Here is a 72,089-nt window from a genome sequence, read left to right on the forward strand (position 1 = left end):
ACCTCCCAACTCCTGTACTCAATGCTCTGACCAATAATGGAAAGCATACCAAACGCCTTCTTCACTGTTTACCTTTGACTCCACTTTCAAGGAGCTAGGAACCTGCGCTCCAAGTTTTGTTCAGCAAAACTCTCTAGGATCTTATCATTAAGTGTATAAATCCTGCTAAGATTTGATTTCCCAAAATGCAGTACCTCGCATTTATCTGTGTTGATAAAAAGAAGTGAATTATAGGATAACGGGAAGATGCAAAAGCTACCAGGCGCCCGTTACATAAGCCATCTTGTCAATGTATTACCTGGGACACGGGAAAGCTTAATTTGATAGAACACGCGATTCATGCTGAAAAAGTTCTGGCCCAAGAGAAGGAGAAACGGAAATTAAAGATGTAACAACAAGCACATAAAGCTCAGATTACTATGATGCAAATGGTCGCGAAAGCCATTGGAGGGAGGTGCTGCGTGAAAGGAGGAGCTCGCATGGGTAGATCTGGCGGGTGCTATGTTTGGACCACTGTGCGAGGCCGTGCCAGCACAGACAGCCTGGGTCGGCCCTGGAGGCTGGACAGCAGGGTGTCTGACTGAGAAGGCAAAGGTGGAGGTGGGCAGCCCACAAGTTACAGGTAAGCCTCTTTGCTTTCTGCTTCTCCCTGAGGCTAACCTCTTCCACCAACGTTACGGGCACTGAAACATGTCCCAACTTTATATTGAGCTCTGAGATTGCGAAGTATGGATCATTTTTTCAGCATAATGATGATGCGTATCAGTCAATGCCTAACTCTGTGTTATATGTGGAAGGTCCGCCAGTTACCTTTTTGGTTGAGACAGGAGCAACATATTTTCAATCTTTAAATCATGGCAGTTCAGGGAGTCGACGCAAAAAAAGATAAGAGGATGGTTCCTGAACTCTATGGGTGCATCAGGAGTCATGATACATAGAACATAGAACACAGAAGAATACAGCCCAGTACACGCCCTTTGGCCCTCGATGTTGCGCCGATCCAAGCCCACCTAACCCACACTAACCCACTATCCTCCATATGCGAACCAATGCCCGCTTAAATGCCCATAAAGAGGGAGAGTCCGCCACTGCTACTGGCAGGGCATTCCATGAACTCACGACTCACTGAGTAAAGAACCTACCCCTAACATCTGTCCTGTTCCTACCACCCCTTAATTTAAAGCTATGCACCCTCGTAATAGCTGACTACATACGTGGAAAAAAGGTTCTCACGGTCAACCCTATCTAAACCCATAATCATCTTGTACACCTCTCTGAAGTAAACCCTAAACCTTCATTTCTCCAATGGAAACAACCCCAAGTGCCTCAGCGAGAGAGATTAATCGCAACTCTATTGTGCGAAACCAGAAATGAGGAAATATTCCAATTCTCATTTCTGTTATCGGAATTCTGTTCTTTAAATCTGATAGCTCGAGATCTCATAGTGAGACTGTGGTTGGAGTTGCGCATTTCCCCGATGGGCTTGCAGGCAATACAAAAAGAAGATTTACCAGTGCGGAATGTAAAATACAACTCACGACAATTGCTGCATGTTTATGCAAGGCGATTAAGTCAGAGACTGATAAGTTTAGTGAGCGATTCACTCGCCCAGGAAGCAAGTAACCATATTAGTCCCACTGACACCGATTTTCTTGCTGGGGATATGCTGCACTGCACAGAACACATACACCACGATGGGCCTGACAAATCATATGAGAAAGATTGTTTCAGGAGATTAGTGAAACCAGATCAGTTGTTATTGTGCGAATTTTATTGGAATGATCACAGATGTGCAGTCAGACAAAACTTATCTAAAGTATCTGTGACGGCAAGTAGACCCTGTCTTTCTGATGTAGAAGGCTCCTTTCCTAATGTGTCATTGGCAAAGACATCCAGTGACAGGCGGTAGGATTTGGGACCATGGATATGAAAGGCACAAAAGACGAAATAATGTGTCTTCAGGGTCGATGTGGGTATCTGCCTCAATGCAGATATAAGGAGATATAGGAAGAAACTATATTGGCTAAATCAGGCAGATAGGCAGTCCAGGAAACCCTCGCCAGGAGAGTAGCCTGGTGTTTACCGATGGAAGATGTCTCGGCCCCAAGATTAAGAAGGGTTCCTGCTGAGATCAGGGCAAAAGGAAAACGTGATGTAGGTATCATACCAAGCTGTGAACCCGGAAGAATAACCCCGAAGTCTGAGTATCATCCTTGCAGAACACAAGACCCGTTCTCACGCGAGGCTGTGGAAGGAATTACTTCAGTATTTGAATCCCTCCTAAAGTCTGGTGTGATAATCCCAATTGGATAATCACAAGTGAGAACCCCGATTTTTCCGGTCAAAATGGCAAACATTCCAAGTGAATTGATGGAATGGAGGTGTGTTCAAGACCTGCAGCTAGTCGATAATGCTATTGTTCCACACATCCCAAATGTTTACAAACCCTATAGGAAATTGACTCAATTACCGCGGAACAGTAAATGGTTATCTGTTATGAGTTTTGCAAATGCCTTCTTTCATGTACCGGTACACCCAGAAAGTCAATTCTAGTGCACTTTTTCATTCAATGGAAAATTGTATACTTTCATGCGACTTTGTCAAGATTATTGTGATACCCCCATCATAAATAATGAGGCTCCACACTCCACGCAGGAGTGTGGAGACTCTTGTCTTAACCCCAGGATCAGCGCTTCTGCAGTATGTAGATGAATGTTTAATAACAGCACCAAAAGAGGAACAATGTGAAAAAGACACGCTTGCGTTGCTCTGCCATATAGATAGGGATGGGCACAAAGCTAGTCTCGCAAAACTACAATTTGTGCAACAGCAGGTGAAGTTCTTAGGTCACTTAGGATCTGAACAAGGGAAGGTCATTGGTCAAGACAGCGATCAAACAATCCAGCAAATTCCAAAGCCTCAGAGGAAGAAACAATTGCTATCGTTTTTTGTCATGCGCTCCGACTGTAGAAAGTTTATCCCACATGACGCAACCATTCAGGCGCCTCCAAGTGGCATATCACATGGCTAAGTGTTGCAGAGCCAGCGTCCGTTTGGAGTGAACCCAGAGGCCGATAGTGCCATTGTTGATTTGAAAATGGCACTCCAAACTACACCTACACTGGGGATTCTGAATCCAAACAAACGTTTTGTGCAAACGATAGATGAGAAACGTGGCTGCATGACATCTGTGCTTATGCAGGATAATGTGGGAAAATTGTGGCCGGTAGTTTATTTTTCGGTTAAACGTAGACCCCGTGGCTGCAAGATTGCCAAAATACCTGCGAGCCGTGGCTGCAGCTGAAAAGGCTGTTGCATCATTCATGTCCACAGCCGGCATTTAGTGAATTAACCCTACTGGTCCCACATACGTATCCGCAATGCTTCCCGAGCAAAACAAAACACACATGTCGACAGCACATTGGTTCGGATACAATACGATGCTATTGGAGATACCTAACATGGAGAAAGTGAGGACTGCAGATGCTGGAGATCAGAGCTGAAAATGTGTTGCTGAAAAAAGCGCAGCAGGTCAGGCAGCATCAAGGAGCAGGAGAATTGACGTTTCGGGCATGAGCCCTTCTTCGGGAATCTTCAGTTTCCTGAAGAACGACTCATGCCGAAACGTCGATTCTTCTGCTCCTTTGATGCTGCCTGACCTGCTGCACTTTTCCAGCAACACATTTTCAGTGGAAATACCTAACTTTACAATACAGCGGTTAAACGTCCTGAATGCTGCTTGCATTCTCCCCACAGAAGGGGAAGGAGACGCACATGACTGTGTTACTGTAATTAATGACATTTGCAGTCCGAGACCAGGCGTGCAGGATTCACCGATTCAGAATCAGAATATGGCGTTTTGGTGTGAGGGACTAGGGGTAACATGAAAAAAAGCACTTCCAATTGTGCGAATATATATGAGATCTACAAGGAGAGGAAGAGCAAATCCTAGCCCGTTTGCGATCTTGTTTGGTAGGCCGCCCAATACAGGAATTGGCCCAAGACCCAAGGTAAGACAGATAGCAGACCACTGTGAGGATGAGATTTTCTGTTACTGCATAAAACACTCTACACTTCTGTCTCAAATACAGAATCAAGTGAAGGCAGCACTACCCCAATCAGCAGAAGGTAAGATGCACGACAGAGAACCTGGAGAATGGATAGTGGTGACAGACCTCAGGAGGAAAAGCTGGAAGGCGAAGAGATGTCTGGGTCCGTTTTAAGGTCTCCTTATAGCACAGGCAGCTGTTAGGTTCGCTGCAAGAGCCACGTTGATGCACGCCAACCATTGCGAACGTGTAGGTGTACTTCAGGAGACATTGGACAACACCAGAACCAAATAAGTGCAAGTAGTGATTCGAAGCCTCATACAAATATGGGGCTGCCCTGGAAGGACGATTCGGAAGGCAGGGATACAGTTGCAGACGGTAATCTTAACCAAGGATGCTAAGTTGTTTTTTACATGCGACCCATGGCCGTTTAGTAACGAAGACAACTATAAATGGGACAATAAATATTTATGTAGGGTTCTTTGTGGTCCCAGCGACTGTCATTTAGTAGTAGCCACCACGGTTATATGGACATCTCACACAGGATATAGGTATTCTATTATCAAGGAATGATAATAACCGAGACTCAGAAGCGGGATGAGGAAGCCTGGTGGCGTGGAATGAATAGAACTACTGAGGAAAGGTCTGGTGCTTAGTAAGCAGTTTGATGTACAACTATGTGGCGCTGTACATGTCTTTTTCATTTTGTCATAAAATGACAAAAAGGGGGAAATGTAATGGAAAATTATCATTTACTGTGAAATCAATAAAGCATAGAGGAAACAAAGAAGTAAGGGCCTGATTGAAATTAGGGTCAGGTATTGCAGACAGACAGAAAAAATGCAAAGGCAAACCGACCTAACAGCAGACAGACAAGGCCAGTTAAACCGATTTAACAGCAGACTTACAAGGCCAGTTAAACCGACCAAACAGCAGACTTACAAGGCCAGTTAAACCGACCTAAAAGCAGGCGTAAATGTCCAGTTAAACCGAACGAACAGCAGACATACAAGGCAAGTTAAGCCGACTTAACAGCAGACATACAAGGCCAGTTAAACCGACCTAACATCAGAATTACAAGGCCAGTTAAAACGACCTAACAGCAGACTTACAAGGCCAGTTAAACCGACCTAACATCAGAATTACAAGGCCAGTTAAACCAACATAACACCGGACTTACAAGGCCAGTTAAACCAACATAATACCTGACTTACAAGGCCAGTCAACCGACCATGTCAAGTATCAATGAATGAGAAAAACAACTGCATATCTCGAAAGGAGATTGAATGTTTCACGCTACTGGCCTTGATTTGTTAACAAGGATAAACATTGTGAACCTAATTTAATCCAGATTGCAATTGGTAATCTTTGCTGTATAATGTCATTGAATAAAAGGAATATGTGAAAGCTATCAGGCGCCCCTTACGTGAGGCGTCTTGCCAATGTATCGGGTCCATTTGCAAAGATCTAAAATAAATGTTTTCTTTGCTCTTGCTCGCATTTGAGTCGAATCAATTTAATTTCCACGACATCACAACTGAGACGCTTCGATGGCGAACCACAGCTTGAATTGTTAATTGGCAGGAGCACACGGCGCTCTTAAATCAACTAGTACATGTTGCTAGTCTTTCCGAAGGTGGTTGGTTCCAAACCAACCAGAGGTTAAGGTTTTCCGAAATTTTGCTGCTAATGACCATTCACCTTGACACATTCCCAAGTTCTGTGTCAAAGATCTTGGCTGCAGAAAATAGGTCACAAATCGTGTTATACCCTCAGCTCTCCTGCGAATTCAAAAACTGAGAGCAATTGACGTGGAATAGAAACAGAACTGGAAAATATATCTTATTTCCTGACACACCGAAACATGAATGCTTTCTGGGAGGAAGTTGAGTTATCTGGATCACGAACTGCTCGCACAAATGGCAGCGAGGCAATTCCAAACGGTGCTCACAAACTCACTGGAGCCTTAGTGCACCACCGTTACCTGGAAAGTGCTAAAGTAATATAAAACAGAACAGACTAGCAGTGAACCACGAAAAGTGAAGATTACCAATTGCAATCTGTTTTATAATAGGTTCACAATGTGCTGGTGCTTCCCGCAGAACAAAAGGGCCGATCATCAGCCTCCCTAATGTGGGCAGAAATGCAGGAATTGAGAGGAATGGAACTCAGTTGCACATTGCGATTGCCCTTCTTTTCCCCACAACAACAAAAAACGGCGAGTGGATTCAGTGCAGAATCTTATTTCCCAACAACGGTGAAATAACGATCTCTATTCACTTACAGAGAAAACGGTGAACCACACAAAACACCTGGAATAGGACGCGGATATATGGGTCCCGCATTATGCTGGGGGCCTTTCCAGCTGGAGGCTAAGGTGAAACAGCGGCAGGGGAACACACATTAGTGGCTATGTGCTCTGCCACATCACAGCGTTGTTCAGAAGAAATGATTACGTTTTATTCTGTTCAACTTCAAGACCAGCTCATCCCTACCAAGCGTTGCCAGCTTAATCCATTAACACAAGTGGCAACGCTGGGATTCAAACCTACGCCTTTTTATGAACTGGAAACTGAAAGGCAGCGTCTCAGCTTGCTCAGTGACCGTCGCAGGCAGGCGAAAAGCAGAAAGCGAAGACCGTGTGCCTGACGATAGCCTGCGGCATGCTCCCAGCGAGTACGCCTGTACTGCAGAATAAACAGCAGAAAGGTATTCCTCCACCTGAAAAACTATCCTCAATCGGGAATCCGAGAATGGCAGACCACGTCGTGAGATTATTCGAAATGCGGTGCCATAACGAGCTGCAACTTTCCTTGTCTTTCTCATTAACCATGCACTTTCCAGCAGAGCCATGAGCAACTGCCAACTGGCTGCCAGCTGATTTGGAATCCTGTGTGGGAATCGAGGAGATGCGACTCACTTGCTGTTAGTAAATTAAACGGTTCTTACTTTGAGATGTACAAAACTCAGTCTCTACACATATTGAGGAAAGGTCAAAGGCGATCTGAGATGTGGAAGTGGTGATAACTGTACGTGAATATTCTTTTAACAATATGCAAAATGGTCTCCCTCAGTAGTCTTATTCATGTCTCCTGTTCATGACTGAATCAGACAGAAGGAGTTTCACCAGAGTTTCATTTGACTTGCATTCCTCCCTCTCCCTGGTCATATTTTTCTGCAACTCTGTGATATCAAAAAAAATAAAATGGCTACAATGATTTTCGGCACCCTGCCCGTAGTCCTCAGTTTCAGTGGATTGATTTCAGATCACACTGTAATATTAGTGACTGTGTGAGAGTGTGAGTCAAGCTGTTCACCTGAGTCTGTATTCCTCTTTTTATTCCTCAACATGACTGAATGAGGTATAAGCATGGCCAGTGCTTCAACACTCGAATGTATGATTTGCTCCAAAACATGTCTGAGGATTTTTGGTTTTGGTTCACCCAGGTTGAATGACACCAGAGAGAATCCAAATGCGGCGTTTCAGAGTCTACTTCTGGATGCATTTGACACAGACTGTACATCAGGATTCCAGTGTTGCTGTGAGAGGGGCAAATGGGTGTTCTCCTTGACACTGGACTAGGATGTCTTTACATGTAAAGCAGGTGCCTTACTACAGGTACAGAAAGGATCAATGCCCAGTAACTGTGCCCTTAAAGTGGACGCCCATCGAGATATACAAATCGAAGCATATTGTCAACCAGGAAGGAGAGAAATGCACTTGAGAGTGTGGTGCTGGAAAAGTACAGCAGGTCAGCAACATCCGACCATCAGTAAAATAGCGTTTCTGGCAGGAGCGCTTCATCATCTCAGTCCTCACTTTATCTGAGGAGAGAAGCTGAACAAGGTTTCACGCAACAATAAATTGGAACTGTAATTCTTTTCACCTCAGCGGCAGATATGGGCCAGCAAAGTCAAAGTAAGTTTGTCAATGAGTTCAACAAGCATGAATGCTCCGTTCCCAACGATTCAAAAAACTTCAGCATGTAACAAGGGAACAAACCAAACTCCTGCCTGGTATGAACCGCGGACATTTGTAGTGTGATATGAACGGAAAAAACGACGTCGCAACCGTGCCAGCTGACGTTCGTCCAGCACCGAAACTGGCAGCCGCTCAATGCACTACCTCACTGATTGAAGTAGATCGATGTTGTCCGGTTTTATTAGCATGAAACAAAATGTTTGGAGAGGGAGGAACAAAAGAGAAGCTGAATATAAAGATGGAAGTCAGGTGATATTCAATTAAAAACGTGTGCAGAAAGGCACAGAGAGATGGACATCATGGTCCCGAGGTCTTAACTCTGTTTTGCTTTCCAATATACTCCCAGACCTGCTGAGATTTTACAGCAATTTTTGTTGTTGGTACAGAAAGAGAATATGGGAGAGTGATCCTGGACCGATCAACTCTCTCTGCTCTGTGGATATTTGACTTCTCTTTTCAACCGGAACACTTCTGTCCCACAGTAAAGCTTCACAGTCCTGCCCCACCCCCACTCGCGTTAGTGACAATAAACTGGTAATTTCATATATCAACATTGAAACACAACAAAATCATTTTCCTTGTGAATTGGGAAACTTCCAGGTCGAGCTCCCTTCGTTTTCCATCAGAACATTCTGACTGAGTTAATTTTTATTCGGGACCATCTGACATGGAACCATCACTCTCAGTGCACCCAAAAAGTGGCCTTTCCCATTCAGTGTCTCTGAGCACTTTGGGTGTTGTATGGCTGGAGTGGAACATCACGTTTTGAAAGGGTCACTGATACACTTGTCTCAGGCCCTTCCAGTAAAGTGGAGATAGTTATCACTCAGAAAGCGACGTGTGATCAAAAAAAGCGGGACCGACGTGGCAACATAAGTGTCACCCTGTTGTCATAATGCAAGTGGAAAGGAGAGCAAGAAACACACCACAGAAACACTCATTAGTACGCGTGCGTGCACACACGCACACACACACACAACGTCTCGATTCTTATCCAATAGGATTTCCATTTTCATCGAAAATAGATTGAATACAGAACTTTATTACAGAGTCCTTAATTTGATTGTTTCCGTTCAGTTTGGATTCCCAATTCGATTCCTGATTCGTAATATCCCCATGGACAGTTTTTCTCATCCCATGTGCTATCTCCTGCTCACAAACACTGCATTTGATTCCAATGCAGTCTGTTGCTTGGTACAGGAACCTTGTTGTTTCGGGAGGATTGAGTCTTGTGTCTGACCGAAGTGTGTGAATATCCTGTTTATCGGATATCTAGGATTGTTTAATGAAGTTTGGAAGTTTGGAAATCCCGATGTTATTTTGTCTGCAGTCCCTTAGTAGAACAGTATTTGTTTTCAGTCAAGTAATCCTTGACTCTGGGTCTTATTAATTTATTCAACATCATTGTCCACAGGCTTGGACACAAATCGGGAGAGTTTAACCGATGGCATCATCAAATATTTGGATATTTTGGCAATTATGGCCAGGGCTGGGGTCTAGGGAGGTGAGGACGTTTTACTGTGATCGTACAGGGGATATGGATACCATAATGTGTCTCCAAACGGCGAACGGATGAATGTGGCAATTCACCATATTCCGGACGAGCAGAGGGGAACACACAGACATACTAACTAACAGACAGACAGTGACAGGATGATATTGGGATTTCCAACAGGCATAGTTCAAGTAAGTCTTGATTTATAATTTGAGTATATTATTGGTGAACCTAGTTTACAAGTAAATTGTGAAGTGGAAGTAAGCTGCTGACACATAGATCAATGGAGCGATGGTAAGTGAATGGGCAAAGCATTGTCCGTTACAATATGAAGTGGAGAGTGTGATGTTTGTCAGGGAGAATCGAAAAACAGATTTTAGTCTAAATGGGGAGACGTTATACGACTCTGAGGTAGAGAGGGATCTATGTTTCCTGGGATATCAAAACACATTGAGTTACTCTGCAGGGGCAGCAAGGTATTAGCAAAGCAAAGGGATGATGTTTTCGTTTGTACATTGAATGTGAGCATCACTGGATGGGCTCAGCATTTATCCCTAATTCCCATCAGCCCTTGCGAAGATGTTAGTGAACTGCCTTATCGAACTGGTGTACGCCCTAAAACTTCGACATGTGCAGGTTCGGTAATATTGGCCAAGAAAAATTGCCCATAGTGATCAGAGATGTGTTGGTTAGGTGCAGTAGTCAAGGAAATATACAGAGAGAGGGCAGTGGAATTTCACACGGCGGGGATTATATATTCATTTACTCTCCACTGAGTTAGAGACTGGAATTCCATGTTTTGTCAGCGAGCTGATGTACAACAGAACAATGTCTCAAAGCTAATTGAGGGGATCAATTCGTAGAGCAAAGAAAAAATAGGGAAAAACAGACATTGTTGATAAAAGCTCAGCAGGTTTGGCAGTATCCGTGCAGAGAAACCAGAGTTACCACTTCAGATCCGGTCACCCTTTCTCTGAAGCAGACCTGAAACCATAATTCTGATTTCTCTTCACAGATGCTGCCAGACCAACTGAGATTTTTCAGTAACTTTTGGTTTTGTTTCTGATTGACAGCATCTGCAGTTCTTTCAATTTGTATTTAGGTAGAGAATGGGGTTAAGTTCAGAGTAAAGCTGTCTCTACACTTCAGCTTTTCAAACTCCCAGACAATGTTCACCGTGGAGTTTGATAATGACTAAGTCAACCCCTATCCCCACACTGTCCCTATGAAGCCCACTTAGCAGAGTTATATTCCTGGCTTAGTGGGAGACTATGTTTTCCTGTGCACTTTCTCCACCTAAATCTCCCAGGGTCTGGGAAGAATGGTTATACACAGTGTACAGATCGGTCCACAAACGCTCCCATGTCAGGGGAAGCTCTGTGTTAGATTACAGAGTAAAGCTGTCTCTACAGTGTCTCTCACAAACTCTTACATAGCTCATACACACAGACGCACTATCATGCATTCACACATGCTCAGTCACAGACACAGAAGAGAGTTGCAAACTCCCCATCTCATATTCCCACACTCGAACACAACCACTCACTCAAACACTCTCAGTCACCAACTCTCAGTCAATCAGTCACAGACACCTCAAAACCACACTCGCTGATTCCCATACACAGTTACTCCTTCACAAGTATATACTAATGATACACAATCTGCGCGGCTTGCTGAATGGAAAATCAATTTCCTTGCTTTTAGAGAGCACAAAATTTGAAGGCAAATTACGTCAGGCTGGCCCTTGATAAATGCCTGGTTTCTGGATAAAATAATCTTACGCCATGCTAAATCTCTGACAGATTCTGAACAAGACCACGCACCTACACTTCAGTAGCTGACCTGTAATATTCCTATAAGATATTCCTCTTCAAGTTTGCAAAGTTAGACAGACATTTAAAAATCTCAGGGCACGGATTTTAAAAGTATTCTGGAATCTGCATCTTAATCAGTGGAAAATTTGTAACAGAGTTCTCCATATCCTGCTTTTACACTTTAGTTTGTAAATTAACATTTCTGAAATTCAGGAATGTATAAATGGAATAAAAAGCTTTTCAAACTTTTGCCCCTCTCCTGTGCTGATAGAATTCAGACTCAAACTGAAGCTTCTCTGCCCCGGCACCCAGTTTAACATTGTTACAGTTGGTTTAGATTATCCTTCCTGTAAGATCGAATCTTGTCTCAGTTTATTTCATTTGCAGGAGGCCGAGAGATCATAATGTATAAAGTGTAAGATATGTTTTAATCTGCCAAAACAGGCACATGATTCCAAAAGTGTCAGTTAGCCATTCTACGTTTGTTACAGACAGCCATTTCATGTTATCACAGCGCTGGCAGCGACTTTATAAACCGGGAAAGGCAAGAACGGGTTGGAGACTTGGGAGTCCATGTGCAAATGAATGCAGAGTATATTCACAGAGCTAGAGCTCAACGGCACGGGTTCAATGACCAGCGAAATGACACAAGCACAGGACTGAGACCCTGGAATTCAGAATGGTCTCAAATGATGAAAGTTTGAGAGTCAATGACAGGAACGGCAGGATTAGATCGGGAAAAAATATCGTTGTTGCTTCTGGAGGCTATAACGAGGTCCAGTGTCGAGTAATCTAACGTCAGACTGGAACCCTTTGACAACTCACGCCACGTTCAGCATGAGGTGAAGTTTTGTTTAAATCATCCGACACTGTCCCCAACAAACTCTCACAGAAAAGCGTCGGCATAGAGTTAAATACAGATTAAAGCCCAATTACACTGTTCTCATCAACAACTCCCAGGGCAGGAACAGCACTGCGTTAGATGAAGAGTAAAGCTCCCTTTGTCCATATGACCATAAAATGACTGTATTCCAACTGCTGCTGCCTTGCCTTGTGTGGGTTACAGAGAGAGCTCCGAAACGACTCCAGGACAATCTTATCCAGTACCTGCGGCTGTGGCTCTCTACCTGTGTCTGTAACTCTCTCTCGGTTTCTGAAATTACCTGCCATTTCCTCGATAATGCTGAATAAATTTCAAAACCGTTCAATTACCTTTAAAGCATTTTAGGATACCATTAAGATTATTTTTACAGTGTTTATAAATATCCATCCTCAAGTTACTTGCGGAGTTCCAATGTAATTCGTCTACGTTTATATTGTCCATAAATCACAAAATAAATTAACATCCAGAGCCATGAATAATCCGGAATTTCCATAATTTGTCTGACTTTATTGCATGTGATTGGCCATTAACAGTATGTGATTGGCCTTCCTATGATGTTTTTTTCACTGAGACGCCATCAGGAATCATGTGGACCACTTTGATCCTCAGACCGACTGTCCATCGTCAGGGCAACTAAAAATCAAATTTTCCAGATACAGGAATGTCTGAACGAAAAAACTACGGATGTGCTTCTCTGATACCTTTCTGGATGAGATGTTCAGGAGGGCATTTAGATGACAGAAACCAGGAGCAGGAAGAAGCCATTCAGCCCTGACAGCCTGCTCTCCCATTCAATGTGATCATGTCTGATGCTCGATCTCACTGCTATATTCCCACTTTCTCTCCAAAGGTTGTGGTGGAGAATGGTACTATTACAATATTTGGTTTACGTTTGTAGGAGGAATCGAACAGAAACTGAATGCCCCTGTTGAAATTATTAAACATGATCATTCAGGGGTATTTATGGTATCAGAAAATTAACTGACCGTGGAGTCAATGATGTGGATGACAATGAATACAGAACAGTACAGTACAGTTCCATCAACCCTCGATGATGTGCTGATTCGTTAATTTACTTTAACATCAAACTAATCTGTATAACTTATCTTCCATGTGCCTTTCCAAGAGTGGCTTAAATATCTCTAATGCATCTGATTCAACTCCCACCGCCACAGAGTCTGTTCGGTGCGTGGAAAGAACTTACCTCTCATCTCCCCGAAACCTTCCTCCAATCACCTTTAAATTATGCCCCCTTATAAAGACATTTCTGTACTGGGAAGAAGTCTCTCGCTATCCACTCTATATGTGGCTCTTATCATCTCATACACCCCATAACAATTCACCTTCTTCACTGCAATGGGAAAAGCCCTCGGCCACTCAAACTTCAGGAAGCATGGTGGTAAATCTTCTCTGCAGCGTCTCGAAAGCTTCTGCCATCAGGATCAATCTGGTCAGATTGCAGATTTAAATAACTGTTACCAATTCTGAACAAACTTCACGTGCAATGTGCTTTATAATCTCGATCCCTCAGCTAGTTTGACGGTTTGCTATTTCCCCCCCCCCCACCCCCGCATTCCCACGCTCATTGCGTGACTGTTTTGTTCTTTATGACAAACAGAAAGCTCTCACCTCTCTCGTGTCTGTTTCACTGGAATTATGTGCTTCATATTAATTGCCACTAACAATAAGGAAGTCTGGCTCTGACTATTTCATTGTGAGCATATCAGGAATCCTGTGGGCCAATTTCATTCTCAGACGGACAGGAAATGGCTTCTGCATGTGTCCTCCCAAATTCTGCAACTCTTCTTTTCCCTGTTTCCTGCATTGTCAATTTGTGTCATCTGCAAAATCTGAAGACATGTCCTGTTTTATGGAGGTTGACAGTAAGTAAAACTCGATGTCTACAATAAAGACTCCCAAGACAAAGGTCAGCAAGCCAAAGGTCATCTCTTGATGTCAGTGACCAAGTTCTCATTGACAAAGTGGAAGATTGAGATTCAGAAAGTGAACAATTGTGATACTCTGTTCTGTCCATTGACTCTCCACCCCTCAGTGAAATTCAAATAATGATCTCGTTCCCTGTTACAAGCGTCAGTTTGGAGCAGCTTCCACTAGAACCACACCAGGGCCCGCCACACACACACCAAGTATTGTGTGAGCAAAAAAGCATCTCTTACAACATATCTGTTACTTTTGCAGATAACTTCAGCGTGTGTCTCATTCTTAAACCTTATAGTCGGGGAACAATTTCTCCCAGATGTCTCAGGTTTTTGAAAGTCCCCTCAGATCCTCAATGTGAAAAGTCTCATTATTTCGAATCCATCCCCACAATTGAAGGTGCTGACCCAGGAACCAATGCACACAATATTCCAGTAATCTGTAGTGGTTAAGGAAGTTGGCTCACTCTATACCACCTTCTCGGGAGGAATATGTGACAGCCCAGCCAGTGAAGGCCACATTCTGAATGAATAAAACCAGGTGACCTTGTGAGAGCCGTCTTGCTAGCTCAGCCTCACTCCCTTCCTGTGGTATTCCTTGCCCCTATAAATGAACTCAATGCTGCATGCTTTACTGAACTACACTGCTGGGAAGTGTTGTTGTTTGGCCATCTTCCTGAAACTTTGATTAACTGTGATTATCTCTTGTCATTCTGTAATGACTGAAGTCTGATAAATACAGTGAAACTTTGCCATTTCTTATGCAAGACTAAAGAGACAAATGGACAAACAACATCTGATCAGGATGTAAAATAAAGCAGGATCTAATGTAATGTATTGTCGGGTCATCAGATCATGAAAACAGCATCTGTACAAAAGAGAAATGAAATAAGGAACCTGATCCAGAATATCAAACTGTCCTAACTCTGCTTACCTGCCGATAAGCTTGTTCTGGTAAGACCATTATATCCACAGTCTTTTAGATGCAGTCCCTATCTGCCCATTTACTGCAATGTAGTTCACATTGAATCAACAACATTTATTTTTTTTCCGAGCAAACAGGATAATTTACCCGGTCAATTGTTTATCTGACATACTCTAGATGTGACGTGCCCTTTCTGCAGTTAAAAATCTCATCGCTCAGTTGAAAATGACACCAATAATAATGTGATAGAATCTTCATTAAGTCCAATGGCCCGGATGTTCTGACTGTGATTGTTAATCCAATCACTTTATGTTTTAAAGTGTTAGTGCAAGTCGTGCTGTTATAACATTCTGCTGAAACGTAAACACAATTTGGCAGTACCGATTGACAAATTGGTGATGTTGCTCCGACAGCACAAAGTTTTGAAAAGTGTGTCTTAACTGTCACATGATTACAACGTAAACACTTTAAGTTGTTTCGAAAGAGCAATTTTTCTATACCGCATAATTACACAGGAACGCAACCATCGTGCAAAAGAAGAACTGACTGTACTGAGCTCCAAACGTCCAGCTGGAATTTGGATTCCAGTCCCTTCAAAAATACAAAGTACAATTAAAATGAACACATTTTTCTTTAACTCAGGTGCATTGGGAAAAGGCAAGCCACGTTATTCTTTGCAGGAGTGTACCGTATCTGTGATTTAAACACTCAGATCCACAGCCAATCCCTGTGAAAGAATGCGCATCCAGGTAATTGTGGGGTCAGGTGGCAGCTTGTTCAGGCTGTAGAGTATCATAAAAGTGGTTATGGGAGGCTGGCGTTGAGCGGTATTCGGGATGTGGGGCTGGACGCCTGGGGTTTTGGGCGAGTGGGAAGGATTAAAAAGGAAAGGTTAGCAAAGCGAGATGTTGAGCACGTGTTGAGGGCCGCACCTGGCCAAAGTGACTAATCAAATGTTGTTGGGTCGGAGCATTTTTTGTCTCGCAATTCCTGGACAATTAGTAACTTTCCAAGTGGAACCCTCCAAATGCTCCAAAGTTAGTGGATTCTTTAGGAGGGTCTCCCCATCAGAGTCTTCAGGTCCCCAGTTGATTACCACAGAGTCTATGTCCAGGCTTTTGCAGGGGCCTGGCATGCAAATCCAGCCTGTGATTCTCCAACAAATACCTGAATGGGTCCTTTATGATTGAGCTAATGCAGAGAAATATTTATACTTTTCAGTGTAATTCTCTGCTTTCACAACCCACTAGAATCTGCTGTAAATGATACTCTCCATTAGATGTTCAGCAGTATATCAAGTATTAGATATTCGACCCTTTTAAATGGCTGGGTCTAACTCAGGGAAGAGTTCCTGTCCGAAACACACGCAGGTTCAATTCCCAGGCAAAGTCACTGGGCACAGATGTCACATCGGTTCCCTTAAACTGGCTGTCCAAGCTCTATGTGTAATTGTCACCGTCCCCTGTGCAGCCCATAGTGAGGCCCACAGTGACTCCTTCCTGGTCGTGCCTTTCCCATTGGGGAACACTGAGACCTGGAGCTTCTATAGACGCTGCGCTGTGGGGTCTGGCCCCTGAGACTCATCACCCTGCGGCTGGGTGTCTGCCCTCACAATGGGAGATAAGCCTCTCTCAGCTTGAGCTGGAGAATCAACAGCCAATAGTATTTCCCGCTGGAGCACGGCCGCTTAAACGGGAAGGAAAGGGAATCAGAGAAATCTGCTCAAATAGAGAGAGCACTGGGGAGAAAAACTGAAGTTCTCACGTATGCAAAATCAGGTTCGGTTGAAGTGACTATAGCTATCTTTTCTCATTTGAACTGAACTGATTGTACTGTAATCTGAAATATGAAAATTAAATCACAGAAAATACTAACTGTCAATAAAGGGGAAACCGGAGTTTATAATCCAAAATCAATGTGCTAAAGCGTAAATGTTAATGAATCCTAATCATACTTTACTTATTATATCGCAAATTAACAGATACTCCCAATCTGCTGTAGACTCTTACTCTGTCTGAGTTCCACCTGCTTTCGTCAGAAATGAAAAATGCAGCAATTAAAACGATTTAGTGACAAAGAACATAGAGGGGATCCGGAGGGAACGAAAACAACATGGAATTGCAAGAGTGATGAGATAACAAAATGATAAGGCTTCAAAACAGAACCTCTGCATCCCAACTTTCTTGCCAAACTTTTCTTGGAAGCACAAAGTAATAAGTCGGGAATGGATATTGTGCTGACATTGATCATAAAGGCCAAAATATTACTGGAAGCTATGAAATTCTGGGGCCAGGATTGGGATCAGGAGGTGAGGCCACGTTGGTAGGGTAGGAAAAATCTTGAATGCAATATTGTCAGATCTGGTCAATTAACGGTCGGTCAGCAGGGGGGTGTCGTTCAATTAATGTGGGTAGAGGATGTTCCGGTTCAGACAATTCTGCAATCATACTTAAAGGTTGTTACCTATACTTTCAAACAACAGCTCTGGAGAGACATTGGCTACAAACAAACATTTACCATCAATTAGATTCAGGTTGCTCCCTGATTCATTAATGCTCCTCCAGGCTGCTTGGGCACAGGAACAGTCCCTGTTCCATCAAGGCTTGAAAGGATCAATAAGTCAATGTGGGCAAATTCAGGGAGAGATTGCTGAGGTGTTGTGTACGTATGGGGAACCTGGTTGAGTTGTCAAAAAGGGATCAGCGAACCGACATTTTCTGGAAGGGTTAAAAAGTTAAACTGAAGAACTTGCATGCGGCCAGAAATGAAAGTGAAATTGAAAGCAAAACACATCACATGCAGCCATTGGCAAATCCATGGAAGCAGACTCTCCTTCCAAAAGGTCAGGGTAAGTATGGTCCAGTGTGCCCTGCTAGGGTAGATCAGCTGCTGACTGCAGTAACTTGATTATGGGGAGTGGTAGGGTTTCGGGGGAGTGGTGGGTTGGGGCCCTCACAGGCACTTCCCGTGATCATGAGCAGCTCCTCATCCCCTCCGAAAATTACACCAGAATTCGCTCAGAAAGCCCTCAGGTTGTCGGCACCCTCTCATCTTCAGGCAATTACAGAGCCAGAATGATGGAAACCAATGGAGAAAACAGATAGCAGCTTGACATCACGTCAGCTGTCAGTGCAGAGGTACAACATCATAGCACTCATATTTGTTAAGAAGGTCACCTTGAAGACCTTAGATTTCACAAGAATCTACTTTGGTATTGCATGTCACCGTGGCGTGTTGGCATTTTCAATTAATTCTGGTGGGATGCATGACAAGTCAATATCGTCAATTTTGCACCCCCACTGGGAATAGGGAGTCAGTGAACTGTCTACACAAAGGGGCCGTTGGCAACAGGGCAAGGAGCGGTCGAGAAGAGCACAGGTCGTTGGTTTGGTGCATGACCAAGTGTAGCAAAGCTTACCTGGTCAGATGGTTCAAGGTTGTGTGAAATCACAGCCGGCAGCATGGAAGTATGGACGTACAGGTTCTCTAATGTGAGACACTCAGAGGAACAGTGGATACTGGCATTCAATTTACACAAGGTCTGCCGGTACAGGAGGGCGAATGGATAAGAGTCTGAAATAGTGGCAGCATCAGTCGCAGTGGCAGGTCCAATACTGAAGTAAATGGGTTAGGAGAGCGGGTCTGTTATGGGCACTGCCAAAAACCCTTCAGTGCAGAGGGCCTTTTAATTCAGGTAATTATCCGAGTCGTGAGCCTCAGACGATTGGACTGACCCAGAATCCACCACACAAAAAATGAGGCGCTCCCCAAAACCTCCACATCCATCATCGAATTTCAGACGGGGCGTTTGAGAGACATATTGGGATCGCCTGTGAATCCTCCCTCTCATGATAGGCCTAGTTAGTTTCTGAAGAATGCGGCAAGGGATCAGCCACAGTGTAGGCAGACTGTTGAAGCTGCCTCTGTGGTGTGGTGGACTGCTGTCATGCCTGCGGGGAGAGGGGGAGGCTAATTGATCCTGGGCGACATTGCCTGGGCCAGCAGTGTCTCACCCAGTGTTCCAATTTGCCACTGTTCCAGCACTGCCTTCTTTGTATTGCCCTAGTTCGCTGTACTGGCCTGGTGGTGTCCCTGTGGTTGTCGGGTTGTGCAAACAAGTCGAATGCCCCCGTCCGTTTTGGTGTCGAACATCGCATTCCCGTCCAAATTACTAAGTGCAATTAAAGAGTCAGTTCAGCTCGTCGTTTGATTGTGCAACGTCAAAACGTGAGCATATGTAAGGTCTGCACGGCCAACTTTTCGTCCTCTGCTAATGGAATGCCTGACGTGGGGTCCCAGACCTCCCGAAAGCGGACAATGACATCGAGCAAGTGCTTGGAGGCTCTGCAGACAACAGATAACAGCCCAAAATCGGCGTGCAGTCTTGCACTGGACTTGATTGATTCCTTCATGGTGCTGTCCAGCCATTGTTTCCCAGTCTGCAGCGGTGTCCGAGGGGCGGATGGGGATGTAAATAACAGGGCTAATGGGAACGCAGTGGGTCATATGCACTAGCTGCAATACGGTTGGCAAATCTTGAGGGAGACAGTTGTAAATACAGGAAATTTCGAGGACCCAATTGTAGAACGGGAGCAGTCAGTTCAACGGGTCTGGTTCATCTTGGAGTCTGATCCGGCCCTGTGCGTGGATCCACGTCTTATAGAAGGGAGTGTACACAATCATGATGCGGGGATCCTGGCAGTTGGTGCCCTGGTATTTTAGGGAAGCACTCGCGCTACACGTGAGTCTGCAGTTATCATTTGTGTTGGGGAGCAATGGTGATTCATACTGCCCGGCTGCTAATGTGCCCATCGCGGGATTGCAGTAAAATGTCCGGTAGAAAAAAAATGCAGCCACTTCATTCAGGCCCAACGGGTGCAGCTTTGCAGACTGTATGGGAAATGTGCGGTATAGGGCGGTGCGGCCGTGTCTGGAGTTATTGAGGTCTCACTGTCGGTTGTAATTGCAGCAGTCTTTCATCTTCGTGGCCTGATACTGATGGGCAACCTGTCGAAACTTTGCAAGACACTGCAGCAGGTATACCATGTCCCAGGAGGAGTCAATACGCCCTCCCTTAATGGCGTGGTCCAGTAGAATTTAAAGGACTTCCCATATGGCCAATTTTCTTATGGCTATGTGTGAAAGTCACCTGCAAAGTGGGTAAAGCAACCGACGTCCCCTATCTCTTTTAGCACAGTGTCTGCCAGTGAACCAGATATAACAAGAGAATCTCCGATTTTTATTTTGATGTTCACGTATGTACAGGGCGGCGTGGTCAGCACTGCTGCCTCACAATGCCAGGGTCCCAGGTTCGATTTCAGCCTTGGGCGACTGTCTGTGTTATTTAATTGGTTACACGGATGGTTCACTGCTGGTGATGATATATTAACAAAACCCAAAATGGTGTAATGATGAACGTGGGAAGGTTGCTCAGCTGTGTGAGATAACACTGGAATCAACCAATGAGAAACAAAGAAGTATGTGACCCATTCACACAGCTGTGTGATGGGCTGCATGGGCACAATGGTTGGCACAGTGGTTAGCACTGCTGCCTCACAGCGCCAGAGACCCGGGTTCAATTCCCGCCTCAGGCGACTCACTGTGTGGAGTTTGCACGTTCTTCCCGTGTCTGCGTGGGTTTCCTCCGGGTCCTCCGGTTTCCTCCCACAGTCCAAAGCTGTGCAGGTCAGGTGAATTGGCCATGCTAAATTGCCCGTAGTGTTAGGTAAGGGGTAAATGTAGGAGTCTGGGTGGGTTGGTTTCGGTGGGTCGGTGTGGACTTGTTGGGCCGAAGGGCCTGTTTCCACACTGTAATGTAATCTAATCTGTAATCTAAGATAACACTTCTGGGTAGGAGAACGGGGGGAATAGAACACTTCACAGCTCACAGAAGGAGAAAAAGCAAAAGCAGTTAAATCAAACCAATGGTTCAGAAAGGGAGGGAATATTTCCCTGGAGTTTGAGTAACTGGAAAGTGATGGTGCCCGGGAATAGACAGGATTTTGTTTTATAAGGCGTTTGAAATTTTAAAAAAACTGTTATATTCAGATAGTTTCATTCCTTTTCTTTTAGTTTTATTTATTGTGGAGTAAACAGCTACAATATTTTAAAACCAAATTCACAAACCTTATGTTAAAGACAAATGTTAAATAAAATCCATCAAACCATCCCTCACTGAAAACCGATGTGGAAGTGCAATCTCCTGGAGAATCCCTGCCCTGCTTACTCCTTCCTACCCGGGCTCCATGGCTATATACATACCTGGGAGATAGCAGCAGGAGGCCATTCAGCCTTTCAATCCTGCTCCACGATTCAAGGGGAAACAGCTAACCATGCAGCTCAATCTCCTGTTCCTGCTGTGTTCCAATCCCCTTTCATGACTTTACCTCAAAGAACTATATCGAAGTCTTCCTTGGGCTTCACTGCCTTTTGTTCCAGTGACGTTGCTGTGTTACTGTGTGGGTGTAGGTGGGGGTAATGTGATGGTGCTGCCTCCTGGAGGATGCACTCAGCATCCCTCTTCATCCTGCAGTAACATCAATTCGGTTTCAGCAACGAGAGATAGAAAACGTTTCCAGGATATGGGCATCACTGGCTCAGCCAGCATTTATTCCCCATCTCTAGTTACCCTTGGGAAGATGGTAGTGAGCTGCTGTCTTGTACCATTCACCGTCCATTTGGCGCAGATAGACCGACAATGCCGTGAGGAGAGTGTTGCAGGATTTTGGCCGAGTGATTCTGCATCTTTAGTTCTTCAAATTCTGGTTAACCTTATCATGATCGGCAAATGATGTTGAGATTTCAGTCTGCAAATCTTCACCATCTCGCACCCTGTATAAAGGAATATGTACAGATTAGAAATTCAGAGCAGACAATTCAAGTTTCTCTGGAATATCGTTTACCCCTTTCTTCCCCAAAAGCTGTAACCCTCCAACCCACTTACTCTCTCCCGCCATTCTGACTCTACTACCCCCTAATTTACACCCTCACCATTCTCATGGAGTTGTTGATAAACAGGTCTCTGCCACCACTTCCCGTCTCTGGTTAGACTCTGCACCCTTTCTGTGTTCACTTCATTTCCCTTCAGTTGCTGCAAGTCAATAATGTAACAGCAGAATGAAACAAAAGGAAACAGAAAGGGAGGTGGCAGATCCTGGACAGAAGAGGAACCTTCAGTCTGTGAGAATGGGTCACATCCTTTTTTGTTTCTCATTGGTAGATTCCAGTGTTATGACAAGTTGGGAATGTAACTTGGTCCCATGTGGGTGTGATGACACTTTGACCCCGAACAGATCAATACTACAAGCAAAATACGTTCCTTCTCCAGACAATCACAGTGTTCCACTAGTTACCCCAAAGTTTGGCAGAAGATTTGTAGCTCGGGTGCTCGTTGTTGTGGTTCTGTTCACCGAGCTGGGAATTTGTCTTGCAAATGTTTCGTCCCTTGTCCAGGGGACATCCTCAGTGCTTGGGAGCCTCCTGTGAAGCGCTTCTGTGCTGTTTCCTCCGGCATTTATAGTGTCCTGTCTCTGTCGCTTCCAGTTGTCAGTTCCAGCTGTCCGCTGTAGTGGCCGGTATATTGGGTCCAGGTCGATGTGTTTGTTGATAGAGTCTGTGGATGAGTGCCATGTCTCTAGGAATTCCCTGGCTGTTCTCTGTTTGGCTTGCCCTATAATGGTAGTGTTGTCCCAGTCGAATTCATGTTGCTTGTCGTCTGTGAATGTGGCTACTCAGGATAGCTTTTCGTGTCGTTTCATGGCAAGTTGGTTTTCATGGATGCGGATCATTAGCTGTCTTCCTGTTTGTCCGATGTAGTGTTTTGTGCAGTCCTTGCATGCAAAACCAATGTAGTGTACAAAATCCCATGCAAGGACTGCACAAAACACTACATAGGACAAACAGGAAGACAGCTAACGATCCGTATCCATGAACACCAACCAGCCATGAAACGACATGACCAGCTATCCTTAGTAGCCACACACACAGGTGACAAGCAACATGAATTCGACTGGGACAACACTATTATAATAGGACAAGCAAACAGAGAACAGCCAGGGAATTCCTAGAGACATGGCACTCATCCACAGACTCTATCAACAAACACATCGACCTGGACCCAATATACCGGCCACTACAACCGACAGCTGGAAATGACAAACGGAAGCGGCAGAGACAGGCCACTATAAATGCCGGAGGAAACAGCACAGCAGCGCTTCACAGGAGGCTCCCAAGCACTGAGGATGTCACCTAGATAGGGGACGAAATGTTTGCAAGACAAATTCCCAGCTCGACAAACAGAACCACAACAGTTACCCCAAAGCACATGCTCCAAAACTGACCCACATTCTGTACGTGTGCAGTGCCAGGTTTCCCCACAGACGTGTGGCCCCTGCCTCGGAATTTGGGAGTTGTAGTCCCCATGCAGCCACTGGAAACCTGTCTCTGGAACGTCAATGAAAAGTGTGGGATGGAGAATGTTGTGTATCGCATGCCATGTGAGCTCTCACTGGGATTTACTGAGACATCCGCCTAGACAATCTGATTTCTGATGTAAGGAACATAGATTCAGCCAATTGGGACATAGGGAGGTTAATAAGGCGCAGTAGGTTTTAAGCAGAGGTGGTTCAGTGGCTAGCACTGCTGCCTCACAGCGTCAGAGACCTTAGGCGACTGTGTGGAGTTTACACATTCTCCCTATGTTTGCATGGTTTCGTGCAGTTCTCCAGTTTCCTCACACAGTGCAAAGATGTGCAGGTTCGGTGGATTGCCCATGCTAAATTGCTGACAGTGTCCATGCACGTGCTGGTTAGACAATTAGCCATGGGAAATGCAATGTTACAGGGAACGAGTGGGTCTGAATGGAATGCTCATCATAGGGTTGGCGTGGACTCGATGGATGAATACCTTTTTTCTGCACTGAACGGACTCTATTCTATTCTCATGAGGAAGAATGTACTTATCTCAATGTGTTGTGAATCTGTGGAATTCCCTATTCAAAATGCGGTGGATGCCAGGACAATGAGCCAATTTAATGAAGAGATAAAGATAATTAATTTGCAATGAGATGAAGGGTGAGAGAGGACAGGTGGGAAAATCCAGCAGGGACCAATGTGAGCTCAATCAACACCGTATTAAATGGTGGGGCTGTTTCTCCTTTGCCCAGTGCTTATCTTCTTACGGTAATAACTGGAAAGTTGAATCCAAAAATCACCAACTTCACTAAAGGAGATTTTCGGAACATGACAGATAGTCAAGTGGATTAGCGTTCCAAACTTAGATAGTGAGGAAGCGTGTAGGAGATAAGGATTTTGCAATTTTAAACTCAGGGGAGACAGTGATATATGATTTTAGACTGTGTGGTACATTCACATCGTCCAGAATACTCTGTTGTGAATATCTATCCTGTACTTTATTACAAAGCCAAGGTCTCTGACAATGAAAACCAAAACACCCAGGAAACATCGCCTCCCCTCGTAATCTGATAAAAGAATTCTGAGAAGTCTGGTTGAACTTAGAACACAGATGGAAAGCTGGAAGATTAGATCCACTCCCAAGATCCAGTGCTTAAACAAAAGGAGACTACAATTGGATGAGGCAGGAGTTGGCTAATGTAGATTGAAAACAAAGACTTTATGGTGGCAAAATTGATGGACATTGGGGGAATATCAAAGTCATTTTTCGAAGTTCTCATCAAAAGTATATATCAGTGAAAAGGAAGGACTGTAGGAAGAGGAGTAATCTGCCGTGGGTGGCTCAGGAAATAAGGGAGTCTATCAAACTGAAATAGAAAGCATACAGATTGCCAAAGACCAAGGAGTTTAGAAAAAAATAAAGATCAACAGAAAGCGACATGGGATTGGAGGAGAAAAGTGATGAGTAGCTATCCTCAGGGCCAGAATAGCAGTTTACACTGCTAGAGGGGAACCTATTGTGTGGGGAACATATGGCCTCTGCAATTGCTGAAGTACTTAACTGTTACCATAGAGATAATCCTGATCAAATGAAAAATCACAGCACACACCAAAAGCTTGTACTTCCAAATAAACCTGTTGGACTATAACCTGGTGATGTCTGGTTTTTAACTTTGTCCAACCCACCTCAACAACGGCTTCTCCATATCAGAATCCTGATAGATAACCCATTGAAACTGAAGCGCCTGTCAGATACTTGAGGGAGCCACAGGGCCGTGGGGGAGGGGTGTGTGGTTTAACCACAAAGTGCTGAACTGAACTAGACTTTCTAACTGCCGTTTTCATGGAGAGAATACTGAGAGACAGTCTCTATTCAAAGTCCTAAACCACAAAGTCATAAGAATGGGAGCTGTACAATCGGATAGGCGGGGAGTTACCTGATACTGCCTGGAAGTGTTTTGCACGTGCACTATCCAGGTAACTGCCATGTTTCAGCAATAAAGACTCAAAGAAGACCTCTCAGAGTTCTGTGCCCAGTTATTCCTATCCAGCAGGGTTCAGGAATATGAGTACACAGCAGTCAGTCTTCACAGTGGAGGATACGAAGAACATGCCAGTAATTGATAAGGAGACTGAGGAAGGTGAGGACCTAGATAATAACCATTATCGTGAAAGAGTGAGAGCTGAGCAAGTTAATGGAGCTGAAGATAAACAAGTCTCATTGCCCTGATGGAATACATCCCAGGATACCAACAGAGTTAGTGGGAGAAAGAGCAAATGCACTTAGAGTTATAGAATCCTACAGCAGAGACAGGCCCTTTGGCCCAAACTGGCCCATGCCGACCAGAATGCTAACCCCATTTCCCTGCACTTGTCCCATTTGCTTCTGACCCTTTCCTATCCATGTATTTGTCCAAATGTCTTTTACCTGTTGTGAGTGTTCCTGCCTGAACCACTTCCACTGGCAGCTCATTCCATATACATACCACCTTTCTGTCGAACAGTTGCCCCTCAGGTTCCCATGTATTCTTTCTCCTCTAACTTTAACCTGATGACCTCCAATCCTCGAGACCCTGCGAAAAAGACCGAGTGCATTCACCTTACCCATGCCTCTCATGGTCTTATACACTTCTATAAAATATTCCCCCGCAATTTCCTCTGCTCTAAACAAAGAAGTCCTCGCTTGTCCAACCTCTCCCTGTAACTCAGACCCCTGAGACCTGGCATCATCCTTGTAAATTTCTTCTTCACCTTTCCAGTTGAATAACTGAAACCTACACTACACTCATCACATTTCCTGCGTTTCCTCACGGCGCTGGAACCGATGTGACAACGCCAATGGATTACAATCAATAATCGATAATTCACTCCATTACAACAATCCCATTTTCATAGCTTTTTCCATGATGCAGGAATCCTTGTCTTTCTGGTTTCATGGTTAATTGTCTTCATACAAAACCAATCTGTGGCTTACCTGTTCCAGGGAAATGTGCCATGATTGTTTATACTTACAAAAACCAACGATATTTCTCTCCACAGTCCCCATGCTAACATGGACTTCGCTGTCTCAGTACTTTTTTTCCAGTCACACGGACATTTGAAACATTCGTCCACGGACAGAATGCAGCACCTTTCCATCCAGATGAAAAGGTCAATGATATTCAGATCGACACGGATCCAGTAACATGAAGTTCAATTTGAATTTCTCAATACTCTCTAACAGAGAAAACAAAAAGTGCTGGAGATCCTCAGCAGGTCTGGCAGCATCTGAAATGGTGACAGATGCAGGAAACATTGCAGCCTTGAAGAAGTGTTTAGATGATCACACCAGGCACGTGTGCTTGATGACGATTATGGATAAGATGGGGACAGGGATCCCTTTCTGGAAGGGCCTTGGTGAGACCACACCTGGAGTACTGTATACACCTTTGTTCCCCTTTTCCAAGGAAGGCTCTCTCAATAACCAGGAGAGTGTAAAGGAGGATCACCAGATGAGTCCTTGGATGTAAAGATAGTTAAGGACTGCAGATGCTGGAAGTCAGAGTCTGTAAAATGTGGACCTGGGGAGGTGCAGCAGGTCAGGCAGCATCAGAGGAGCAGGAAGGTTGATGTTTTGGATCGGGACCCTTTGTCAGTCTTGATAAATAACCCTGACCTGAAACGTCAACTTTCCAGCCCCATCGTATTCATGCTGGTCATCAAGCACCTATTTATGCTAGTCCCACGTTCTGGGACTCAGCGTGTAACCGATATTGTAGTGCTTGGTGTGATCATCTAAACACTTCTTCAAGGCTGCAATGTTTCCTGCATCTGTCACCATTTCAGATGCTGACAGACCTGCTGAGGATCTCCAGCACTTTTTGTTTTTATTGCAGATTTCCACCATTTTGCTGAAGCACAGAGTCATAGACATGTATACAGCTCCAGATTTTGTTGACTCACATTCCCGGGATGTCAGGACTGATGGCTGAAGAGGGACTCAATCTTCGTTTAATCCTCCTTTCCTTTGGCTTTCTGAGCCGCTAACGACATCACTAATATTCTACCTCCCATTCCCTGTCCTGAATCTGACCTAAATAAGCCTACACTTTAGTTCCCATCTCCCTGCCAGACTAGTTACAAACTCACCAATAGAACTGGCAAAAGCCCCCACCAGATTTGTCTCAGCTCTGCCAGTGGTAACCGGTCAGGCTGGTACAGGTCCCACCCAGAAACAGTCCCAGTGCCTGAAGAATCAAAACCCTTCTCTGGTACACCATTTCCCCAGCCACACATCCAGCTGATCCAGCTTCTCATTCCTGCTCTCATTAGCACATGGCACAGGGAGTAAGTCTGACATTATTACATTTCAGGAGCTACATTTTAATGCATCTCTGCTCTCCCTATATCCAGCTTTCAGGCCCTCATCCCTCTGTTTAGCGATGCCATTGGTATCTGTGTATTGCACGACCACGGGCTGTTTACTCTCCAGCTCCAGAATGTCCTGCAGCCACTCCATGATATCATGGATCTTGGCACCAGGAAGATTACATACCATCCTGGATTCATGTCTGTGGGCGCAGAAGTGCCAGGCTGTACCCCTAATTATTGAATCCCCTGTCACTGTAGCCCTGCCACTCTCAGCCCTCTTGTTCTGATCAGCAGAGCTCTCTGTGGTGTCATGAACCTGGCTGTTGCTGATTTCCCGAGAAGCCACCCCACCCATTCCTGCCCTTACAGAATCCCAAGCGGTATACAGTATCTGTATGAGAAGGGGATAACAACGGGAGACTCCTGTACTCACTTCCTGAGCCTTTTACTAGATCTGATGTTCACCCATTCCCTTTCTGACGGTGTAACCCTCACCTGCAGTGTGACTAACTCACGAAACGTGCTGTCCATAACATTCTCAGTATTGCAGATGCTCCACAGTGAGTCCACTCTCAGCTCCAGCTCTGAAAAGCAGTGCCCAGTAGCTGCAGCTGGGAACCCTTCCTGCACGCACAGCCGTCAGGGACACTGGAAGCTGCCCTTATTTCCCACATTGTGCAAGAGGAGCACACCACGGGTCTGAGGGCTCCTGTCACAACGTCTCTCTATATTCATCTAGTTACTCCCATGAAGAGAATTTAAATGGGTGAGCAACATTCCTTCACTTTAAACATGTCCATTATAATAACAAAATAACTTTACTTATGCTGATATGTCATACTTTAAAAACTTAAATACTCCGCAGGTATCACTAACAAATTGGCTATTCCCATTGGGACTGTGAATTTCTGAAAGGCCTGAACTAAAACGGAGTTTCAGCTTCACCTTCTCCCTGTCTCACCTCACTATTTACACCCAACTCCAAAACACTCTCATTGAGCCAAACAGAACCCACAGTGCAGCCCTGTCATTTTCATTGTGTGCTCACACCTACACTGCCCTCAGCCTCCTGTACTGTTCCAATGCATCTCAATGGGAGCTCAGGAACAGCACCTCATCTTTCAATTCAACCCTTTGTAACCCCAGAGTCAAAATGGACTTCAGCAGTTTCAGAATGAACAGACAGCTGTCAGAATCTGGAACGTTCCACCTGAAATGGTGCTGGAATTTGAGTCCACGAGAAATTTGCAGAGAATTGGAAGTAGGGAGTTTACAGATTAACATTATAAAGTGGATAATTGAAACTAAATCTGACAGTTCCTGCAAAAAGACGAGGTGTAATTTGGATAAATCTGTGCTCTCTCTAAGGCCAATACCTCATTCCACAGCTGCAGGGCCAAGAATTTAACACATACCCCAAGGGCGATCCAACCATGAACTTGAACATCTTTCTGCTTTTGGCTTGAAAAAATATTGAAGATATTTTCCAACAGACAGAACAGACAATATTTTCTTGTTCCACAGTTAAATGCCAATGATATTCAGATCCTGATGACTCCGCTGACTGTAGAAACTTGTTTTTTTGAGATCCCAGTCTCAATTATTCTCAATTAATATCCTATAAAATGAATTCACAAAACAAAGCTCACAGTCAGTGCAAGATGAATAGTGAAGGCAAACACTTCTCTTGGTATGTGTTTGATGTGCCCCAAATAAAGATGGCGGCCATAACCCAGGTCCTCTCACTGCCTGAGGCCCAAGCCATCTTCCCCTTTGCTGCAAACGTGGGACCAAGAGTTTCTAATTCAGACTAACGACCTGCCCAGAGTGTAACTAAACCCTCCCAGTCTACACTGATACATTTCATCCGGTTTCTGCTGCCACTCTCCCCTTTCCCCTTTCTGCCTCTTGCACACTCCATGGGTCATCATGGGTCCAGTGACCCTTCCTCAGAACCGATGACAGCTGGGAAAATTAGAATCCCTTCAGGAAACAGGCCCTTTGGCCCAACAATTCCACACCCACCCTCCGAAGTTTATCCCACCCATACACGTTCTCCTATTCTATTACTCTCCATTTCCCCTGAACTAATGCACATCCCTGAACACTACGGGAACCTTAGCTGGGCCAATTCACCGAACCTACAGATCTTTGGACTACAGGAGATAGGGGTTAAAGAGTAAATAATAGGTGGGGACAGAGCCCAAAGAGAGACAGGAACATTTGGAAAGATAAAGAAGTGGGAAGGTGGAAAGCTGTTAATGGAGGAGACAGGAACCTTCGAGCATCTCAGTGGCTGTGGTGGAAATGGCGGCTGATGATCTGCATTGTGCCTGCAAAAAAGACCCTGAGCTTCCAGTTGCCTGCTCTTTAACACACAAGACTGTTCCCTGGCCAACATCTCTGTCTCATGCTTACTGCAGTGTTCCAGTGAAGCTTGATGCAAGCTGGAAGAACACTTCAGAACATACCAAATGGCTTCCTATTTCAAAGACAGCAATTTCCCCTCACATGTGGTCAACAATGCCCTCCAGTGTATCTCCTCCACTTCCCACACCACTGCCCTTGAACCCCACCCCTCCAAATGCAACAAAGGTGGAATCCCACCATCCTCACCTTCCACCCAGATACAACCCATCATCCTCTGCTCTTTCCACCATCAGATCCAACCACCTGAGATATATTTCCCACCCTACCCCTTTCATTTCATTTCCACAGAGACCATACCTTCTGTGACTTCCACGTTAGATCCACACTCCCCACCAACCCACCCTCCACTCTAAGCACCTTCGCTTGCCACTGCAAGAGGTGGAAAACCTGTGCCCACACCTTCCCCTCACCTCTATCCAAGGCACCACTGGATCCTCCGACATCCAGCAGAGAATTCCCTGCCCACCCAAACACCTCACCTAGTGTGTCCCTTGCTCTCGGGACGCCAAATTGTGGAGTATTTCAGGGAACATTTCTGGGACACATGCACTAACCAACCCATCGCCCTGTAGCTGACCATTTCGGCTACCCCCGACTCCCTCCGCCACCACGCTGCCAAGGACATGCAAGTCCTCCATCCCACAAATCCGAGCCACCCGACACCTGGAGGAAGAACACCTCATCTTCCACCTTGGGTACTTTCAACCACACGGCATCAAGGTTTCCTCATCTCCCATCCCCCAACTTATCTCAGATTCAACCCTCCAACTCGGCAAAACCCTCTTGAACACTCCCACTTGCCCATCTTCCTTTCGAATTGTCCATTCTGCCCTCCATCTACAACCACCTATTGCCAACCTAGCTCTCTTCCCCCAACCCCTAACACCCCTCCCTATTTATCTCTCAGCCGTATTCCCCCACCCACATTTCTGATGAAGTGCTGACATGCCCAATACGTCAATTCTCCTGCTCCTTGGATGCTGCCTGATCTGCTGTGCTTTTCCAGCACCACACTTTAACACAAGCTGGAAGAACACCACCTCATCTCCCACTCGGGAACCCTGCAACCCTCTGACTTCAACATCAAATTCAATAATTTTAGGTCCTGAACTCTCCCACATCCCCCCTACCCCACATACCAGGCCTTGTTATTACGTAGCCTGCCATTACACACTACCTATGGTTAGCCACTAACAGTCCCCATAAACAGCTATTCACCCTCCCCGCATCAGATCGTTATCCACTCCTTTGTCCAACTGCTCTTATCTCTCTCTTTGGACTCTATCCCCACTTATCATTTACTCCTTAACCCCTACCTTCTATATAAAAACGGACATTTTTTTCTCAGTAACATCAGTTCCTGAGGAAGCGTCAATGGATCGAAAATGCGAACTGATTTCTTTTCACAGATGCTGCCAGATCTACTGAGCTTTTCCAGTACCTTCTGGTTGTTGTGTGTGATTTACAGCATCCGAAGTTCTTTTGGTTCTAATTTACCCGGAGTATCTAATTCAGGTCTAGCAGACTGAAACAGTGTTTATCAACCTTCCCAGTCCACACTAACTCCATCTCTCTCCCAGTATCTGCTGTCTCTCCCACTCCTTCACATTCAGTCCCCCCTCACAGTGACACTGCGCCTGCAAAACTGATGGTCATGTGTTGGCCTGCTGGACCCACACCTCATTCACTCCCATTGGCTGTAGGATCATGCCAACTCTCCTATTGGTCTGAAGCTGTGTCAATCAGCCAGGCCCCATTGTGACCTGAGTGGTGGGATCCTCCCAGGTGCATCAGAGGCTGAGGGGTGACCTCATAGAGATTTATAAAACAATGAGGGGCCTGGGTAGGATAAATAGACAAGGTCATTTCCCTGGGGTCGGGGAGTCGAGAATGAGAAGGCATAGGTTTAAGATGAGAGGGGAAGAATTTAAAATGGATCTAAGGGGCAATTTTTTCCCACTGAGGTTGGTGCGTGTATGGAGTCTTCTGTCAGGAAGTGGAGGATGTTGGTACAATTAAACCATTTGGCATCTGGATGGGTATATGAATAGGAAGGTTGTAGAGTGATATGTAAAAACAAGGACTGCAGATGCTGAAAACCAAATACTGGATTAGTGGTGCTGGAAGAGCACAGCAGTTCAGGCAGCATCCAACGAGCAGCGAAATCAACGTTTTGGGCAAAAGCCCTTCATCAGGAATAAAGGCAGTGAGCCTGAAGCATGGAGAGATAAGCTAGAGGAGGGTGGGGGTGGGGAGAGAGTAGCATAGAGAACAATGGGTGAGTGGGGGAGGAGATGAAGGTGATAGGTCAAGGAGAAGAGGGTGGAGTGGATAGGTGGTAAAGAAGATAGGCAGGTCGAACAAGACAAGGAGACAGTAACTGAGCTGGAAGTTTGAAACTAGGATGAGGTGGGGGAAGGGGAAATGAGGAAGCTGTTGAAGTCCACATTGATGCCCTGGGGTTGAAGTGTTCCGAGGCGGAAGATGAGGCGTTCTTCCTCCAGGCGTCTGGTGGTGAGGGAGCGGCGGTGAAGGAGGCCCAGGACCTCCATGTCCTCGGCAGAGTGGGAGGGGGAGTTGAAATGTTGGGCCACGGGGCGGGTGTCTCGGAGATGTTCCCTAAAGCGCTCTGCTAGGAGGCGCCCAGTCTCCCCAATGTAGAGGAGACCACATCGGGAGCAACGGATACAATAAATGATATTGGTGAATGTGCAGGTGAGACTTTGATGGATGTGGAAGGCTCCTTTAGGGCCTTGGGTCGAGGTGAGGGAGGAGGTGTGGGCACAGGTTTTACAGTTCCTGCGGTGGCAGGGGAAAGTGCCAGAATGGGAGGGTGGTTCGTAGGGGGGTGTGGACCTGACCAGGTAGTCACGGAGGGAACGGTCTTTGCGGAAGGCGGAAAGGGGTGGGGAGGGAAATATATCCCTGGTGGTGGGGTCTTTTTTGGAGGTGGCGGAAATGTCGGCGGATGATTTGGTTTATGCGAAGGTTTGTAGGGTGGAAGGTGAGCACCAGGGGCGTTCTGTCCTTGTTACGGTTGGAGGGGTGGGGTCTGAGGCCGGAGGTGCGGGATGTGGACGAGATGCGTTGGAGGGCATCTTTCACCACGTGGGAAGGGAAATTGCGGTCTCTAAAGAAGGAGGCCATCTGGTGTGTCCTATGGTGGAACTGGTCCTCTTGGGAGCAGATCCGGCGGAGGCGGAGAAATTGGGAATACGGGATGGCATTTTTGCAAGAGATAGGGTGGGAAGAGGTGTAATCCAGGTAGCTATGGGAGTCAGTGTGTTTGTAAAAAATGTCAGTGTCAAGTCGGTCGTCACTAATGGAGATGGAGAGGTCCAGGAAGGGGAGCGAGGTGTCAGAGATAGTCCAGGTAAATTTCAGGTCAGGGTGGAATGTGTTGGTGAAGTTGATGAATTGCTCAACCTCCTCGCGGGAGCACGAGGTGGCGCCAATGCAGTCATCAATGTAGCGGAGGAAGAGGTAGGGAGTGGTGCCAGTGTAATTACGGAAGACCAACTGTTCTACATAGCCAACAAAGAGACAGGCATAGCTGGGGTCCGTACGTGTGCCCATGGCTACGCCTTTGGTCTGGAGGAAGTGGGAGGATTCAAACGAGAAATTGTTAAGGGTGAGGAACAGTTCGGCCAAACGAATGAGAGTGTCAGTGGAAGGGTACTGTTGGGGACGTCTGGGGAGGAAAAAACGGAGGGCTTGGAGGCCCTGGTCATGGCGAATGGAGGTGTAGAGGGATTGGATATCCATGGTGAAGATAAGGCGTTGGGGGCCGGGGAAACGGAAGTCTTGGAGGAGGTGGAGGGCATGGGTGGTGTCTCGAATGTATGTGGGGAGTTCCTGGACTAGGCGGGCTAGGACAGTGTCGAGGTAGGTAGAGATGAGTTCAGTGGGGCAGGAGCATGCTGAGACAATGGGTCGGCCAGGGTGGTCAGGCTTGTGGATCTTGGGAAGGAGGTAGAACCGGGCAGTGCGGGGTTCCCGGACTGTGAGGTTGGAAGCTGTGGGTGGGAGATCTCCTGAGGTGATGAGGTTCTGTATGGTCTGGGAGATGATGGTTTGGTGATGGGGGGTGGGGTCATGGTTGAGGGAGCAGTAGGAAGAGGTGTCCTCGAGTTGGCGTTTGGCTTCAGCGGTGTAGAGGTCAGTGCGCCAGACTACCACTGTGCCCCCTTTATCCGCTGGCTTGATGGTGAGGTTGGGATTGGAGCAGAGGGATTGGAGGGCTGCACGTTGTGAGGGTGAGATGTTGGAGTGGGGGAGGGGGGACGACAGGTTGAGGCGGTTAATGTCCCAACAGCAATTGGAAATGAAGAGGTCGAGGGCAGGTAATCGTGCAGCACGGGGTGTTCAGGTGGATGCAGTGTGTTGGAGGTGGGCGAAGGGGTCCTCGGAAGGTGGGCGGGAGTCCTGATTGTGAAGGTAAGCTCGGAGGCGGAGGCGACGGAAGAATTGTTCGATGTCACGTCGTGTATTAAATTCATTGATGCGTGGACGGAGAGGGATGAAGGTGAGACCTTTGCTGAGGACTGATCGTTCGTCCTCAGTGAGTGGGAGGTCTGGAGGGATGGTGAAAACTCGGCAGGGCCGGGAGCTGGGATCTGGTGTGGGTGTGGAGCTGGGAGTGGGGTCGGAGCCAGTACCTGGAGTGGGTGTGATGGTGGGGGGAATGGGGGTGGAGGCATGAGCTGGGGTGATGTTGCCCTCGGGTTCTGGGGTGTGGGGAAAGTGACAGTGGGGTCTGTGGGGGGCGTGTCAGCAGAATGCAGGTGAGTTGCGCTGGTGGGGGTGGAAGTGGTGGTGATCATGGCAGTAGGGGTGGCGGGAGTCACTGAGCATGTGGCATCAGCGATGATGTGAGGGCCGGAAGTGGCTGTGGGAGTGGCCATGATGTGGGCGGAAGTGACATCATCACTCAGCGTGGGGGTGGTAGCTGCGTCAGCCGCATGGCTAATGGCGTTTCTGAGGCCAGGGGAATCTTCTGGAATGTTTGAGGAGCGCTGGTTATGGAGGTGGGTGGATAAAAGTTTGTTGTACATACAGTTTTTGACAGATCTGCCTATCTTCTTTTCCACTTATCCACTCCACCCTCTCCTCCTTGACCTATCACCTTCATCTCCTCCCCCACTCACCCATTGTACTCTATGCTCCTCTCTCCCCACCCCCACCCTCCTCTAGCTTATCTCTCCATGCTTCAGGCTCACTGCCTTTATTCCTGATGAAGGGCTTTTGCCCAAAACGTTGATTTCGCTGCTCGTTGGATGCTGCCTGAACTGCTGTGCTCTTCCAGCACCACTAATCCAGTATGTAGAGTGATATGTGCCAAGTGTTGGCAAATGGGACTAGATTAGGTTGGGATATCTGGTCAGCATGGACCAGTTTAACCAAAGGGTTTATTTTCATGCTGTACATCTCTACGGCTCTGCCCTGTGCTGAGCTTCATCATTCACAGTGAATGGGTCAGTATCACAGAGCACAGGGACTGGAGGCTATTCAGCCCATTGGGGCTGTACTCTCTCCCTCTGGAGATGGTGCCAGTCAGTCCCAACTCACCTCCCATTTGGACAGAGCCCTCCAAATCCTTCCTTAAAAATGTTAAATTTCAAATTTGTTTTGACAATAACTACGGAATCTGCATCCAGCTGTCAGTCAAACTGTTCCAGATGCTCAGAACTTAGTGAGTAAAATAATCTTCACATTTTTCTTTGCATTATTTGCCAGTTACCTGAAAATAGTTACTAAAAATTGTGACGTTAAAAATTTCTCACTCTGTCTCTCTGTAAATGAAATACCCTGGAAACAAATCAACTCCTGGCCAAAATCACTGCTTAACCTTCTCAGCTCCAAGGAGAATTGTCTGACCTTCTGCTAAATCTTAATTTTAATTTATTAGTGCCATAGAGATGTACAGCACAGAAACAGACCCTTTAGTCCACCTTGTTCATGCCGACCAGATATCCTAAATTAATCTCGTCCCATATGCCAGCCCTTGGCCCATAGCCTTCTAAACCTTTCCCAATCACATATCCAATGAGATGCCTTTTAAATGTTGTAACCGTACCGGCCTCCACACTTTCTCTGGCAGCTCATTCCATACACGTGCCACGTTCAGCTTGAAACTTTGCCCTTAATATTCCTTTTCAATCTTTTCCCTCACGCCTGTGTTTTCTAGTTTTGGACTCACCTAAACAGGAATAAGACCCTGGCTGTTTACCCTATCCATGCCCCTAACGATTTTATCAACCTCTATGGTCACCTCTCAGCATCCGATTCTCCAGTGAAAACAGCCTCAGTCTATTCAGCCTCTCCCTATAGCTCAATCCCTCAACCCTGGCAACATCTTTGCATCTTTTCTGAATCCTTTCTAGTTTCACAATATCATTCCAATAGCGGGGAGACCAGGACTGAAAGCAGAATTCCAGAAGTGGCTGAATGAATGTCCTGTACAGCTGCAAAATGACGTCACAACTCCTGTACCCAATGCACTGACCAATAAAGGCAAGTACACCAAACACTTTCTTCAGTACCCTGCCTATCTATGATTCCACTTTCAAGGAACTATGAACCTGCACTCCAAGATCTCTTTGTTCAGCCACTCTCACCAGGACCTTCCCATTGAGTGTAGAAGTCCTACCCTGATTTGCTTTTCCAAAATACAAAACCTTATATTTATCTAAATTAAACTGCATCTGGAACTCCTCAGCCCATTTGATCGGAGTCTCATTGTACTCTCGGGTAACTTTGCTGTCCACTGCACCTCCAATTTTGGTGTCTATTGTAAACCTACGAACCATAGCTCCTATATTCACATAGACATCATTTATATAAATGGCAAAAAGCAGTGGACCCAGCATCCAGCCTGACAGCATATTGCTCATCACAGGCTTCCAGTCCAAAAAGGACCCTCCACTATGACACTGACTTCTCAGCAAGGTTAGAGCTCATGGCATATAGGGAGAAATAGCCATTTGGATACAGAACTGGCTCTTCAGACTGGAGTCCTGTGACTAGCGGAGTGTTACAAGGATCACTGCTGGATGCACTACCTTTCGTCATTTATATCAATGACTTGGATGTGAACATCGGAGGTATAGTTAGTGAGATGACACCAAAACTGGAGGTGCAGTGGACAGTGATAAATAGTACCTCAGAGTACAATGGGATCTTGATCAGATGGGTGAATGGGCTGAGGATTGGCATTTTGGAAACTCAAATCTTAGCAGGACTTATACACTTAATGGTAAGGCCCTGGTGAGTGTTACTGAACAAAGAGACCTTGGAGTGCAGGTAGATAGGATAGTGAAGGCGGCATTTGGTATGCTTTCCTTTAGCGGACAAAGTATTGAGTACAGGAGTTGTGAGGTCATGTTGTGGCTGTACAGGACATTGGTTAGGCCACTTTTGGAACGTTGTGTACAAATTTGGTCTCCCTCCTATTGGAAGGATGTTGTGAAACTTGAAAGGGTTCAGAAAAGATTTCTAAGAACTTTGCCAGGGTTGGAGGATTTGAGCTAGGCTGGGGGTTGAATAGATTGGGGCTGTATTCCCTGCAGCGTCGGAGGTTGAGAGGTGATCTTATCTATGTATGTAAAAACATGAGATGGATGGATAGGATAAATAGACAAAGTCTTTTCCCTGGCATGGGGGATCCCAGCACAAGAGGGCATAGGTTTATGGTATGAGGGGAAAGACTTTAAAGAGACTTGAGAGACAATGTTTTCACACAGAGGGTGGTACGTGTATGGAATGAGCTGTCAGAGGAAGTGGTGGAGGTCATTACAATTGCAACATTTAAAAGGCATCTTCATGTGAATATGAATAGGAAGGATATGGGCCGGGTGCTGACAGGGGGGACGAGATTACATTGGGATATCTGATCAGCATGTACTGGTTGGACCGACAGATCTCTGTTTCTGTGCTGTCCATCTATAATTCTTTGACCTTCCAGCCAATTCTGTATTCAAACAGCGAGTTCCGCCAGAATTCTATGGTATTGAACCTGCTAACCAGTGTGTTATGTGAAACCTTGTGTCTTTCTCAAGTCCAAGTGACTGATTTCAATGCACAAAGCCATGCTGACTCTCCCTAATCATTTCTTGCTTTTCCAATGACATGTAAATCCTGTCCCTGGGAATCCCTTCCAACAACTTCTCTGCCACTGACTTCAGGCTCACCAGTCTATAGTTCCCTGGCTTTTCCTTACCACCTTTCTCAAATAATGGCACCCATCTTCCAGCACCTCACCTGTGGCGATCGATGATACAAATATCACAGCGAGAGGCCCAGCAAAAGCTTCCCTATTTACCCACAAAGCTCTGGGATACACCTGATCAGATTCAGGGATTTATCCACCTTTATGCATTTTAAGACATCCAGTATCTCCTCCTCTATAATATGTACACTTGCCAAGTTATCACTATTTATTTCTCCAACTTCCATATCCCCTTTCAGTAAAATCTGACATGAAAGAATTACAGAATCTCTCCAACCTCCTGCTGTTTCATAGACAGTCTTGTTGATCTTTGAGGGTCGCTATTCTCTGCCTAGTTATTCTTTTGTCTTTAGTGTATTTGTAGAATCTCTTTGGATTCTCCATAAACCTATTTCCCAACGCTATCTCATGTCCCCTTTTTTGCCTCCTGGTTTCCCGCGAGTATACTCCTACTGCCCTTATCGTCCTCTAGGGACTCACTCAAACAGAGTGGTCTGTACCTGCCATATCCTTCCTTCATTTTCTTGACCAGAGCCTCAATTTCTCAGGTCATGCAGCATTCTCGACACCTCCCAGCCTTGGCCTTAACAGGAACATACTGTCTGTGTACTCTCATTGTCACAGGCCTATGGAGGCAATGGCAGATGAGGACAGAGAAACAATCATTATCAGTAAAGAGGTCGGGTTGGGAAAACTCACAACTCATCCTTATCTCTATAATTCCTCTCTAGCCTCAGAACTATCACTATCTCTGGTATCAAAGACATCTCAATCTCTGCAAGATCCTCCAATCTCTAATCTCCTCCAGTCTCAACACACTTTCTATCTCTAATCTTGTCCACCCTCACAAATCTCTGTGATGTGCCTTTCTTTAATTCCAGCCTTCAGGATAACCCATTTTTATTTCAGATTCCTGCACCCAGAGCTCCACAATGTCCCGCTTAACCTGTCACATTTTCCTCCAAAAAACATTAATCAATCATGTATCATCTATTCTAATATCACCTTCTCTGACCTGGTTTCTATTGTGGCTTGTCATATTCCTATATTACGCATCTGTGGTCTACATGACGGAAAACGGTTTTGTGGTCCATTGGGTTTATGCTGTAAAGAAATCTCCCAGCTAACTATTTTAATCCCATTTTCCAGCATAGAGCCCATAAACCTGTCAGCCTTGGCCTTGCAAGTGTGTTCCTAAATAGATTTTAATTGCCATCGGGATTTCTGTCTCTCACTCTCTTCCAGACAGTGAGGTTTAGTGCAACTGTTGCTCTATGACATCACCCACAGGGTTCAGAGCAGCTGGGTCTGTGTGAACCACAGATCGCCCACACATTGTGAAGGATGGCAGGGTCCCTGAGACGGGGCACAGGAGAGTTACCAGGATGGTTCAAGGAATGGGGGATTTTAGTTGCAGAATTTGTGGGGCTTTTTTAACATTAATTGTTCACGTGACATGTGTGTGGCTAATACACATCAAGAATAACCGTCCGCAATTAATGGACTCTCCTTTTCAACCTCTCCCCTTGCATGCGCTGTGGTAATATTCAGGTTAACCACTACTAGACACCTCTCTCTAATGAGAGCGCAGTCCTATGGTTGGGTAGGACAACGCTGACTTGATCTTTTACACAGTGATGCCACTGTGCCTCGAGGGTGGGGAAAGGGAATGCTGAAGGTGGTGGATGGGAAACCACTCAGGTACAGTACTTTATCCTGGAGGATGTTCACTTTCTTTAATATTGTTGGGGGGTGGGGGGGGGGGTGCACTGATGCAGGCAAGTGGAGAATGTTCCAACACAATCCTGATGTGTACCTTATAGAGAGCAAACAGACATTGGGGAATCAGGGGTTTGGAAAAACTGAGAGTATTCTCCTTGTAGCAAAGGAAATTTGGGGAGCTGTGACAAAGCGGTTTACAAAAGTTACACGTAATAATAAACCTTACACCTATCAGCTCATTATACAAGGGTTACAGGACACATGTTGAAGATTTGGGAAGATCTATTGAGAGGATGGTTTGATTCAAAGGAGAACTTTTATTCAGCAAATGGTATTGATGTGGAACACAATACTCTCACACAATATGAATATCCAGGTCCTGATGTATTGAGTAATTCTGTCAGAGTTTGGCGTTACAATGACTCAGATTACCATCTGAATAGCTGCCTGTATTACAAGTTTATAAAATCCGTCACTGTCAGTTCAAGCTTGAAACTCATACAATCCCCTCCTCCTGGCCCAGGAGGACTGTACACATTACCCCTGGTGGAGGTTAGCAGGCAATTCAGGGGCAAATCTATGTGGGTTTTTAGGAGTTTCCACCTTGGGACTTCATGTGACTGAACATGGGACAGAATGTTCCAAGATTCAGTGAGATATGGAGAGCAGGATTTGCTTCCTTTTCTTTCCTTCCATTCTGCCGCTGTGTCTCCTCAATAAGACATGGGGTGTGAAAGGCTCATGCAGCTTGATGGGCAAGATGTCTCCATTCTGACCAATGGGCAACAAGCTCCTCCCAGTCATGAAACAGAGTATCCCTGAAAGATAGCAACAGAGCATGCTTCCCACTGCCCAGTGCTCACAGTACATGTTTCGAATAATGAGGGGGGAAATCTCCTAGAAAAGGCATAACAGGAAAGTTCCAAAAGGTTTTAAGCAGTTTACAGAGAGATATTCTCAGGAAACCTGGGCAACAAGTTGGCAAGTAGAGTATAACTTGGGATAAACTGTAGAAAGCTGCACCACAAAGGGATTGGGGAAAATGAGCAGAAAACACAGAAAGCGAGCACACAGTTACAACAGGGAATCAGCAAGGGGAATAGAATGCTGTCCCTTATTTCAAAGAGTTTGCAATATAAGAGTTTGGAGTATATACCTTCGGGCAACTAAACAAATGGCAAGTGAGACCACAACTGGAGTAACGTGAACAGATTTGGTCACTTTAGTTCATGAAATAGAGGCATTTCAGAGAAGATCCATTGGGATGATCCCTGTTTTGAAGGGATTATCCTGTAAGCAAAGGCTGAATAAGTTGGGAATATACTCACTGGACCTTGGAAGAATGAGAGGTGATCTCTTTGATACATACAGGATTCTGTCGAGGTTTGACAGGGTAAATATGGAGAGGATGTGTCCCATTACGGGTGGGTCTTGAACCAGATTCTGGGTCAGTCGTGGAATCAAGGGTTCTGTTTCAGATTTGTCAAGTTAAAGGCAACACCGACACAGGTTAGGGTTTCAGGAGAAATGGAGCTGGAGTGAGGAGGAGATAAGCAACGTTTTAGAGATTGGAATTCGTGGTGTTTGTGATAGTGTAGATGTCTGATCAGGAGGTCACCTTGGGGTCAGATATGAAAGCAATATTGTGAAGAATGTAGTTCTGCCTCAGACACTTCCCAGTGAGAGGGAGGGACACAGCAATAAGGGAAAGGAATTTGGAATAGCAACTGAAGGCAATGGGTTTAACAATTACAGTGTTTCATTGGAATGAATTGCAGCTAATCGAAGCGTGGTAAGCAGTTTGATAACTGAGTAATAGTGGAGTAATGGAGAGGGATGATGGGGAGGGAGAGCTGGGCATTGCCAGTGTACATGTGAAACCTAACACAGTGCTTTTGGGCGATGTTACCTCCTGGCAGTATGTAGGTGAGAAACTGGACGGACCACGGATAGATCCTGGAGGGACACCAAATACAATGAACTCAGAAAGGAAAGGGAGAGTGGAGACGGAGCAGGATTTTCCAATGATGGTGAGGTCAAATATTAGGTTTTAGCAGAATGGGAGAGAAGGACATAACCAAAAAAGACAGACAGCCAGATCATGGAACAATATCTGTGAATTGTGAGGGAGGGTGGGGAGGGTGGTGACAAGCAGGAGGATGAGACAGAGATTTGGAATGTCCATGATTTCGCTACACTAGGGTAAATGTTCAAGATGACCTCTAATAAGGCTTGACAAGGGAGTCGAGGAAATACAAGTTTTGGACTAAAATGAGGAGCACCCTTGTGAGGCAGTGTGGCTCGGTGGGCGAGTGGAGAGGGAGGAAAGAAGCAGAGGCAGCTGATCGGATTGTCTCAATGTTATGGACAGAGAAACTCCATGTGCTCCTCACTCATTGTTGGAAGGGAGGATGGAGGAGACAGGATAATGGACAGTGTTTTTATTTCCAAAACAATAAACAAAACCTGTGATTGTGATTATAAAAATAAGTGAACAAACCTGTCGTATTTATCATTTAGCAAGAATATTAAAATATACAACTGAAGTTCAGGTTTGAATCCCAAATCGGTAGAGGGTGGCTCTGAATTCAAGAAAAAAATAACTGGAATGAAGAATCTACTGTTTGCCATGGAACCATTGGGGATGTGTTTCTGCTATTGACAATGTCCTTGAGGGAAAGAAACCCGACAGTGGCCCATCAAGTCACTCATTGTATTAATCACTGCACAGTCTCAACAAAGGAATGAAACTGGATGGACCACATTACATCTACCAATGCACTGGAACATACAACAACACAATCAGCCCTCTTGACCGTGCAACTTCTGCCTCACTGTGGGCCAACAACAGCAGCAGAACTATACTCCAGCCCAATCTGAAATCTCATGGCCTGATATCTCCCACTCAACTATTAACATCAAGCCAGGGGAATCAACCCTGGTTCAATGGTGAATGCAGGAGGGCATGTCAGGAGCAGTACAAGGCATACCTAAAAAATAGGTGCCAACCTGGTGCAGCTACCAAACCTGCATGCCAAACAGCACAAGCAACACCAGATAGAACTAAGTGATCCCATAACCAACAGATTAGATCGGAGTTCTGCAGTTCTGTCACACCAAGTCAAGAATAGTGATGGACAATTAAACAACTCACTGGAGGAAGCATCACAGATATCCACACCCTTACCGATGGAGGGGTCTCACACATTCATGCAACAGATAAGAGGACAGCATTAGCAGCGATTTTCAGCCAGCAGTGCCAAGTGGATGAGCCTTCTCCATTGGTCCCTCACATCACAGATATGAATCGACTTGGTTCAAAACTGATTTCCAATCAGATCACGAAATGGATAAGCAGTGTAAAAGTATGGGCCCTGCCAATATTCTGGCAATAATACTGTTGGCTGTGCTCCAGAACCTGCTGCCCACCAAGGCAAGTACTGCTCCAGCACTGGCACCTACTGACTTTGTGGAACATTGCTCAGGGATGTTCCAACACAACAACACAGGGCAGATCCAACTCAACCAATTCCCCTCCATCAGTCCACACTCGCTCAGCAGTGAAGTGATGGAAGGTGTCATCAACAGTGCTGTCAAGCACCTGCTCAGCAATAACCTGCTCAGAGACGCCCAGTTTGGGTTCTGCCAGGGCCACTCAGTTCCTGAGCTTGTTACAGACTTGATTCACAAACTGACAAACAGCTGAATGAGGTGAGGATGACAGGCCAGACCCCCTCCAAGTGCACTATTTCGACTTCAGTGATATCACCTGACCTCACCACAGTCTCAGCTCATTTGCTGAAACTCTCATTCATTCCTTTGTTGACACTAGATTTCATTATCTAAACCCACTCCTGGCCAGCATCCCACATTCACCCTCCCGATAATCTCAAGAATATTGAAAACTCTACTGCCGAAGTGCTCACTTGTACCAAAACTTGCTGATCAATCAAAAGACTCCCATTTCTAAGCAACAATTTACTTTCGCACCTTTGAATTAATTCCTGGCTGTAATTATTCCTATCTCCCTGCACCACACACCCTTTCATATCTCAATAACTCATTTTAGTTCAGACTCTCAATGATGTGTTTATTCTTGAGTTCACCTGTGTGAATGTTTCTATAGACTCCAAGGGAACATGGTCTGGAATCCCCAGTCTAACTCTCTAAGATCTACTTTTTAACTTTAAGACATTCTTGAAAAACTGCTTATTTGGCAATGGTTTTGGTCACTGCACACAATATTCTCCATCTGTAGCCTTATGTCAAAACTTCTCAATAATATTTTTGTGAAATTAAAACCATGATGATTTGTACAGATATCTTCTACTCTTCAATATCGCTGAGTGAATAATCTGTAACGTCGCTTACCCAACCACGTTGTGGGAGCACCTTCACTATACAAACTGCAGCAGTACAAGGAAGTCAAACATCAACCTCTCCACAGGCAACAAGGCTTTGGCATTGATCGCTGGTTTCTGTGGAAGGAGAAATACATAGTTGATGTTTCAGGGAGTGCAATATGAATTACAGGGAATGAAAATGGTGCAGAATTTGACTGTCAGAAATTGAAGGAAAATGCACTCGCTTATTGGAAAAAAGAATTCTTGACTGTCAAAGATATTGTGGAAAAAATAACCTGATAATGGAACATCATACGGTCAGGAGCCGGGCAGCAGTGGACAATTCATTTACATTTCTGAAGAAGGGCCTATGCCGAAACGTTGATTCTCTTGCTCCTCGGATGCTGCCTGGCCTGCTGGGTTTTTCCAGCTCTACATTTTTCAATTCATTTACAAAACAGCTGTGAAAGAAATAGTAAAATACTATACAGAGCAAAAATACACCCATGAGAGACTGACGAAGCTAGATAATGAACAAGTGGACATCAGAGAACCCAGAGGTGAACCAGAGCAGAGTTCACTTTTATGATCCCACAGTCAAAGATGTCGAGCACAGAAATAGACTTCTTCGGTCCAACCTATGCCAACCAGATATCCTAAACTAATCTACCTAAATTAAATCCTTTTTGCCACTCCTCAGCCCATTGGCCCATCTGATCAATAACCCACTGTATTCTGAGATAACCTTCTTCATTGTCCACAATACCTCCAATTTTGGTGTCACCTGCAATCTTACTAACTATACGGCCTCTATTCATATCCAAATCATTTAAACGAATGACGAAACAAATCCAGAAAAAAGTCCATTTCTCTGGGTTTGAATGTGCTCTGTGTAAATCCTGCCCTATGACTCTTTTTACCAGGGAAGGCTGCACAGACATCCCTCTGAACTTTGCCCCCTACAAAGCTGGCGGCCGCGCACGTGTCCAGTGAATCATTGCCCCGAATAAAGATGGCGGCGCTCACTCGGACCGATTACTCAACGAGGCATTTTCCCATTTGCTGCAAAAACGGAACTGTAAGTTTCAAATTTGTATTTTCCGATGTGCAGCAAATGATTGTAAAACCTCTCAGACCATACCAACACCATTTCCCTCCCGCTTCTTGCTGTTTATTTCTTTCCTTACCGACAGCAGTCCGCACACATACAGTCCGAACATCCGCGCCGACCGCGAGGATGATCACGTGGTATAGTCTAGTCCCGCCTTCATTCACTGATTGGCCGGAGGACCAACTGCCCCGCCAGGTCCTCCAGTTCCTCCCCTGCCTTTCCATTGGTCCGCCGCTGACATCAATCACTTATTCGGTCCAACCTGTCAATGTTAACCAGATATCCGAACCTAATCTATGTAAATTAAATCCTATCTGCCTGTCCTCAGCCCATTGGCCCATCTGATCAATATCCCATTGTATTCTGAGATAACCTTCTTCATTGTCCACAATACCAACTGTTGGCTGGAGCATGCGCACTGCTTCGTGGCTTTTGTTGCTGTTTCTCAGTCACAAGAGTGAGGGACAAAGTTAAAAATCACACAACCACCTGATGAAGGACCAGCAAAGTAGTGCTTCCAAATAAACCTGTTGGACTATAACCTGGTGTTCTCTGAATTTTAATTTTGTCCATCCTAATCCAACACCAGCACCTCCAAGTCACGAGTGAGGGAGGAATGCATAACATAAGAACAAAAGATCTAGGAAAAGGAGAAGGCCGTCCGGCCCTTCGAGCCTGCTCGACCATTCGATAAGATCATGGCTGATCATTTTGTGGGTGCAGAACCATTTCCCCACGTTCTCACCGTATTCCTTAATTAATTATTTCTTTTAAAAAAAACTAACTTAGCTTTAAAAACGTTCATTGAAATAGCATCAACTACTTCCCTGGGCAATGCACTCCCATCGAGGTCAGGAAGTTCCTTCTCAATTCACTCCTAAATTTGCTGCCTCTAATCTTGTGGTGATGCCCTCTTGTCCTGGCTTCATCTGTCAGTGGAAACATCCTCTCTACTTCTATTTTATCCATTCCATTCATTATTTTATATATTTCCCATTCTTCTGAATTCCACTGAATATAATCCCAATCTACTTAGTCTCTGTTAAACCAAACCCCTCACCTCCGGAATCAACATAGTTAACCTCCTCTGCACCCCCTCTAGTTCGAGTACATCCTTGAACACGTAAGGAGATAAAAACTCCATGCAGTATCCCAGGTGTGGCCTCACCAGCACCCACTCTTGCGAGAACCTAACCTCTGCTTTTAAACACAATCCCTTCAGCAATGAAGGACAAAATTCCATTTGCCTTCTGAATTGATTGTTGGACCTGGTGACCAACCCTCCTGCAGAGGGATGTTCAGGTGCCTCTGCATAGCAAATAATGTAACTTTTTAAAAAAATTCAAGTAATAATCTTTTTATTAATGTTACTCCAACCAAAGAGTATGACTTTACATTTATGAACATCATATTCCACTTGCCAAACCAGTGCCCACTAACTCAATGTATCTATGTTCCTCTGCAAAGTTTCCCAGTCCTCCACACACTTTGTCCTGCTACTCATCTTAGTCTCATATGCAAACTTTGACACCCTACATGTGGTCCCCCACTCCAAATCTTCTGTATCAATTCTAAATAATTGCAGTCCCAACACTGATCCTAGAGGCACACTACTAGTTACTGATTGCCAGCCAGAATAAGGCTTATTTATCCCCACTCTTTGCTTCCTGTTAGTCAACCAATCTTCTATCCATGCTAATACTCTATCCCATGCACCCTTATATAATGCAACAGCCACTTGCGTGGCACCTTGTTGAAGGCCTTTTGGAAATCAAGCTACACCGCGACCACTGGGTCCCCATTGTCCACCTTGCATGAAATGTCTTCATAGAATTCCCAACGATTTGTCAAGCATGACCTGCCCTTCATGAATCCATGTTCTGTCTGCCCAATGGGACAATTTCTATCGAGATTCCCTGCTATTTCTTCCCTGATAATAGACCCAAGCATCTTTCTAACTACAGAGAATAAACTAACTGGTGTAGAATTCCCTATCTTTTGTCCACCGCCTTTTCTTACAGTCCTTCCTTTTCACTGGAATATGCCTTTGCTGAGCACTTCCGAAAATGTCTTTGAAAATCTTTCACTGCTCATCAACTGTCCCACCATAAAATCTTTGTTTTCAGTCTACATTATCCAGCTTCTCCCTCATTCTATTTTAGTTCCCCATGTTCAAGCACAGGACCAAGATATTAAATTTTATCTTCACACTCTCCATATGTGTTCTAACTTCAACCATACACTGATCACTTCTTCCAAGAGGATCCCTAACTCTGAGGTCATTAATTATTCCTGTCTCATTGCACAGGGGCCAGATCTTGGATAGCTTGCTCCTTGTCGGTTACATTTCATACTGTTCATAACAACTATCATGGATACACTTAATGAACTCCTCAAGGCTACCCTGACTTAGCTGGTTCAAACAATCTACATGTAGATTAATTTCACCCATGGTAATAGACATGCCATTTTTACAGGCATTAGTTATTTCTCTGTTTATTGCCCATACCAATGTGATGTTATTATTTGGCCTACACACTGCCCCTATCAGTGACTTTCTTGTTAGAATTTTGAAAGCATCATTCCTGTTTCTCCTAATGTACAGCAATAACAACAACTATTTGCATTGTATGGAAACTTTCACAATGGCAAATCTCCTAAGGTGCTTCATGGATGATCAAAACATTGATTAAGGAGAATGATTTTAAAATACATCTTAACGGAGGGTAGAGAAGGTTAGGGAGGGTATTCCACAGACTTCTGCCCTTGACAGCTCCAATTGTGGAGTGATGCAGGTGGGGTGGGTTGAAAAGGGAACGTGCAAAGGGGAAATGGAGGAGCGTAGGCAGTGCATAAGGTCTTAAGGATAGAGGAGGTTCCAGACTGAGTCTGTCTGTCATAGACAGTATGGCTGCCTCATGGAATTTGAAGCACCGCAATGGGCCCATGTATGTCATGTTAGTCAAGGATAGTATAACGGTGGCTGAGAGAACATTTGATGAGGACTTGTCTACTGAAATAGTGTGGGCTAATGTTAGAAACAGGAGAGGGGAGGTCACACAGCTTGGATTTTTTAGAGGCCACCACAGAGTTCCATGGAGGGGGAAGAGATGATTAGCAAAATTACTCTGGGTAGGAGTAAAAGTAACATGGTGTTCATTATGGGGGACTTTAACTTCCCCAACATTGACTGGAAATGCTATAACTCTCGTACGTTGGATGGATCAGTTTTTGCCCAATGTGTACAGGAGGGTTTCCTGACACAGTATGTCAAAGGGCTGATAAGAGGGGATGCCACATTGGATCTGGTGCTTGGTCATGAACCAGACTAGGTGTTTGATTTAGTTGTAGGTGAGCACTTTGGAGAGAGTGATCATAATTCAGTTATGTTTAGTTTGGCAATGAAAAGGGATAGGCACATGCCAAGGTGAAGACTTATCGATGGGGCAGTGGCAAGTATAATGCGATTCTGCAAGAATTAGAATGCATAGGATGGGGTACCGAAATGCAGTGGATGCAGACAATGGAAATGTGGAGCTGGTTTAAGGAACAGATATTGCGTGTCCTTGATCGGTATGTCCCTGTCAGGCAGGGAGGAAGTGATAAGGTAAGGGAACTGTGGTTTACCACAGAAATTGCATCTCTTGTTAAGAAGAAGTAGGAGGCTTATGTTTTGATGAGGCAAATGGTACAGATGAGGCGATGGAGACTTACAGATCAGCTAGGAAGGATTTCAAGAGAGTTAAGAAGAACAAAGGGAGGACACGAGCAGTCTTTAGCAAATGGAATAAAGGAGAACCCTAAAGCTTTCTATAGGTATGTGAGGAATAAAGGATAGGGTAGGAATCGGGCCAATCAAAGACAGAAGTGGGAAGTTGAGTGTGGACACTGTGGAAATCGGAGAGGTGCTAAACGAACATTTCTCATCGGGTTTCACTCAGGAAAATTAGAATATTGTAGATAATAATGAGATAGAAGATGTTAGACTCGAAAGGATAGAGGTTAGTTACGAACAGGTGTTATCAATTCTAGAAGGATTGAAAGTAGACAAGTCCCCTGGGCTATATGGGATTTATCCATAGATTGTCTGGGAAGCTAGGGAGAAGATAGCAAAGACTTTGGCTTTGATAATGAGCTGTCATCGCCTACAAGTTCAGTACCAGAGGATTGGATGATTGCAAATGTTATGCCCTTGATCAAGAAGGGCAGTAGAGATGACCCAGGTAATTATATACCAGTGAGCTTTACTTCTGTTGTAGGAAAGGTTTTGGAAAGGATTATAAGAGACACTATTTGTAATCAACTGGCAAACAACAATATGATTTCAGATCGTCAATATAGTTTCGTCAAGGGCAGGTCGTGTCTCACAAATCTCAATGAGTTTTCTGAGATGGTGACCAAGCATATAGATGAGGGTAGGGCAGTTGACGCGGTATACGTGGACTTCATTAAAGCCTTTGATAAGGTTCCACATGGTAGGCTGTTAGGGAAAATGCAGCAACATGGAATTGAGTGTGATTTAGCAGTTTGGATTAGAAACTGGCTTTCTGAAAGAAGGCAGCGAGTGGTGGATGATGGAAAATAATCAGCCTCCAGTGCGGTTATTAGTGGTGTGCCACAAGCATCTATTTTGGGATCACTGCTGTTTGTCATTTTTATAAAAGTCATAGACGCAGGCATAGGTGGATGGATTAGTAAATTTGCAGACGACAGCAAAGTCAGTGGAGTAGTGGACAGTGTGGAAGAATGTTACAGGTTGCAAGGGGACTTGAATAAACTGTAGAATTGAGCTGAATGTGGCAAACGGAGTTCAATGCAGCTAAATGCAAGGTGATGCACTTTGTAAAGAATAACAGGAAGGCAGAGTACTGGGTCAATGGAAAGATTCTTGGTAGTGTAGATGTGCAGAAGGATGTTGGAGGCCATTTACATAGATGCCTGAAAGTTGCCACCCAGGTGTACAGTACTGTTAAGGTGGCATACAGTGTGTTAGATTTCATTCGTAGATGGATTGAGTTCTGGAGCCACAATATCATGCTGCAACTATCCAAAACACTGGTGCGGCCATATTTGGAATATTGTGTGCAGTTCTGGTGCCCATATTTCTGGAAGGATGTGGAAGCATGGGAAAAGGCGCAGAGGATATATACCAGGATGTTGTGTGGTCTGGAGGGAAGGTCTTATGAGGAAAGGTTGAGAGACTTGAACGTGTTCTCATTGGCAAGAAGAAGGCGAAGAGAGGATTTGATAGAGACAAACAAGATGATCAAAGGCTTAGATAGTGTAAATATATGGCTTACTTATAAGTATATGGCTGGCTGCCACTGTAAATATACTCGGCATTCGGAGGCCTTTGGGGACGCTCCGTTACACGCGCGCGCAGAACAAGGTCACGTGGTGCATCGCACCATTCCAAAACAAGGTCACGTGATGCACTGTTTCACGCGCCGGAGGAGTGCAGGAAGGTCACGTGGTTCTCCGGTTCGTGGGCAAAATGGGGTCACGTGGTACTCCGTTTCGCGCGCAAAACAAGGTCACGTGGGTTCGAACATCTGGGAATGGAAGGAGGCAGAGAATGGAGTCAGACTAACAACCAATCAGAAGATAATCCCACCTCAGTGACTGCATGATGTTTTTTACTATATAAAAAGACTGGGTCAGGGACAAGGGTGTGGTATTTTTCTGAACTGACACACTGTATAGTTTGTCAGGGACGGAAAGGTCTAGACCCAGAGCTCTGTATGCTTTATCCACTTAATGTAAAATAAACTCAAAAAGTGTGACACCGAATACCTTCTCCTATTGCTTCATTTTAAAAAAAACACGCAGGACTTGGCTCACACATAGAAGAAAGTAAATTAGGAGATTGAGCCAGAGTCCGACAATAGGGTAGACAGTGAAAGTCTTTTTCCTAGGATGAAGACATTAGTGTGTATAAGGGGGCATATCTACAAATTGAGGGGTGATAGATTTAAGACAGATGTCAGAGGCAGGTTCTTTACTCAGAGTGGTTTGGGCATGAAATCCACTACCTACTAATGTAGTTAACTCAGCCACTATTGAGAGATTTAAACAATCCTTTAGATAAGCACAAGGGTGATTTCAGGATAGTGTAGGGGGATGAGCTGAGAATAGTTCATAGGTTGGCGCAACATCAAGGACCGAAGGGCCTGTTCTGCACTGTATTGTTCTCTGACTATAGTGCTACAAGAGATTTCTGCTGTCTTAAACAGAGTGATGGATCTTGTATTGTGGGCTTACGAAATGTCACTGATCTCTACCAAACATGTACGAGGTACAGAATGCTGCCTGACCTGCTGCGCTTTTCCAGCAACACATTTTTCAGCTCTGATCTCCAGCATCTGCAGTCCTCACTTTCTCCATGTACGAGGTAGAGTCAGGGCAATAATAAGAGGCTGCAACAGGAGGGGGACAGGTAGCTCCATACAAAACCCGACTCCTTCTCAACTGTTTTCACCACAAAAACCGAGCGCCTTCCAGAAAAGCATCTCTATATCCCACCACTTTGCCCTACAATCGTGGTATCTGGCTGTGCACTAAGAGGCGTGCAACAGTCTGTACTGGGACCCTAAAACGCTTGGTAAAGAGTCAAATCATCTGAGCATTGAAAGCCCCACCACATTGCATGCATTTTCTCTTGTTTTCACTGTTCCTGACTTCCCTTAGTTTTCCTAATGAACCTGCTAAAGTTGTTATTACACACATCTGTACAAGCAGTGAACTGAACCCAGGCCTCTCGTCCAAGACTCGGGATATTTTCACCACGTCACAAAACATCGACACGAACTTCCTTTGTCCCTTGCCTGCTAAGTCACGCCCGAATCAACTCTGCAATTGGGAGGAAGGGGCGGAACAGGAGGGCTGAGTGGCTGCGTGGCTGGTGCTCCAACCACAGTGACTGAGGAGCGGGGCCAAAGTATTCTCGGGGAGTGAACGCTTCAAGATTGGTCAGAGAGCAAACTATTTTGCAGGATTGATCATTCTCACGAAATAGTGGAGCATTAAACGTCTCTCATAAATCAATGTGAGATTTAAAAAAATATACTGTAGTTGAAATGTAAATCTGATAACGTACATATTTCCAATCGATTTACACTACTCGAGTAAGAAACTTCTTTTCAAACGCCCAGAACAGTTGGTAATTTACATACCTGGCCGGTATGGTTGATTTGGACCAGACAATTTACATGTTAGAAATCTCTATGATTATAACTCGACAAAGCAATTGTTAATGACTAATATTTTACCCATCAGTCTGTGCAGTTATGAATATTCTCTATGAACTCGCTGATAACCTCAGACGCACGCGCAGTTTGGTTTCTATGCAGAGCATGCGCAGTGTTACATTGGTCAGGACGCAGAGAGAGCCATGGAGCTACTTTCTCCGGCAGCGGCAGCGATCGGCTTCAGAGAGCGGCGCGTGGGAGCTTTGACGGGAGAAAAGAGCGGAGAGAATTCACACGTCCCGGATAAAGGTTAAAAAAAAACTCGGAAAAGACCCACCTCGCCCGGGTAAGGAGGTGGCGGTCTGTGATGAGAGAAGGGGCCAAGGGTCACGGCCGCCATTTGTTTGAGGGAAGAGGGAGAGCGGGCTTGAGGGCCGCCATCTTGAGAAGGTCAACTCCTGTTGCCTGAGGTTGTTCAATACTGGGTGTGAATAATCCTGTGCCCCATGAATGGTCAATGGTATGTGTGCATATTGCTGTGGACTGTGAATGGTCAATACTCTGTGTGAATAATTCTATGGTTTTAGGATGGTAAATACTGTGTATGAGCAATCCTGTGGACGGAGGATGGTTGGTACTGTGTGGGAATAATCCTTTGGACTGTGCATGGCCAATGCATTGCGTGAATAATCCTGTGCGCTGTGAATGTTCAGTACCGTGTGTATGCTCCATACCATGTGTGAATAATCCTGTGGACTGAGGCCAGTCAATACTGTGTGTCACTAATCCTGTGGCCTATGAATCGTAAATACTGTGTAAATAAGTCTTTGCATAAGGATGGGCAATTCTGTGTGTGAATAATAATGTGGACTGTGGAATGTCAATGCTGTGTGATAATCATCCTGTGAGCCGTGGATGGTCAATATTGTGTGTTAATAATCCAGTGGCCTGAGGGTAGTCAATACTGTGTGCAAATAATCATGTGGATTGAGAATGGCCAATACTGTGTTGGAATAACCCTTTGGCCTAAGAATAGTCAATTCTGTGTGAGAATAATCCAGTGGATTGAAGATTGTGAATACTGTGTGTGAGTAATCCTGTGACCTGTGTACTGCCAACACTGTGTAAATAGTTCTGTGGCCAGAGGATGATCAATACTGTGTTGTATAATCCTCTGGCCTGATGCTGGTCAATACTGTGCGGGAATAATCCAGTGGCCTGAGGATGGTGAATACAGTGTGTGAATAATCCTCTGGCCTGAGGATGGTGAATACAGTGTGTGAAAAATATTGTTGCCTGAGAATGGTCAATAAAGTGTTCGAATAATCCTGTGGCCTAAGGTTGGACAATACTGTGTGGGAACAATCCTGTGGCCGGAAGATGGTCTTCATTGTGTGTGAATAATCCTATGGCCTGGCGATGGTCAATACTGTGTGTGAACAATCCCGTGGCTTGAGGATAGTCAATACTGTGTGGGAATAATCATGTGCCCTGTGAATGGTCAAGATAGTGTGTTCATTAATCCTGTGGCCGTATGCTGGTCAATACTGTGTGGGAATAATCCTGCTGGCTGAGAATATTGAATATTGTGTGTATATACTCCTGTGGCATGAGCATGATCAATACTGTGTGTGGTAATCCTCTGGCCTGTGAATGGTCAATACTGTGTGTGACTAATCCTTGGAATGAGCATGATCAATACTAGGTGTGAACAATCATGTAGTTGTGAATGGTCAATACTGTGTCAGAATAATCCTGTGGCTTGAGGATGTTCAATACTGTGTGGGAATAATCCTGTGACCTGTTAATTGGTAAAGAGAATGTGTTCATTAATCCTGTGGCCTCGGGTTGGTCAATACAGTGTGTCAATGATCTCATGTCCTTAGGATGATCGATACTGTGTGTGAATAATCCTGTGGATGGAGGATGGTCAATACTGTGTGGGAATAATCCTGTGGCCTGATTATGTTCAACACTTTGTGAATACCCTTGTGGCCTGAGGATGGATAAAACTGCGTGGTAATAATCCTGTGACCTGTAAATGATCAAGACAGTGTGTGCATTAATCCTGTGGCCGTAGGCTGGTCTATATTTTGTGAATAATCCTGGGCTGAGAGCATTGAATGTTGTGTGTGAATACTCCTGTGGCCTGAGGTTGGTCAATACTGTGTGTGAATAATACTCTGGCATGTGAATGGTCATTACTGTGTGTGACTATACCTTGGGCTGAGTATGATCAATACTATGTGTGAATGATCCTGTGGCCTGAGCATGGTCAATACAGTGTCAGAATAATCCTGTGACTTGAGGATGTTTAATACAGTGTGTGCATAATCCTCTGGGCTGAGAAAGGTCAATAATGTGTGTGAATAATCCTGTGGCCTGAGGATGTTCAATACTGTGTGTGAAAAGTCCTGTTGCAGGAGGTTGGTCAAAACAGGGTTGGAATAATCCTATGGCCTGAGAATGGTCAATACTGTGTGGGAATAATCCTCTGACCTGTAAATGGTCAAGACAGTGTGTTCATTAATCCTGTGGCCATAAGCTAGTCAATGCTGTGTGTGAATAGTCCTGTTGGCTGAGAATGTTGAATATTGTGTGTGAATAATTCTGTGGCCTGTGGTTGGGCAATACAGTGTGCGAATGATCCTGTGGCCTAAGGATTATCAATACTGTGTGTGAACACTCCTCTCGCCTGAGGATCGTCAATACTGTGTGGGAGTAATCCTGTGGCCTGAGGTTGGTCAATACTATGTGGGAATAATTCTGTGTACTAAATGTGGTCATAATGTGTGTGAAAAATCCCATGGACGGAGGACTGTCAATATTGTGTGTGAATAATCCTTTGGACAGTGAATGGTCAATACCATGTATGCAAAATGCTCTGGCCTCTGAATCATCAGAACTGTGCGTGAGTAATTCTGTCGACTGAGGATGGTCAGTACTGTGTTTGAATAATACTGAGGCCTCAGGATGTAGAATACTGTGTGTGAATAATCCTCTAGCCTGTGAATGGTCAATGCTGTGTATGAATAATGCTGTGGACTGTAAATGGTCAATACCGTGTGTGAAGAATCCTATGGTTTTAGGATGGTCCATACTGCCTGTGAGTAATCCTGTGGACTGAGGATGGTCTATATAGTGTGTGAATACTCCTGTGCACTGTGAATGCTCAATACTGTGTGTGAATATTCCTGTGGCCTGACGTTGGTCAGTTCAGTGTGTGTCTAAGTCTGAGTACTGAGAATGATCAATACTGTGTGTGATTAATCCTGTGGCCTGAGGATGGTCTATACTGTGTGATTAATCATGTGGACTGAGCATGATCAATACTGTGTTTGAATAATCCTGTAGCCTGAGAATGATCAATACAGTGTGGGCATAATCCTTTGGCCTGACGATGGTGAAAAGCGTGTGTAATTAATCCTGTTGCCTGTAGTTGGTCAATACTCTGTGTGAACTTCCGTGGCCTGTGTCTGTTCAATGCAGTGTGTGAATAATCCTGTGGACTGAGGGTGGTCAATACTGTGTGTGAATAATACTGTGGTTTTCAGATGGTCAATACTGTGTATGAGTAATCCTGTGAACTGAGGATGGTCAATATTGTGTGTAAATAATCCTTTGGAATGTGAATGGTCAATACAGTGTGTCAATAATCCTGTGGCCCATGAGTCATCAATACTGTGTGTGAATAATCCTGTGGCTTTAGGGTTATCAATACTGTGTATGAATAATCCATGGCCTGAGGATGGTCAATCCTCTGTTGGAATAATCCTGTGACCTGTAAATGGTCAAGACAGTGTATTCATTAATTCTGTGGCAGTAGGCTGGTCAATATTGATTGTGAATAATCATGCGGCCTGAGGATTGTCAATACTATGTGGGAACAATCCTGTGACCTGTAAATGGTCAAGACAAAGTGTTCATTAATCCTGTGCCGTGTGCTAGTCAATACAGTATGTGAATAATCCTGTGCCCTGTGAATGGTCAATACTATGTGTGAATAATCCTGTGGCCTGAGGGTGGTCATATTCTGTGTGGGGAAAATCCTGTTCACTGAGGACGGTCAATGCTGTGTGTGAATAATCCTGTGGTCCTTGAATGGTCAAGACTCTGTGGGAATCATCGTGTGGCCTTAGGTTGGACAATACGGTGTGTGAATAGTCCTCTGGCCTGAGAATGGTCACTACTATGTGAAAAATGCTGTGGACTGTGAATGGTTAATACAACATGTGATTAATCCTGTGGACAGAGAATGGTCGATACCATGTGTGAATTAACCTCAGGCCTGAGAATTGTGAATACAGTGTGTGAATAATCCTGTGCACTGTGAATGCTCAATACAATTTGTAAATAATCCTGTGGCCCATGAATCGTAAATACTGTGTGTGAATAATCCTTGGCCTAAGGATTGTCAATACTGTGTGTGAATAATTCTGTGGACTGTGAGTGGTCCATACACTCTGTGAATAATGTTGTGACCTATGAATCATCAGTATTGTGTGTGAATAACCCTTGGCTTGCAGATGGTCAATACTGTGTGTGAACAATCGTGTTGCCTGAAGTGGTTCAATACCGTGTGTGAATAATCCTGTGGCCTGAGGATGGTCAATACTGTGTGTGAATTAACTTGAGGCCTGAGAATTGTGAATACAGTGTGTGACTAATCCTGTGGACTGTGAATGGTCAATACTGTGTGTGAGTAATCCTGTGGCCTGAGGGCAGTCAATGCTGTGTGTGAATAATCCTATGGCCTGTGAATCGTAAATACTGTGTGTGAATAACCCTTGGCTTGCAGATGGTCAATACTGTGTGTGAACAATCGTGTTGCCTGAGGTGGTTCAATACAGTGTGTGAATAATCCTGTGGCCTGAGGATGGTCAATACTGTGTGTGAATTAATTTGTGGCCTGTGAATTGTGAATACAGTGTGTGACTAATCCTGTGCACTGTGAATGCTCAATACAGTTTGTAAATAATCCTGTGGACTGAGGGCAGTCAATACTGTGTGTGAATAATCCAATGGCCTGTGAATCGTAAATACTGTGTGTGAATAACCCTTGGTATAAGCATGGGCAATACTGTGTGTGAATAATAATATGGCGTGTGGATATTCAATGCTGTATGATGATAATCCTGTGGGCTGTGGATGGTCAATACTGTGTTAAAAATCTGTGGCCTGTGCATGGTCAATATTGTTTGCAAATAATACTGTGCGTGAATAACCCTTGGCCTGAGGATGGTTAATACAGTGTGTGAACAATCGTGTTGCCTGAGGTTGTTCAATACCGTTTATTAATAATCCTGTGGCCTGAAAATGGGCAATATAGTGTGAGAATAATCCTGTTGCCTAAGGATGGTCAATACTGTGTAGGAATAATCCTGTGGCTTGAGGATTGTCAATACGTTGTGTGGATAATCCATGGCTTGACGATGGTCAATACTGTGTGTAAATAATCCTGTGACTTCAGGATGGTCAATACTGTGTGGGAATAATCCTGTGACCTGCAAATGTTGAAGACAGAGTATTCATTAATCCTGTGGCCATGTGCTAGTTAATGCTGTGTGTGAATAAACCTGTGCCCTTTGAATGGTCAATACTGTGTGTGAATATTCCTGTGGCCTGAGAATCGTCAATACTATGTGGGAATAATCCTGTGACGTGTAAATGAACAAGACAGTGTGTGCACTAATCCTGTGGCCGTATGCTGGTCAATACTGTATCTGAATAATCCTGTTGGCTGAGAATATTGATCATTGTCTGTGAATGATCCTGTGGCTTGTGTTTAGTCAATACAGTGTGTGAATAAACCTGTGGCTTGAGGTTAGTCAATACTGTGTGTGAATTATCCACTGGTCTGTGAATCATCAATACTGTGTTTGACTAATCCTTGGGCTGAGTATGAACAATACTATGTGTGAACAATCCTGTGGACTGTGAATGGTCAATAGTGTGTCAGAGTAATCCTGAACTTGAGGATGTTCAATACTGTGTGTGAATAATCCTGTGCCCTGTGGATTGTCAGTACTGTGTGGGAATATTCCTGTGACCTGTTAATTGGTAAAGAGAATGTGTTCATTTATCCTGTGGCCTCAGGTTGGTCAATACAGTGTGTGAATGATCTAATGGCCTTAGGATGATCAATACTGTGTGTGAATAACCGTTGATCTGAGGATGATCAATACTGTGTGTGAGTAATCCTGTGGACAGAGGATGGTCAATACTGTGCGTGAACAATAATGTGGCCTGAGGGCAGTCAATAATGGTATGGGCTGTAAATTATCAGTACTGTGTGTGTATAACCCTTTGCCTAAGGATGGTCAATACTGTGAGTGAATAATGGAGTGGGCTGTGGATGACCAATGCTGTGTGATAATAATCCTTTGTGATGTGGATGGTCAATACTGGGAAACAATAATCTGTGGCCTGTACATATTCAGTACTGTTTGTACTGAATGGTCAAGTCAATGTGTTTATTAGTCCTGTGGCCGAATGTTCGTCAATGCTGTGTGGGAATAATCCTGTGGGCTGAGAATGGTCAATACTGTATGTGTGAAAAATGCTGTGGACTGTGAATGATCAATACTGTGTGTGAGTAATCCTGTAGATGTAGAATTGTCAATACTGTGTGTGAATTAACCTGTAGCCTGAGAATTGGGAATAACCCTGTGCACTGTGAATGTTCAATACTGTGTGTGAATAATCCTGTGGACTGAGGGCAGTCAATAACGTCTGTGAAGAATCCTATGGCCCGTGAAGCATAAATACTGTGTGCGAATAGCCCTGGCCTAAGGATAGTCAATACTGTGTGTAAATAATCCTATTGGACTGTGAGTGGTCAGTACACTGTGTGAATAATCCTGAGGCCTGAGGATGGTCAATACTGTGTTTGAATAATCCTGTGGCCTGTGAATTGTCAATACTGTGTGTGAACAGCCCTTTGCCTAAGGGTGGGCAATACTGTGTGTGAATAATGTGGCCTGTGGATGGTCAATGCTGTGTGATAATAATCCTGTGGGCTGTGGATGGTCAATACTATGTGTTAATAATCATGTGACCTGTGCATGGTCAATATTGTTTGCAAATAATCCTGTGGCCTGTGGATGGACAATACTGTGCGTGAATAACCCTTGGCCTGCAGATGGTCAATACTGTGTGTGAACAATCGTGTTGCCTGAGGTCGTTCACTACCATGTGTGAATAATCCTGTGGCCTGAAAATGGTCGATAGTGTGAGAATAATCCTGTTGCCTGTGGGTGGTCAATACCATGTTGGAAAAATCCTGTGGCTTCAGGATTGTCAATACTGTGTGTGAATGATCCATGGCCTGAGGATGGTGATACTTTGTGTAAATATTCCTGTTCGTTGAGGATGGTCAATACTGTGTGGGAATAATCCTGTGACCTGAAAATGATCAAAACAGTGTGTTCATTAATCCTGTGGCCGTCGGCTGGTCAATACTGTGTGTGAATAATCATGTAGCCTGAGGATTGTCAATTCTATGTTGGAACAATCCTGTGACCTACAAAAGTTGAAAACTGAGTGTTCATTAATCCTGTGGCCGTGTGCTAGTCAATACTGTGTGTGAGTAATCTTGTGCCCTGAGAATCGTCAATACTGTGTGAAAATAATCCTGTGACGTGCAAATGATCAAGACAATGCGCTCATTAATCCTGTGGCCGTATAGTGGTCAATACTGTGTGTGAATAATCCTGTGGACTGAGAATGTTCAATACTGTGTGGGAATAACCGTTGAGACGAAGGATAGTCAATACTGTGTGTGTTAAATATCCTGCTGCTCGAGGATGTTCAATACAACGAGTGAATAATCTTGTGGCCTGAGAATGGTCCATACATTGCGTGTGAAAGATTATGTTGCCTGAGGACAGCCATACTGTGTGTGAATCATCATGTGGCCTTAGAATAGTCAATAATGTATGGGAGTAATCCTGTGGCCTGTGAATCGTCAGTACTGTGTGTGAATAACCTTTGGCCTGAGGATGGTCAATACTGTGTGTGAATAATCCTTTGGACAGTGAATGGTCAATACCATGTATGCATAATGCTCTGGCCTGTGAATCGTCAATACTGTGTGTGAACAATCCTGTAATTTGAGAATTGTCAATATTGTGAGTGAATATTCCTGTAGCCTGATGATGGTCAATATCGTGTAAATATAATCATGTGCCCTGAGGATGGTCAATACTGTGTGTGAATAATCCTGTGGCCTGAGAATGGGCAATACTGTGTGTGAACAATCCGGTGAACTGAGGATAGTCAATACTGAGTGTGAACAATCCTGTGGCTTGAGGATGGTCAATACTGGGTGCGAATATTTCTGTGACATGTAAATGGTCAAGACAGTGTGTTCATTAATCCTGTGGCCGTATGCTGCTCGATACTATGTGTGAATAATCCTGTGGCCTGAGGATGTTCAATAGAGTGTGTGAATAATCCTGCAGTCTGAAGATGGTCAATATTGTGTGTAACTAATCCTGTGGCCTGAGAATGGTCAATACTGTGTGTGAATGCTCCTGTGGTCTCAGAATGTTCAATACTGTGGTGAACAATCCTGTGGCTTGAAGATAGTCAATATTGTGTGAAAGTAATTCTGTGACCATGTAAATGGTTAAGACAGTGTGTTCATTAATCCTGTGGCTGTGTTCCAATCAATACTGTGTGTGAATAATGCTGTGGGCTGGGAATATTGAATATTGTGTGTGAATACTAGTGTGTCCTGAGGATGGTCAGTACTGTGTGTGGATAATCCAGTGGCCTGAGGATATTCAATACAGTCTGCGATTAATCCTGTGGCCTGAGGATTGTGAATACCGTGTGTGAATAATCCTGTGACATGGATACTCTCAATATTGTGTGTAAATAATCCTGTGGTCTCAGGATGATCAATACAGTGTGTGAATAATCGTGTGGCTTGAGGATTGTCAATACTGTGTGGGAATAATCTTGTGACCTGTAAATGGTCAAGACAGTGTGTTCATTAATCCTGTGGCCATGTGCTAGTCAATGCTGTGTGTGAAAAATCCTGTGCCCTGAGGATGGTCAATACTGTTTGAGAATATTGCTGTGGCCTGAAAATCGTCAATACTGCGTGGTAATAATCCTGTGACGTGCAAATGATCAAGACAGTGTGTTCATTAGTGATGTGGCCGTATAGTCAATACTGTGTGTGAATAATCCTGTGGACTGAGAATGGTCAATACTGTGTGGGAATAACCGTTGGGCCGAAGGATAGTCAATACTATGTGTGTTAAATATCCTGCTGCCTGAGGATGTTCAATACAGTGAGTGAATCATCCTGTGGCTTGAGGATTGTCAATACATTGTGTGAATAATCCTGTCACCTAAGGACTGTCCATACTGTGTGTGAATAACCGTGTTGGCCTGAGAATGGGAATAATCCTGTGGCTTTAGGATAGTCAATACTGGGTGGGAATATTTCTGCGACCTGTAAATGGTCAAGACAGTGTGTTCTTTAATCCTGTGGTCGTATGTTAGTCAATACTGTGTGCGAATAATCCTGTGGCCTGAGAATTGTCATTACTGTGTGTGAATAGTCCTGCGGTTTGAGGATAGTCAATACTGTATGTGAAAAATCCTGTTGCCGGAGTACGGTCAATACTGTGTGTGAATAATCTTGTGACCTGAGAATGGTCAGTACAGCGTGTGAACTATTTTGTGCACTGAATACTGTGTGTGAATAACCCTTGGACTAAGGATGGTCACTACTGTGTGTGAACAATCCTGCGGCCTGAGGGTGGTCAAAACTGTTTGTGAATAAATCTATGACCTGTAAATGGTCAAGACAGTGTGTTCATTAATCCTGTGGCCTAACTGGGGGTGGGGGTGGGGGGGGTGGTGGGGAGAGGGTCAGAGCTGCGAGTGAATAACCCTGAGGCCTGAGGATGATCAATACCATGTGTGATTCATCCTGTTGTGTGAGGATGGTCAATACTGTGTGTGACAAATCCGGTGGCAGGAGGATGGTCAATACTGTGTGTGAAATATTCCTGTTGACTGAGGACGGTCAATACTATTTCAGAATAATTCTGTAGCGCGAGGATGGTCAATACAGTGTGAGAATAATCCTGTGACCTGATGATGGTTAATACCATGTGAAAATAATCCTGTGGCCTGAGGATCATCAATACTGTGTGCAAAAAATCCTGTGGCTTGAGGGTAGTCAATACCGTGTACGAATAATCCTGTGGCCTGATAATGGTGAATACTGTGTGTGAATAATCCTGTTGCCTGAGGATGGTCAATACTGTGTGTGAATAATGCTTTGGACAGTGAATGGTCAATGCCATGTGTGCATAATCCTCTGGCCTATGTATCATCAATACTGTGTGTGAATACTGCTCTGGAATGTGAATCGTCAATACTGTGTGAATAATCCTGTGCTCTGAGAATCCTCACTACTATGTGTGAACAATCCTGTGACATAAGGATCGTCAGGACAGTGTTTTCATTAATCCTGTTACCGTACGATGGTCAATAATGTGTGTGAATAATCCTTTGGACAGTGAATGGACAATACCATGTGTGATTAATCCCGTGGCCTAAGTATGGTCATTACTTTGTGTGAATCGTTCTGTTGGTGAGGATGGTTAATACACTGTGTGAATAATCCTTTGGATAGTGAATGGTCAGTTTCATGTATGATTAATCCTGTTGCCTGAGGTTGTTCAATACTGTGTGAATAATGCTATGGGTTGTGAATGGTCAACGCTGTGTGTGAATAATCCTGTGGCCTGAGTTGATCAGTACTGTGTGCACTGCTCCTGTTGTTTGAGGATGGTTAATACTTTGTTAGAATAATCCTTTGGACAGTGAATGGTCAATACCATGTGTGAATAATCCTGAGGCTTGAGAATGGTGAATACCGTGTGCGAATGGTTTTGTGGCCTGAGGATAGTCAATACTGTGTGTGAATAATTGTGTTGCGTCAGGACGGCCAATACTGTGTGTGAACAATCCTGTGACTTGAAAATGGTCAATACTCTGTGTGAATACCCAATTGCCTGTGAATCGTCAATACTGTGTGTGGACAAACCATGGCTTGAGGGTTATCAATACTATGTGTGAACAATCCTGTGGCCTGTGGATGGTCAGGACAGTGTGTTCATTAATCCTGTGGCTTGAGAATGGTCAATACAGTGTGTGAATAATCGTTTGGACAGTGAATGGTTAGTTCCATGTATGCATATTCCTGTGGCCTGTGAATCTTCAGTATTGTGTGCGAATAATCCTGTGGCCTGTAAACTGCCACGGCAGTTGGTTCAAACATCCAGTGGCCGTAGACTCATCAATACTGTGTGTGAATAATCCTGTGGCTTGAGGATGGTCAATACTGTGTGTGAATAATCCTGTGGCTTGAGGATGGTCAATACTGTGTGTGAATAATCCTGTGGCCTTAGAATAGTCAATACTGTGTGGGAATAATCCTGTGGCTTGAGGAAGGTCAATACTGTGTGTGAATAATCCTTTAGCCTTAGAATAGTCAATACTGTGTGTGAATAATTGTGTTGCATCAGGATGGTCAACACTGTGCGCGATTAACCCTGTTGACCGTGGTTGTCCAATGCTCTGTGTGAATAATCTTGTGGTGTGTGAACGGTCTATGCTGTGTGTGAGTAATGCTGTGGACTGTGAATGGTGAATACTGTGTGTGAATAATCCTGCTGTGTGAGGGTGGTCAATATTATTTGTGAACAATCCTGTGGCCTGAGGATGGCCAAAACTGTGTGGGAATTATCCCGTGGCCTGAGGATGGTCAGTTCTGTGTGGGAATAATCCTTCGGCCTGAGGAAGGTCAAAAAGGTGTGTGAGAAATCTGGTGGCCTGAGGATGGTCAATATGGTGTGTAAATAATCCTGGGAACTATGAATGCTCAACACTGTGTTGGAGTAATCTTGTGGCCTGAGGATGGTCAATGCTGTGTGTGAATAATCCTGGGGCCTGATGATGGTCAATAATTTATGTGAATAATTCTGTTGCTTGAGGATGGTCAGTACATTATGTGATTAATCCTGTGGCCTGATGATGGTCAGTACCTTGTGAAAATAATCCTGTGACCTGAGGATCGTCAATACTGTGTGTGAAAAATCCTGTGGCTTTAGGAAAGTCAATACTGTATATGAATAATCCTGTGTCCTGATAATGGTCAATACTATGTGTGAATAATCCTGGTACCGGAGGATGATCAATAATGTGTGTGAATAATCCTGTGGCCTGTGAATCGTCAATACTGTGTGTGAATAATCCTGTGGCCTATGAATCGTCAATACTGTGTGTGAATAATCCTGTGGCCTATGAATCGTCAATACTGTGTGTGAATAATACTCTGGCCTGTGAAATGTCAATACTGTGTATGATTAATCCTTTGGCATGAGGATGGTCATGACAGTGCGTTCATTACGCCGTAGGCTGGTCAATACTGTGTGTGAATAACCCTTGGCCTGAGAATGGTCAATATTTTGTGTGAATAATTCTGTGACCAGTAAACAGACAAGTCAGTGGGTTCAAAAATCCTGTGGAAGTTGTCTGGTCAATACAGTGTGTGAAAACTCCTGAGGCCTGAGGATAGAGAATATTTGTGTGAATAATTCTGTGGACTGTAGATTGTCAATACTGTGTTTAAATAATCCTGGGAACTATGAATGCTCAATACTGTTTATGAATGCTCCTGTGACCTAAGGTTGTGAATAATCTTGTGGTTTGAGGCTGGTCAATAATATGTGAAAATAATCCTGTGGCCTACGGATTGTCAATACTGTGTGTGAATAATCCTGTGGCAGTAGGGTGGTCTATACTGTGTGTGAATAATCCTTTGTGTGAGGATGATCAATATTGCGTGTGAATAATCCTGTTGCCTGAGGATGTTCAATAATGTGTGTGAATAATGCTGTGGGCTGTGAATGGTCAATGCTGTGTGTGAATAATCCTTTGGGCAGTGAATGGTCAGTTCCATGTGTGAATAATCCTGTGGCGTAAGGATGATCAACTCTATGTGTGACTAATTCTGTTGCCTGAGGTTGTTCAATCCTGTGTGAGAATAATCCTGTGCACTGTGACTGCTCACGGTGATGATCAATACTGAATAATTCTGTGGCCTGAGGATATTCAATACTGTGTGTGAATAATCCTGTGCAATGTACTGCTCAATACTCTGTGTGATTAAACCTGTGGCCTGAGAGTAGTCAATAAAGTGTGGAAATAATCCAGTGGCCTAAGGATAGTCAATACTGTGTGTGAATAATGCTGAGGTCTGTGAATGGTCAATACTGTGTGTTAATAATCTGTGGCCTGTGGATGGTCAATACTGTTGTGAATAATCTTGTGGCTGGAGGCTGGTTAATACAGTGTGTGAATAATCTTGTGGTCTGATGATGGTCAGTACTGAATAATCCTGTGCCCTGAGGATATTCAATATTGTGTGTGAATAAACCTGTGGCCTGTGATGTCAATGCTGTCTGTGAATTATCCTTGAACAGTGAATGGTCAATACCATGTGTGAATAATCCTCTGGCCTGTGAATGAGCAATCCTGTGGCCTGAGGGTGGTCAAAACTGTGTGTGATTAATCCTCTGGCGTGTTAATCATTAGTACTGTGTGTGATTAACCCTTGGCCAGAGGAGATCAAAACTGTGTGTGAGTCATCCTGTAGCCAAAGGATGATCAATACGATGTATAATTAATCCTGTTGCTTGAGGTTGTTCAGTCCTGTGTGAGAATAATCCTGTTAGCTGTAAATGGTCAATGTTTGTGTGAATAATCCTGTGGGCTGTGTATGATCAATACTATGAGTGAATAATTCTGTGTTCTTCAGATGGTCAATCCTGTGTGTGAGTAATCCTGTGGACTGAGGATGGTCAATACAGTTTGGGAATAATCCTGAGGCTTGAAGATGTAGAATACAGTGTGAATAATCTTCCGGACTGATGATGGTCAGTACTGTGTGTGAATAATCCTATAGCCTGTGAATCGTCAATACTGTGTGTGAATACACCTTTGCCTAAGGATGGTCAATACTGTGTGTTAATAATCCTGTGGTCCGTGGATGGTCAATAGCGTGTGTTAATAATCTGTGGCCTGTGTGTGGTTGTTTCTGTTTGTTAATAATACTGTGGCCTGAGGATTGTCAATCCTGTATGTGAATAATCCTGTGCACTGTGAATGCTTAATACTGTGTGTGAATAATCCTGTTGCCTGAGAATGGTCAATACTGTGTGTTGATAAACTTGTGGCCTGTGAATCGTCAATACCATGTGTGAGTAATAATGTGGCCTGTGAATCGTCAATACCGTGTGTGAGTAATAATGTGGCCTGTGGATGGTCAATGCTGTGTGTTAATAATCTGTGGTCTCTGCATGGTCATTTCTGTTTGTTAATTATACTGTGGCCTGTGCATGGTCAATACAGAGTATGAATCATCCTGTGCGCTGTGAATGCTCAAAACTGTGTGAATAATCCTGTGGCCTGAGGACGGTCAATACAGTGTGTGAATTATCCTCCGGCCTGTAATTCGTAAATGCTTTATGTGAATGCTCCTTTGGGCTGAGAATGAACAATACTGTGTGAATAATCCTATGGCCTTAGGATGGTCAATAGTGTGTACGAAAAATCCTGTGGCCACTGACGTGGTGGTTTTGGATGAGCAGCTGGTTGATCCTCTCCCTCCAATGTCCCTCCCTATCTCTGCAAACCCCTCCAGCTGCAGCAATCTGTACTGGCTTGTAACACCGTTCAGGCCCTGACCACTCTCTGTAAATCTCTCACCACCTCCAACACCTTCACCTCTCCCTGTTCCTGTTGTGTCATTACACCCTGACAATGATTCCCGTTTCAACTGTCCTCCTGCTCACAGACCCTTTGTAAGCCCTTTAAAACTTACTCTTAAAGCACACACTCACTTCTGGATTTTAAGCACATTTTGCTTATCTTGTCGGCCTCATAATCTAATACTATCCATTTTGTCCTGAGTGAGTTTCTTGTTGAGGTTTTGTCTGTTTCGATGGAATGTACTTTTTTGAGTGATTTCCACTGTTCCTTCAAATGTTTTCCACTGTCCATTTACAGACACATGTTCCAGTCTGTTTAGCCTGTTTACCTTGGTCACTTCTCCTGTCAAATTTATGCAATTGGCTATTTTTGTTTTTCATTGTAACTTGTCCTTTCGTTGATTCAATTTAAAACTTTATATTTCTTTAAACTGCACTTTATCACAATTTCCCGGAGGATTTCTCCAGGTGACATTACTCACTCACTAAGTTTCATCACACAACCATCGATCTGACATTTTGCAACTCGCTAGGGACATAACTATGTGCTATTCAAAGAAACACTGAAAAAAAATTATCCGTACTCCCCTTCCACTATCACTGTTGTCAGTGTGATTGTCCCCGAATTATGCGAATATTGAAGTTTCCCAAAATTATCACAATAGCTTTGTTAAAAAAATCCAATTAATTCCTGTTTAATGCAGTAATGTGCAATGAAATGCAGTTCGGTGGCTAAAGCTGTTCTACTGTTTCTGTCCTTGGCAAGTAGTAGCCAGAATTTACATTGCGACTCTACTTCATGATCTGCGGCCAAATGCTTTCTCTGTAATGCCTTTGTTATCCATTATAGTTCTCGTTGCGCATTTTGCCTGAGTTTCCGCAAGGTTGTGAGCTATTTAATACTTATGTTCACCTTTTTTTCGCCCTGTAACCATTTCTCCCTCGTGTCTAAACTTCTTTTTTTCTCTCTGTCACAAATCCATCGACCTTATTGCAGAGACCTTGTCCATGCGAAAAAAAAGACATAATTTACTCTTTCCCACAATGTCCTGTCACATACCTATTCGCTGATGTACAGGTTTAGTTTAGCTCTGTCCCTTTCGGTTCCTTTCTGCTTGTCTTCAGCCAAATTCCCATGCTGTTTCGATTCGTTACCTTTTCTCTTTGGATTTTGAATGTTCCTTCACCTGAGCCCTGTCCCTGCATCCTCTCTGTCAGTTTAAAGCCCTGTCCATAAACCCACTGACATGATTGGCCAGGACCCTTGTCCCAGCACGGTTCCAGTGGGTCCATCCTAATGGATTATTTTTTTTTAAATCAGTTATGGGATATGGGTGTCTCTGACTGACCAGCCTTTCTTGCCCAGCCCTAGCTGCCATTGAGCTGAGTAACGTGCTCGGCCATTTCAGAGGGTTATTGAGAGGCAAACACTTTGCTGTGGGTATGTAGTGCAGACCACGTGAGGATGGGCAGATGTCCATCTCTGAAGGACAAGTGTTGGGGATTTTTTGTACATCAGCAATGGTCTCATACTTACATGTGGATTGTTAATTACTATTTTTAAAATTATTGATTTCAAATTCCACCATTTCTGATGCTGGGATTCAAACCTTTCTCCCCTGTACATTAGCTGAGGTTTTGGATACGTGCTGTAGTAATACCACTCGGCCATCACTTCACCGGCTCAATGGTTGCCCATCCCTGAACACTGACACCAGGGCATCATGAAGCTAAACCCGTTCTTCCGGCACAATTGTTTAATCTTGATAACTTGCTGCACTCTGGTGATATCACTCAGTCTCTCTCCATGTGGTATCCCTCACTGTGTGGGTCTAATTGCTGCCTCTGTCAGTGTCTCTCACTCAGAATCTCCAGATCCTGAGCCAACAGAATTCTCCACTCCAGAGAGATGCAGCAGCACAGGCCAGGGATGGAAACTGAGATTCTCCAGATCTCTGTGGTACACAGTGCCATTTTCTATGTGTAACCCTCACAGCATCAGTCTAATTTCCCATTCTGTCTATCTCTTTGTCTCCTACATGTACTCAGGAAGGTCCTGACTCAATAGTCTTCCCAACTGCTGGGTGTCTCGTCAATCATCACATTGAAGATGGTTGGTCAGCCAGAGAGACAAAGGGCAGGGAGATCTGGAGCCTTCAATAAATCCTGCAGGAAGGTAAGATCACTCACAGTGCAAAGAGCAGAGAGCAATGAGAGGGCTCCAAACATCAGCTAACAAGACATGACACAGGTACAGTGCTGGAGGGGGAGCACAGTACAGATATACTCCAGGCTCAATCCCTACCCATAGTGTAAGGTCTGTTGTACTAAGAATAACCACACTGCAACACTGAATCTATGTTATATCTTGGTGACCAATGTCTTCAATATTTTTTAAAATCCTATAATAGTTGCTATCTTTGTAACCTCCTCCCTTCCTTATAGTCACTTCACTAATTTGAAGCGTACTGCATTTCAACCTACTATCCCTATCGCTGTAACTTGCTTCAATGTCTACAACATGCCTTATCTCAGTAGTCTCCTCCTCTTTAACTGGATACAGAGTCATGTAGCACGGAAACGGAACCTTCACTCCAACTCATCAATGCTGACCATGATTCTTATACTAAATGTGTCGCATTTGCCTGTGTTTGGCCCTTATCGCTTCAAACCTTCTCCTCTCCATGTATCTCCCCAAATGTCTTTTCCATGTTGTAATTGTACACGTTTCTCCCATTTCCTCTGGCGGCCTGTTCCGTCTATGCACCATCCTCTGTGGATAATGTTGCTGCTCAACTCCCTCTTTAAATCCTTGCGCTCTCACCTCCTGTTTATACCCTCTAGTTTTGGACTCACCTACCCTTGGCTTTTCACCTTACAGAGGCCCCGCATGGTTATATAAACCTTTAAAAGGTCAATCCATAGCCTCCCCGGCAAATATTTAGGACAATGTTACAAATGTCTCCAAATCATATCAAAGCTCTGGACAATGAAGGAAAGTGCGTCATACTGCTTTCACCGCCCTGTCCAACTGCAATGTCACTTCCAACGAACAATGTAACTGCAGCCCTTGGTCTCTCTCTGTTCGAGAACACTGTCCAGGGCCAAACCATTAACTGTGTTAGTACTCCCTGGTTTGTCTCAACAAAACCCAACACCATACGTCAACTGCATCTTTCATTCCTTGATCCACTGGCCCCGTTGTTCAAGAGCCCCTTTGATCACCATATTCACTGCACACGACACTATTAATTTGATCATCTGCAAACTTACTAACAATGACTCCTATATTTTCAATCAAATCGTTTATGTAGATGATACATATCAGTGGACCCAGCCCCGATCCTTATAGCACTCCGCTGGTCACAGGCCTCCAGTCTGAACAACAATCCCCTTCCACCACCCTCTGTCTCCTACTGTCCAGCCAATTTTGTATCCAGTTGGCTAGCTCTCCCTGATCCCATGTGATCTAACCTTCTGAACCAGTATATCATGCTAAACCCTGTCAAAGGTCCTGCTGACTTGAGTGTAGACAATGTATGGTCACCACTTTAACAAAAGCAATCAAGTTAGTGACACCTGACTTTGAACGCACAAAGTTAAAGAGACCTGACTTTATGCTGACTAGCTTATATCAATCCTTGCCTTTGCAAATGCCTGTAACTCCTGCCTGGCAGAATCACTTCCACAACCTACCCATCACTGACATCTGGCTAATTGGTCTTTAGTTCCCTAGTATTCCATCACAGCGTTTCTCAAAAAAATGGACCAAAACTATATTCTTGTCATCGTTGTACAGCATGGAAACAGACCCTACAGTTTGTAGAAAACATAATCTCAAACTAAACCCATCCCAGCTGCCTGTTGCTGGCCCATATCCCTCCAAACATTTCCTATTCACGTACTTATCAAAATGTCTGAAAAACGTTGTTATTATACCCACATCCACCCCTTCCTCAAGAACTTCATTCCACACTCAAACCGCCCTCTGTGTAACAATTTGACCTTCATGGCATTCTTTTGAAGGTCTCTCTCCTCTAACCTTAAAAATGTGGCCCCTTCTCTTGAGACTCCCCCATCTTGGGGAAAATGCAGCTACCGTTAACTCTATCTATATCTCTCATTATCTTATAAACTTCTATATGGTCACCTCTCAATCTCCAGGCTCCTGTGAAAAACAACTCAGCATATCCTGCCATTTTTTCAGATCTCAAGCCTTCCATACCCAGCGACATCCTGGTATATCTCTTCTGAACCCCTTGCAGCAGAATAATATCCTCCCTATAACTGGGTGACCAGAACTGGACAGAGTGTTGCAGAAGAGGCCTCACCAATATCGGTACAATCTCAACATGACGTCCCAAATCCTACACTCAATGGACTGAGCAATAGTCAATCATGCCAAGCACTGCCTTATCCATC

The 72,089-nt window shown here is 44.5% G+C and overlaps 1 long non-coding RNA gene across 1 annotated transcript; it reads right to left on the reverse strand.

Moving 5' to 3' along the window:
- Window positions 1-21,187: 21,187 nt before the first annotated feature.
- Window positions 21,188-44,922, reverse strand: LOC140488926 (uncharacterized). The gene is made up of 3 exons (XR_011963058.1): window positions 44,865-44,922; window positions 44,597-44,703; window positions 21,188-21,916 (listed from the first exon to the last, which is right to left on the reverse strand). It is a non-coding gene; the product is annotated as an uncharacterized lncRNA (long non-coding RNA).
- Between the last annotated feature and the right edge of the window lie 27,167 nt (window positions 44,923-72,089).

This window comes from Chiloscyllium punctatum, chromosome 18, assembly GCF_047496795.1.
Source record: "Chiloscyllium punctatum isolate Juve2018m chromosome 18, sChiPun1.3, whole genome shotgun sequence".
In the NCBI taxonomy this organism is placed as follows: Eukaryota; Metazoa; Chordata; class Chondrichthyes; order Orectolobiformes; family Hemiscylliidae; genus Chiloscyllium; species Chiloscyllium punctatum.